Genomic DNA, 72089 nt, shown 5'->3' on the forward strand with positions numbered 1-72089 from the left:
ATGATAGCTAACAACCTGCCTAGCCATATTACGGTGTCAGTTTAAGGAGAGGTTCAGCCAAACAGATCTAGATGTCTTGCAGAAGCTGGAGGAAACTCTCCTGACTGGAGAAGTGGATGACATTGTTGATCAGTACCCAGAACTGAACAGGGAGAATCTAAAAGTCCAACTAGCCATGTTCCGGTCCAAAAACACTTTCAAATCTAGTGCTGAAGTGGCTAATATGAGAGGAATGGCAGTTGAAGTGAGAGGCCTGTTTGATCAATTTGAAACCCTTGTTAGGCTGCTTTTAGTCATCAAAGTCTCATCAGCTGAGGCTGAAAGAAGTTTCAGTGCATTGAGGAGATTGAAAACATGGCTCAGAACAACAATGTCACAAGTGAGATTGAACAATGCTGCTGTGTGCCACATTGATAACACTGATGTAAAACAAATATGCCAACAGTTCATCTCTGTTAATGACAGCCGTAGGCATGTGTTTGACTCCTTCAAATAGGAGCAAGGCAGTGAACACTCAGCTGTTTGTATGTAGGGTTTGGATATAGTTTACAATATCTTATTATTATTATTATTTTAAATGTAAATACAGATCGTTGGTTTGAATAGGCAACAGTACTACAGTACCTGCCTTAAAACAAAATGTGCTCTTCAAAGTCCCATTCAGCTGGCAAATTTGAGTAAAGGATTCATTAATGCGCTACACCCCTGTGTCTGTGTGTCTGTTAATGAGTGTGTTGGCTACCATAACTATCTATAAATTAAGGCTCTAGATGACATGAAATGGCAGTCAGACGTCTATCATAAATGCAAAACGCCTCAGCTTCCAGTGGGGGTTACAGCCCCTCTGGACCTCCCCCATTTGTGTCCCTACCAATGTCAAAATCAAACCTACACCCTTGAATTAGAAGTGACAAAGTAAACTGGTGGGTCCATTGGCATTAGAACTAAGACATCTGCTGTATAAAACTATAGATTCACAAAAATGATAGATTTTGATTATGATTTGACATATAGTCCTCTGAAGTGTTGTAATTTCACAGCTTCATTGCCTGTGTTGTTGACTGCCATGTCTGTGTGGAGTCCTGCCCACTCTTCTGAAAAAAAGGTCGTCTCAGGTGAGCTGGTTACAGGTGTGGAGCTTGGACTTTCATTTATGTGCTTGGACGAAGAATGGCGCAGTGAGGATTTCACCTGGTGAGTAGACTCAACCAAAATAAATGCTAACAAATTAACAAATAAATGTATATAACCGTAGGAAAGGCTACATCCTGAAATTATTATTGAAAGTTGATAATCTTAAATCATGTGTCGACTGTTCAGGCCTGGTGATCAGATGGACCAGAATCACAGCTTGTAATTATCGGAGCAACTTCACAAACTAAGCTGAAAAGAATACACTGTAGAGTCACACATTATACTAATATAAATACACTATGACAGACTTTCAATCCAAGATGACAGCAACAACGACCTCAGAGAAGTGCGGCATGTTCAGCTAATTGAAGAGGAAATAAATGACAACTATCAAACAGGCTGCCAGACGTCTGATGAATTATATTTTGATCTTAATTATGAGAATCAAGTCCAAACATTTGTTAAGTTTGCCATTTCAGAAATCTTTCTAAAATAAGGTTGTTTCTATTCTTTATTGACATAGAGTACATTATTCATGCCTTTATCTGTCTTAGATCAGCAGATAAAGCTCTGACTGTTACAGAGTCTGAAGTTCAGATGGAAGGTGAACGAGGAAGAAAAATCTTCACTTGACAAATAAAGAATACAACAATAATAACAAGACTACTATTACCAGTATTACTACTATTGCTACGACTAATAATAATACATGTTATATAGTAACTTTTTTTTTTATTCAGTGAAGGTTTGTTAAGAACACGTCCTCTATTCAGTAACACCTAGCTTCACAGTCATGATTATACACACACACACACACACACACACACACACACACACACAAACACACATATGGTGGGCAGCAGTAGCCAGAGGTTAGAGGACCAGCATGTTAAAATGTAGGTGAACTGAATCTCCTGTTGCTCCAGTAGAGCTGCTCAGCGGCCACCAGTATCAGACTGTGGTTGTATCAATAATCTCTCAATAATCAATAATTTCTAATACTATACAGTTGATGACACAAAGCTCCCCAGCCTCTGCACACAGTAGACTTCCTCAGAGATCAGAGGCCACAGTGCAGCAACACTGGAACAAGTGAGGATTCACTGCCTTGCCCAAGAGACCTTTCTAGGTGTTGGGGTTTATTGCAAACTCACAAAATCATAATAGACCCCCTTAATATTGATATGGATTAATATTGTTTGCATGCCTGCATGTGTGCGTTAGTGAGTGAGTCAGAGAGGGAGAGAGAAATGGTTTATATTTTCATTATTTTGCCTTCTTGTGTCTCAAGGTTCTTAAAAACCAACAAATGTTCTCCAGTTGAATTTCTCTCTGGTTTCCAGTAGAGTGACATCATGGCAGAGTCAGCGACTGCAGCATATGGTGAGTCCAGTCACACTTCTTATCAGAAATGTGCACTAACTGTAAATTTGTTTAGAATTATTGGCTTTGAAATCATACCGACAAAGTATAATAATCCCTAAATCAATGCACTGATCAATATACTCTGTAAATCTTTTACTTTTGTTCTCTAACTTACAGCTCTATGCTTTACTGCTGCAGTGACTCAATTTCTCCTCTGAGATCAATAAAGTTCACCTTAATTTTTCAACCATTCCAGCTTACCTTGTCATTCCAGTGTGTAAAGCCTTTATAATTCCACTTGGTGGCGACAAAACATTAAATTTCACTGGATGAACAACACAAGGTGGTGTGTTGTGGGATTTTGCTGCCATGTAACTTTCCACCACCTTTAGCTGACTGTTTTGGTCTTCTGTTTTGTCCTGATCTCAGAAGCATCATACTGTTCCTTGCTGTGCTACAATATGATCTAGGATACAGAATGGTGGAAATGTTCTGAAGACCAAATGAAACCTTGCCAGATAATAGTGGGAGGTGCAGCAAATGGGGGACTTTAAAAATATTTTAAATTACATAATTGTTATTTTCACAAGCAGGTTAATTACAGATTATATGACAAACTTGTCAGTCTAAAAGAAATTTAAATATTAAGTTGCCCTTGGTTTGATTGTCTGACATTGTCTTTTTCTGTATTCTTACAGAGGGAGAGGATGTGGAACCTCTGAACCGCAGCAGCAGCAGCTATGGATTACTGCCACCTCTCAGTGAGTTAAACTGAACTGAATCTGAACTGTTCTGGTAGTTCATGAGATCTAAGTTTCCAACATTTCATATTAGGTTTACACAAACTATAGTATTTAATGAAGTAATTAAGCCCCTAACTTATGAGGAACTCTGTGAATAACTTAATCATCACAAGTTCACATTTTTTTCATTTGAAGAATCACAAGATCAAAGGTGAGTTTGGAAGTTTTGGTGGCTGATGGGTTTTCTTCAATTTCACCTCTAAAAAAAACTTGGCATTGGATTCCCTTCCTGGTCGTCAGCCCAGCTGCAGTTAAGACTGTGACACGTTAAAAGAAAGTACGAGTGGTAAAATAATGCAAAATTGAGCAATTTGATTAAGTACAACACGAGCAGCAACACTTAGTTTTAACACAGTGACTGCAGCTCTGTGATATGTTAAAATAATGCATGGGTAGTAAAATAATGCTAAATTCAGCAGATTTTGTCACCTTTATCGACCCTGACGAGTTTGCAGCTCTGTAAATTAGGTTAAATCTTGCTGGGTTTATTGTCACTTAGTTTAAGTTTACTCTGTTGTTGCATTTTTTAATTCTGTGTTTTAATTTCAGTGTCAGAGCTGAGGGTCGTGCTGCTGGGGAATAGCTGGTCTAAGAAGAGTGCAGTGGGGAACTTCATACTGGGAAAGACTGTGTTCAACACTCAGAAAGCACCTGACTGCTGTCTGAGAGAGAGTGGACCGTTGCAGAAGACAAAAATAGTGGTCATCAACACTCCAGATCTGCTGCTTCCCAACATCTCCCAAGACAAACTGACAGAGGATGTAGAAAGCTGTGTGAGACTCTCTGCCCCTGGACCTCATGTATTCCTGCTGGTTCTACAGCCTGAAGACTTCAATGAGGAACAGAGACTGAGGTTACACAAAATCCTCGAAACCTTCAGTGAGCGTTCATTTGATCATTCACTGGTATTGATATCGACACCCAGAGAGGAGAGTTCAGGTGTCATGGAAAAGCACTATATGTACCGTCCATCCCTACAAGACATGATCAGAAAATGTAGATACAGCTCCTTGAGGCAGAAGTACCTTGAACTCCCAGAGCTGTTAACACACCTGGACGGAATTGTGAAGAAAAACGAGGGAGAGCATGTGAGCTGTCATGTATTTGAGGATGCAACTACTAGTTTAACTGGTGATCATCTGAAACAAAGAGAAGCAGCCCCTGTCAACTTGGATTGTGTTAGAACTGTTGGTAAGTGCAGGAAAACATTTTGACAATGATGTGATGAGAAGTTTGTTAATTAACATAAAGTACTGTACAGTGATAGATTATTATTAAAATTCAGATTACTTTATTTTCCGCAAGGAATTTAATTTGTGCAGTGTACAGACAAGACAAATAGGACAATCACAAAACAATTATGACGCAGTCATCAACATAATAGATAATCCTTGTCTGCAACCATAATTAAAATACAAAAAAATCAAACAAAAAAACTTGAATTAAGCAATATTACATGAGAGGGTGAGCTGTGTGTGTGTGTGTGTGCCAACATTTTATTCTGGCAACTGGGATGTTTTAGTTTAAAAGGTGGGGAAGCAGTTTGATGTTGCCTGTTGACCGTCCTTCACATGAGCCAGAGCCATTGACAAAAAAGCGCTCTGACAGGAACCGAACTTATGATCAGGTGTTATCGGATAACATCCAATAACACAAATAACATAACAGCTCAGATAACTACACAATGCAAAGACAATGATTCAAACAACATGCAACTGTGTGGTTTCACCGATAGCAGCGTCCATAGCAACCACCATAGCAAAAGAAAAAGAAAGAAAGCCTGAATGAATCTTCGTAATAACTAACAAACTAAACATCATATACATTCACTGAACGAAGATTATGAAAATAAAATGCACATTTCTCGCTAGAAATGTTATCAAAACGCATTTTAAGCGAAAACTATCTTTAAATATTGCATTTTTGACTGAGAATAAAAGGAATGTCAGCCATTTATTTTTTTTTTCGCCGCAGAGAGAAACTTGACAGTCACATGATGTGGACGCAGACCAACGTAGCCATCTCCTGCCGCCGGTAGGGGCGCTAATTTAGGAAATGCTCCTGTGGGTCGTATTAGAGGGTAGGAACAAACAACCTATGGGGTCGTTTTTTGGGGGACAGTCTCGAAGATGCATATTGGTCAATCAGTTTCCCTGGGGAGGGCAGATGGGTAGTGGGGAGGGTCAGAATCACAGAACTTGAATGGATGGAACGGTCTTTCCACTGTTTTCTATGGTATTTTGGCTGGTACACCAAAAAATGGTGTCTATGGTTAGTTTCTATGGTGACAACGGAAGTTTGGCCATTAAGGTCGTAAAGTGTGTCACACTGGCTGCCACACAGCGTGAGTGGGTTAGCTTTGTAATGTTACAAGACCAACGTTTAATGAATAAAATGTGACGACTTACCAACAGTAATATAGCGCGATTAAACCCAACCGGTCCAAAAATCCTTGAGTAGCTCCCCGCTGAGAGCAAAGAGACGGAGACAGCAGTTTTCCACTGCTTGGTCCTTGCTGCGACTTGCTGTAAGTCGGTTTATACAGAAGCTAGGCCAACGGTACCATGGAAGTTTTATGTAGGAACGGTACACATAAAAATGGCCGCCGCTCCGACCATCCAGGAGTATTGATTAGAATGGGAAAGACCGTTCGATCCATTCAAATTCTGTGGTCAGAATTCAGTATACGGATAGAAGTAGGCACGAAACTAGATGTACTGCTATTATGTTTCATGCTATTGACGCAGCATTTAGGCTATTATCCAGCTAGATATCTGTAATATGATGTCAAGATACTGTAGGTTGAATGTTTCCTGCTTTAACTGAATTTCAATTCAATTTCATTTTCCTCAGTCACTTATATTGCAGCGAAATATCAGTTCATGTATCCAGTGCCAGATGTCATTCCATGTTGAAATCTGTAGTATGGCACTAGAACCTTGCTAGAAACTGCAAACGTGGCACTACAACAAATGTGAACGCTCTTTTTTGAACAACCATGACTTTGATAATAATCAGATGACTGTAAAGGATTTATCGTTAGTGCTTAAACGATTGGTTTATCATTTGCTGGTTACAGCTTCACAAATAATACTTTTTTCCAATTCATTATACTTTGGGATTTTTTTGGCTGCTGGTCAGACTAAGTAAGCAATTTTAAGAATCACTTTATGCTCTGATCATTTGTGATGGGCATTTGTCATTTTTTTGGACATTTTATAGACTAAATGATTAATCGATTAATCGAAAAAAGAATCTATAGATTAATCTGTAATGAAAATAATCGTATGTAGCCAATTTAGTGGTGAGATTATTTAAAAGAGTACCACACAGAATCAGCATTCATATGTACTGTGCCCATTAATTCTGACACAATAAGAAGGAATGTCTCATCAATGTCCCAAACAATCTTTACTAAATTAATGTATGAATGAATGTGATGAATGGATAGAGAGTAATGATAACGTGCTCATTGTAATTGTGGAAATACATTTTTTTATGTTTTATTTTTTGTTGTTGTTTTATAGCTTCTGGACTCAGGATTGTGCTATTGGGAAAAAGTGAGGACAAAAAGATCACAGTTGGTAACTTCATCATGGGGAAAAAAACTTTTCATTTTCAGAGATTCTCCCCAACCAAGGAATGCGTGGTCGCATGTGGAGAGTGGAAGGGAAAGTCTTTAACAGTCGTGAAAACCCCAGACATCTTCAGTCTACCTGTGGAAACAGTGAGACAAGAGATGAGGAACTGCATGGCTCTCTGCTGCCCTGGACCAAATGTACTGTTGCTGTTAGTGAAGCCTTCTGAATTCACAGAGGAGAACAGACTCAGACTGAAGTTCATCCTGAGTTTGTTTGGTCAAGATGCCTTTAAACACTCAGTGGTCATCACCACACATGAGGGAAATAAAACACGTTTCTCTGTAAATCAGCTCCTTAAAGAATGTGGAGGAAGACACTGTAGCATGTTAAAAGGTGACCTTAAATTGTTAATGGAGAAGATTGAGAACACTGTGAGTGAAAACAATGAAACCTGCCTCACCTACACTGAAGGGACCGGGATCATGACACCAAAGTCTGTGTCTGAACATGCCAAACCTCCTTTAAACCTGGTTCTATGTGGGAGGAGAGCAGCAGGGAAGACTTCAGCAGCCAAGGCCATTTTGAACCAGAGGCTTGATCCAGCCTCTAAGTCTGCAGAGTGTGTGAAACATCAGGGAGAGGTGTGCAGACGTTGGGTTTCCCTGGTGGAGCTTCCTGCCTTGTATGGAAAACCTCAGGAGGCAGTGATGAAGGAATCATTCAGCTGTCTCTCCCTCTGTGATCCTGAGGGCGTCCATGCCTTCGTCCTGGTCATACCTGTGGGTCCCCTCACTGATGAAGACAAGGGAGAGTTAGTGACCATCCAGAACACTTTCAGCTCTCAAGTCAATGACTTTACCATGATTCTGTTCCCTGTGGAGTCAGATCCTACCGCTCCAGCTGTAGTTAACTTTCTAAAGGAAAACAAGGATATCCAGCAGCTCTGTCAGAGCTGTGGAGGCCAATTTGTTGTCCTCAACATTAAGGACAAGCAGCAGGTCTCTGAGGTGTTGGAGACTGTGGAAAACATGAAAGCTGCAGGATCCAGATGCTTCACAATGGAGATGTTTGCCAAGGCACAGATGGATAAGGTTATAGAGCAGGAGAGCACTAATACAAGACTTAAGTCTGAACTTCAAGATCTGAAAAAGAAGAGTGAGAAGGCAGGTGATGATGAAAATCAGAGCACAGAGTGTCTCAGGATTATGCTGATAGGGAAGACTGGCAGTGGGAAGAGTGCCACTGGAAATACCATCTTGGGCAAAAAGCATTTTAATTCCAAATCCAGCCAGAAGTCTGTGACCAAGTTTTGCCAGAAAGCATCTGGAGAGATTGATGGCAGGCCTGTCGTTGTGGTCGACACCCCCGGCTTGTTCGACACAACTCTCTCCAACGATGAGGTTGAACAGGAGCTTCTGAAATGCATCAGCATGTTGGCTCCTGGACCTCATGTGTTCTTACTGGTGCTGCAGATTGGTCGCTTTACACAGGAGGAAAAAGACACTGTGAAACTGATCAAGAAATCTTTTGGCAAGACTTCAGGAGGTTTCATCATTGTTACATTCACTAGAGGAGATGACGTGGAAAATCAATCATTTGAGAGTTACATTGAAGAAGACTGTGATGACTTTGTCAAAAAACTGATACATGACTGTGGAGGGAGATACCATGTCTTCAATAACAAGGATCAGACAAACCGCACACAAGTCAGTGAGTTGTTGACCAAGATTGAGGCAATGGTGAAGAAAAATGGTGGCGGCTGCTACACATCTGAGCTGTTCCAAGAGGCAGATGCAGCCATACAAAAAGAAGTGGAGAAGATTTTGAAGGAGAAGGAAGAAGAGATGCAGAGAGAGAAGGAGGAGTTTGAAAGAAAACATGAAGAAGAAATGCAAGTGATGAGAAGAAAAATGGAAGAACAGAGATCAGAAATTGAACGGGAGAGAGAACTGAGAGCCAAACAACTGAAGGAAAAGGAGGAACACATTAACAAGGAGCGTGAGGAGAGAAAGACAGAACAGGAAATGAGAGAAGAAGAAGACAGGAAAAGGAAAAAGCAGGAGGAAATTCAACAACAGGAATGGGAAAACAAATTTGAAGGTTTAGAGATAAAAATAAAATCACAATCTGAATCAAAGGAAAAAATTGACAGAAAGCTGGAGCAGAGTAGAGAAGACATGAGAAAAGAACGAGAGGCTTGGGAGAAGGAACGAACAGAATGGTGGGAAAAAAGATATCAGGAAGATGAACAGAGACGAGAGAAGGAGCAAACAAGATATAAAAAGCTCCAAGAAGAGTACGAGCAGGAAAGAGAAAAAGATGAAAACAAAAGAAAAGAAGAGGATCGAATCAGAAGAGAACAGGAAGAAAAGGAGCGAAAAGAATTAGAGAAAGACTATAAGAAAAAACTGGAGAATATGAAGAAGAAATACGAAGAGGAGGCCAGAAAGAAAGCTGAAGAATTCAATGAATTCAGAGAGAAATACAGCAAGGACTTTGATGCTCTGATGGAAAAGTATGACGAGGAAATGAAGGATCTGAGGAGACAGCATGAGAAACAAATGCAAAAACAAGAGGAGCACAACAGAGAGTATGAACTCTTACACAATCTAGCAACCCACAAAGAAAAAAATCTTAAAGAAGAAATGAAGGACTTGCAGAAAAAATATGACAAAGAAATGAAACACTTGAAGCAGAAAGACAAATGCACCATCGCCTGATCATGCTACCTGACTCCTCAGTATTGCAGTTCATTATGATGTTAACACTGTAACATTTAACATCATCAATGTCTTGATCAGTATAACTGACATTGTTTCAGGTGAGATGTTTTAGGGTTTTATCAACTCTACCACTCTGCATCCCACACCCCCAAACCACCACACACACACACACACACACACACACACACACACACACACACACACACACACACACATTGTTTTTAAGTAAATATACTTTTCAGAAAAATACAAAAAGAATGAAGAAAGACATAAATGATTTAAGGATACCTTGTTTGTTTTTCCCATTTCATTATGAGTTAATTATGAGTAATTATGAAATATTTTTTTATTTCATCTGTAAAAAATGAAATTTTTTCTCTTTTTTATAGTTATTTACTTTAAATACTTTTTTATACTATTTTGTCAGCTTTTATCACATCGCTTCAATGTATTATCACTGCAACTAAACTAAACTGCTTAAATGTGACAGAAATTAATAAGTGTTCATTTTATTCATGCGAGTCTAGTGATTCGGGCCAGCAGCTAAACCACTTGCTGACTGCATGCTATTATTTTCATAAATGGTTTAGGCTAATTTACATCTAATTCACAAATATTACAGTATATATTAAATTCAAGCACAATATATTAAAACTGTTAACATCAGAGAAATACAAAAGATTGAAGAATAACAAGAATGATGTAATGCATTGATTTTTCTTTATTATGATATAAACATGTATGCATTTTTGTCATTGATTACATTTGAGCAGTAAGTCTCACAAATTTAATGTCCTGTATTTGTTCTTTGGTTCAACTATATTCATCATTTTAGAAGATTAATATTTGTCATTCAGTTTGTATTTTTTTTTTGCCTTTAAAATGCTTTTATAAGTCGTTTGAAGTTTTTTATTTCTCACCTACAATATGGAAATGTATTCTCTTGTTTCTTCTGTATGTGTTGTTCTGAATGTTCAAATAAACTTCACTAAACTAAACCTGAAGTGAGCTGAATAAAGTGTTTTCCATCACTGAGTGTGTCTGCTGCTCAGACTCCTGGGAGTCAAACAGCCTCATGGCTCCTACAGTCTGGAGTTAGAAGCTGCTGCTCAGCTCCATGTCACAGCTCAACACACACTCTGTACACTGAGGAACTGAGGAAACACACAGCAGACAGGTTGGACTTTAACTGCACAGGAGAAGGAACGGATTTCTAATGTGAATACACATCTGTCTGATGGATGAAGGCTGAAACATTCAGAATCACAATTCAGTCACACAAACATTTTCCTGCTCAGTAAAGACTCTCAGCTACTTGATACAGTTTGACATATCATCATCAATAAAATCACACTGGTTCACTGACATGGGAAAATACTACAATACATACACATATACTTCAGAATATGTTCAGATATTTTTCAAAACATACACACATTGGCCAAAAAATAGTTTCCACATGCCTACATGACGTTCATTCAAAATATATTTTTGACACGGAACTATGAAACATTTTCCTCCAATGTTCTGTTCTGTATCCTAAATAGATTTTGTCCTCTCAGGACATTAAGAATGAATCACTCACATGCACACAAACATTTCGGCTATTTTGTATATTTGAAACATATCCGGACATATTGTGAAGGAAACGTGAAACGTGTTTTTTTTATCGTCTGAGTTGAATCTTTACTTTCACTTTTATTTGCTTGGACTGATGGAGCAGTAAGAATTTCAGCTGGTGAGTAAACTCAACCGAAAATAAATACGAACAAATAAAACGAAATGTATCAGTAGCCTAATAGACCAAGATAATTGATAATAGAACCGTAAGAGGCTACAAATTGAAAATGGATTATCAATTGTGGACTGTTCAGACCGGGTGATCAGATGGACCAGAATCGCAGCTTGTAACTATCAGAGTAACTTCACAAACTCATTTTAAAAGAATATGCTGTTAGATTCACACCTTATGCAGATATAAATATACTTTACTGTAACAGATCTACAATCAATAACGACAACAGCGGACGTGCGCCATGTTCCGCTATCAAACAATCTGACAGAAATCTGATGATTTTATTTTAATGTGAATTATGAGATCAAACATTCATTCAGTTTATCCTTTGAAAAATCGCTTTAAAATGAAGTCGTTTCTTATCTAGTCTGACGTCATTCATGTCTTTATTTTAATCACATATTTACAAGTTATGCATCAACTGTGCAGCAGCCAGTTCAGGTTTCAGCGGTGAGGCTTGAACCAGAACTATTTAATAACCTGACATTGGCTTGATGACTATTAAAGCAACAAATGTCTTGACACCAGCTGCAGTATATTACAGAGCTGATAGTAATTATACATTAGGCTAAACTTATTTTTTCTATAGGGAAGGATTGCTGAGAACACATGCTCTATTCGACCACACCTAGCTGCACAATCACACACACACACTCCCACACACACAGACACACACACATACACACACATTCACATGGTGGCAGCAAGGTGGTGCTGAAAAACAGAAAATATGCTCAGTTTACTTTCCCTGACAATATATTTAGCAATTTATTTATTTTTTGTTCACACCATGACTTTTGAAAGGTTTTGTTGTGCTGCAGAATAATTTAAAGCTGCACTAGGCAACGTCGTTATGTAAAAACTCCAGCCGTCTTCTCAGTGTAAACCAGGAAGTGATGCTGCAGCAGAGCAGAGCGTCTCATCCCCACTAACTGAGACTCTGTAGGGTCCTGGTGGCTCAGTGGTCTGAGGCTGTACCATGTGACCGTGACGTCGTGGGTTTGAATCCAGACCAGGACCTTTGTCACATGTCGTCCCCCTAGCTCTCCCAACCTTTCCTGTCTCTCTCTACTTTGATCTGTCCAATAATGGTGAAAATACCCCCAAAAATATTCTTTAAATTAACAGACGCTGTAGATTCTCCCGGTTTGTCCAAATTAAATTCTGCTGTCAGTTTGCTCTCTGGTGGGAAATCTTCTCCACACAGGAAGAGACCGATCCAAACTGAAGAGGACTGTTCCTTTTACCACACACTTATATCTCCTAGTTTGATTGTAGTGAGTGGCAATTCTAAAACCCACAATTATAACCTTATTTGAACTTTAATTGTACTTTAACATCATTTTCCAGAATGGTCTTTCTAGAATTATTACTTTGGATGCCAAACAACAGTTGATGACACAAAGCTCCCTGTCCTCTACACACAGTAAACCTCCTCACAGATCAGCGGCCACAGTGCAGCAACACTGAGGATTCACTGCCTTGCCCAAGAGACCTTTGGCAGTGTTGCAGTGTATTTCATCACCTTAACATTAATGGGGATTAAGTGTGTAACTCAGAGAGGGAGAGACAGAGAGAGAGAGAGAGAGTTTATAGTTTCCTTATTTTGCCTTCTTGTGTTTCCAGGTTCTTAAAAACCAACAGATGTTCTCCTCCAGTTGAATTTCTCTCTGGTTTCCAGTAGAGAGACATCATGGCAGAGTCAGAGACTGCAGCATCTGGTGAGTCCAGTCTTACTTTAAATCAGAAATATGCACTAACTGTAAATTATTTTGTTCTACCTCATCCATATAGCCTGATAAAATAGTGATTTCTGTTTATCTTAAGACAAAGGCCTTTTTTTGTTTTGATGGTTTTGTGTTTTTTTATTTTTAAAATGTCTGGCTTTAAAATCATACCGACACTGTATAATCATTCCTAAATGTGTGCAGTGATCAATATCCTGCACATAATTAACCTTTGTTCACTAACTTACAGCTCTATACTTTGTTGCTGCAGTGACCCAGTTTCTCCTCTGGGATCAATAAAGTTGATCTTATCTTAATTTTTCCACCATTCCAGCTTGTCTTGTCATTCCAGTGTGTAAAACCTTCAGAATTCCACTTGGTGGAGACAAAACATTACATTTCACTGGATGAACAACACAAGGTGGTGTGTTGTGTGAATTTGCTGCCATGTAACTTTCCACCACCTTTAGCTGACTGTTTGGTCTTCTGTTTTGTCTTGATCTGCTCAGAAGCATCATGTTCTATTACTTGTTGTGTTACAATATGATCTGGAAATGATGGAAATATTCTGAAGACCAAAGGAAAGCTTGCTAGATAATAGTGGTGGATGGAGCAAAAGGGGGACATCAACAAACATTTTAAATGTTATAATTGTTGTTTTGTTATTTTCTGAAGCAGTTTATTACAGATTGTATGAAACTTGTCAATTGGGAATAATAAAGTGGCCCAGATTTCAGTGTCTGATGTGTTTTTCTGTTTTCTCACAGAGGGAGAGGCTGGGCTCCCCCTGAAGCGCAGCAGCAGCTATGAATTCCTGCCCCCTGACAGTAAGTTAAACTGAACTGAATCAGAACCATTTCGGCATTTCATAATATCTAAGTTTCCAACTGTAGTGGCTATTTGTCAAAAGGATTTTCTTCAAAATAAAACTTACGACAAAAGGCCACTGATGCACCATTTCAGTCAGGTTGTACTCAGGCAGTTTAAGAAGTCCATTGTCCAGGCAAGATCCACGTTTAGGTTGATTTATTTTTCCAGTTCAAAAGCAAACATACATGTGTTCATCATGCCGCCTCTCTCTTGCTCTGGTAAAAAAACATATCCCTTCCTGGTGCATCACCTGACATTGACACACCTGATACCTTTATCCTTAATCCTGCCATGCACCCAACAAGTGCTTGGTCTGGTGCTTAGTGCCCCTAGTGTCTACAAAAATAAAATACAAACAAATGCAAAAATAACAAATAATAATAATGAAATAATCAAACTAATGAAATAGCTCCTACACCAACATTTCATAATAGATGGACACAAACTGTAAGATTTAATTAAATAATTCAGCCCCTAAGTTATGAGGTAGAAACTATGAATAACATTTGAGCCCCTTGCACACATGCAGCCTGTGTGAACAGAAGCCAGTGTCAAAATGCTGGTAAATCAGTTTGGTCAATTTCACCGTTCAAGACATTGTAACATTACTGCTAAAGCTCCGTATCGACCTTATGTGTGAACAATGCCATAACACTACTGGCATGAGCAGCACAACATTAGGACACTCTGACCCAGGATGCCCTGTTGTCAAACTGTAGGAGGGAAATACAAACCAGTACATTAGGGGCTGTAGCTTTACTTTTTTGATGAAAATGTCGAATTGGACAGATATGGAAATAAGAGAGATCCTTGGAGTCCAGGAGGACGAAGAGATTTCGTCTAGCGTCTTCACCCACCATGTTTTCAAACTGCAGTGACTCCGGTGGTTAAATGTAATTTCCGGGAAATGACAACAGTGGAATTTAACGTTATTGCCAGTATTGTGTGAAAGGTAGCATTACGTTAAAAAAGCAGGAAGGCATGTCTTGTGTGAACAACAGAAATTGCTACCTATACTGGAAAAATTAAAATGGCAATTTTATGGGTTTCATGTGTGCAAGAGGTCTGGTTATCTGGTTAAAATGTTGTTGGTTTTGCTTTTATAATTCATTGTTTTAATTTCAGTGTCTGAGCTGAGGGTTGTGCTGCTGGGGAATAGCTGGTCTGAGAGGAGTGCAGTGGGGAACTTCATACTGGGAGAGACTGTGTTCAACACTCAGGAAACACCTGACAGCTGTCTGAGAGTCAGTGGACCATTGAAAAAGAGAAAATTAGTGGTCATCACCACCCCAGATCTGCTGCTTCCCAACATCTCCCACGACAAACTGACAGAGCATGTAGAAAGCTGTGTGAGACTTTCTGCCCCTGGACCTCATGTATTCCTGCTGGTTCTACAGCCTGAAGACTTCACTGAGGAACAGAAACTGAGGTTACACAGAATCCTTGAAAACATCAGTGAGCGTTCATTTGATCATTCACTGGTATTGATATCAACACCCAGAGAGGAGAGTTCAGGTGTCATGGAAAACTATATGCACCATCCAGTCCTACAAGACATGATCAGAAAATGTAGATACAGGTACTTGAAGCAGAAGCACCTTGAACGTCCAGAACTGTTAACACGCCTGGGACAAGTTGCAAAGGAGAACAACGGAGAGCATCTGAGCTGTGATGTATTTGAAGATGCAACTACTGGTTCAACTGGTGATCATCTGAAACAAAGAGAAGCAGCCCCTGTTAACTTGGATCTTGTTAAAACTGTTGGTAAGTGCAGGAAAACATTTTGATGATGATGTGATGAAAACTTTATGAATTATTATTGTTCATTATTCTTGATTAATTTAGAACAAGATGAGTTATTTCAGTTGATGGTATCTTTTTACAGGGCTGGAATATCTCAAGGCAAACACCCTGTCTGCAGCAAAAAGCACTTTCCACTGTAAGTAAATTCATCACATGGTTTCCATGTACTTAGAGATCTGTAAGATGAAGTTGATGTACTGTAATTGATGGTATCAACTCTTCACAGGGATGAAACCAAATACAACACACAATCCACTACCAGTGGCAAGCACTGCGAAACAGTGTAAGTAAATTTATCACAAGAGTTTATCATCCAGATAAAAATCTGTAACATGATGTTAAAACCATAAGATATATATAATATGCAAGGAATGTTGCCTCCTTTAAATTAATTTCAAGCCAAAACTCAAGTCAGTCATGTTGACACCTGATGAACTGCACTAGAGCATTGGCAGAAACCACAAATCTTGGTACTCAAAAATGTGAAAACTCATCATGTTATAGAGACAAATGACTGAAAATGATCCATCTAAGTTAGCCAAGTGTAGTGATTTCAACTTAGGAGTGAGTTTAATTCCAAGGGTTTGTAAAACACTGAATCAACATCCATATGTGCTCACTGGGATGTTGGAGATTATTTTTAAGGTTTTTATTTTTCTCTTTGTTTTCTTACAGCATCTACACTCAGGATTGTGCTGTTGGGGAAAAGTGAAAAGAAAAAAATAAAACTTGGTAACTCCATCACAGGAAACACAGCTTTTCATTTCCAAAAACATTCACCAACCAAGCAATGTGTGTCCGCCTGTGGAGAGTGGAAAGGAAAGTCTTTAACAGTCGTGAAAACCCCAGACATCTTCAGTCTACCTGTGGAAACAGTAAGACAAGAGATGAGGAACTGCATGACTCTCTGCTGCCCTGGACCAAATGTACTGTTGCTGTTAGTGAAGCCTTCTGAATTCACAGAGGAGAACAGACTCAGACTGAAGTCCACCCTGAGTTTGTTTGGTCAAGATGCCTTTAAACACTCAGTGGTCATCACCACACATGAGGGAAATCAAACACATTTCTCTGTAAATCAGCTCCTTAAAGAATGTGGAGGAAGACACTGTAGCATGTTAAAAGATGACCTTAAATTGTTAATGGAGAAGATTGAGAACATTGTTCGTGAAAACAATGAAACCTGCCTCACCTACACTGAAGGGACCGATTCCATAACACCAAAGTCTGTGTCTGAACATGCCAACCTACCTTTAAATCTGGTTCTATGTGGGAGGAGAGCAGCAGGGAAGACTTCAGTAGTCAAGGCCATTTTGGGCCAGACGATGCTTGATCCAGCCTCCAAGTCTGCAGAGTGTGTGAAACATCAGGGAGAGGTGTGCGGACGTTGGGTTTCCCTGGTGGAGCTTCCTGCCTTGTCTGGAAAACCTCTGGAGGCAGTGATGAATGAATCACTCTGCTGTCTCTCCCTCTGTGATCCTGAGGGCGTCCATGCCTTTGTCCTGGTCATACCTGTGGGTCCCCTCACTGATGAAGACAAGGGAGAGTTAGTGACCATCCAGAACACTTTCAGCTCTCGAGTCGATGACTTTACCATGATTCTGTTCACTGTGGAGTCAGATCCTACCGCTCCAGCTGTTGTTAACTTTCTAAATGAAAACGAGGATATCCAGCGGCTCTGTCAGAGCTGTGGAGGCCGATTTGTTGTCCTCAACATTAAGGACAAGCAGCAGGTCTCTGAGGTGTTGGAGACTGTGGAAGAAATGAGACTTTCCAATCTTGAATCATGCTGCTACACAACGGAAATATTTGCCCATGCCCAAATAGATAAGGTCATACAACAAGAGAAACGCATCACCATGCAACAGGCTGAACTTGAGGAGTTGAAAAAAAAGAACATGGTCACTCGTAAGTACTTCATTGAGATAATTATTTTTTATTGGCTTTTCTTTGTCATAAATCAGGTTAGTATGTGCCATGGAGGGTCAAGAGAGTATGCAGTTTTTCATTCCAACCAAAACTACACCAGACCTGTGTTTGGAACCAGATACTAACCTACTACATGTACTGCATACTGTACACTCAAGTGACGATTCAGTATACTAAGACCAGTGGACTGTTGAGATTGCGGTATACTCAAACAATACATCATATGACCAGGTCATGCTATAAAACAGCACAGATGAAAATCAAAATTATATATATATATATATTATATATATATAATTTAGAATTTTCTAAATCATTTAGAATTCTATGAGCCTTATTTATTTTGGCTGTATTAGCCTACCTTGTAAGTATCAGCACTGAATACATTGGGGATCATTGCTGTCAGTTTCTGTTTAAATATTTGTCTTGTTTTGCATAGTGCTGTTACACATTCCCCCAACCCGCCCCCCTTTATTAATTTAGCATCAAAACAAATCATCTGGTTAACCCATTCATCAGCTACTAACTCACTACAGTCACAGATAAATCGCCCCTTAATTTTTAACTGTGGCGCTTATCACTTAACACGCTGTGGTCATTGTAACCGCACAAAGACAAATCTGCATGTTGGTGGAGGTCACTGCTCCACATATGCATGAATTTTGCATGAATTTGTCTCATTAGTAAATAATTAGTGTCTAACTAACTAGCCAGTCAAATGGCTGACTGCATGTTATTTGATGTGATGGATCAGAGGCGTTCAGTGAATCAGGGCCTGAGTATGTTAACAATGATTAGTATTCGGATTCGAACACAGGGCCGGTGATTTCACTGATTAGTTCCTCCTCTGGTTGAGGGTTTGCTAATCAGTGAAACCACCTGGTGTAATGTTTGGTTGGAATTAAAACCTGCAGACTCTTGGCCCTCCATGACACACGTTTGCCCACCACGGTTCTACACAGTTCTATACCCTTGAGCTGATACTGTTGCAACTGTCAAAATTTGATGATCAGGTCTTTTGATTTTGCAGGTGATGATGAGAAACAGAGTGAAGAGTGTCTCAGGATGGTGCTGATAGGGAAGACTGGAACTGGAAAGAGCAGTTCAGGAAACACTATTCTGGGCACAAAGGCATTTACAGCCAAATCCAGCCAAACATCTGTCACCAAACGTTGTCAGAAAGCAGAGAGTATAGTGGATGGTCGTCCTGTCATTGTGGTTGACACCCCCGGCCTGTTTGACACAAACTTGTCCCATGAAGAGGTTAATGAGGAGATGGTGAAATGCATCAGTCTTTTGTCCCCGGGACCGCATGTCTTCCTGTTGGTGTTAGAGATTGGCAGACTGACATCAGAGGAGAAGGAGACATTAAAACTAATCAAGGATGGCTTCGGGAAGAATTCTGGAAAGTTCACCATCATTCTTTTCACAAGGGGAGATTCTCTGGAGGAAGAGCAACAGTCCATTGAGAACTACATTGAAAAGGAATGTGATGATTCATTTAAGAATCTGATCGCCGACTGTGGAGGAAGATACCATGTGTTTAATAACTATGATAAAAACAACCGCATGCAAGTCAGTGAGCTGTTGACCAAGGTTGACACAATGGTGAAGAAAAATGGCGGTGGCTGCTACACAACTGAGATGTTCCAAGAGGCAGAGGCAGCCATACAAAAGGAAGTGGAGAAGATTTTGAAGGAGACGGAAGAAAAGATGCAGAGAGAGAAGGAGGAGCTTGAAAGAAAACATGAGGAAGAAATGCAATTGATGAGAAGAAAAATGGAAGAACAGAGATCTGAAACTGAACTAGAGAGAGAGATAAGAGCCAAACAACTGAAGGAAAAGGAAGACTATATTATGAAAGAGCGTGAAGAGAGAAATAAAGAACAGGAAATGAGACAAGAAGAAGACAGGAAGAAGAAGAAACAGGAGGAAATTCAACAACAGGAATGGGAACACAAACTTGGAACATTGAAGAAAAAAATTAAATCAGAATCAAAGGAAAAGAAAAACACTGACAAAATGCTGGAGCAGAGTAGAGAAGAGATGAGTAAAGAACGAGAGGCTTGGGAGAAACAACGAAAAGAATGGTGGGAAAAAAGACATCAGGAAGATGAACAGAGACGAAAGAAGGAGCAAACAAGATTTAAAAAGCTCCAAGAAGAGTACGAGAAGGAAAGGGAAAAAGATGAAAACAAAAGAAAAGAAGAGGATCGAATCAGAAGAGAACAGGAGGAAAAGGAGCAAAAAGAATTAGAGGAAAACTATCAGAAAAACCTGGAGAATATGAAGAAGAAATACGAAGAGGAGGCCAGAAAGCAAGCTGAAGAATTCAATGAATTCAGAGAGAAATATGTCAAGGAATATTCAGCTCTGATGGAAAAGCATGAAAGGGAAATGAAGGATCTGAGGCAAGACCATAAGAAACAAATTGAGGAGCAAGAGGAGAATTATGGCCTCTTAAAGGACCTTTCAGCTCAGAAAGAACAAGATCTGAAGAAAGACATGGATACATTGCAGAAACAACATGATCATTCAACCCAAAATCTGAAGAAAGAGATGGCTACATTGCAGACACAACATGATCATTCAACCCAAAATCTGAAGAAAGACAAGGCTACATTGCAGAAACAACATGATTGTTCAACCCAAAATCTGAAGAAAGAGATGGCTACATTGCAGACACAACATGATCATTCAACCCAAAATCTGAAGAAAGAGATGGATACATTGCAGAAACAACATGATTGTTCAACCCAAAATCTGAAGAAAGAGATGGATACATTGCAGAAACAACATGATTGTTCAACCCAAAATCTGAAGAAAGAGATGGATACATTGCAGAAACAACATGATTGTTCAACCCAAAATCTGAAGAAAGAGATGGATACATTGCAGAAACAACATGATTGTTCAACCCAAAATCTGAAGAAAGAGATGGATACATTGCAGAAACAACATGATTGTTCAACCCAAAATCTGAAGAAAGAGATGGATACATTGCAGAAACAACATGATTGTTCAACCCAAAATCTGAAGAAAGAGATGGATACATTGCAGAAACAACATGATTGTTCAACCCAAAATCTGAAAGGAGAAGTGGATAAATTGCTGGAAAAACATGAACTCTCAACCCAAAACACAAAAAATCTGACAGAAAAAGTGGATAAATCGCAGAAACAACCTGTACCAACCCAAAAAGAAGAAACCCTCAAGGAAAAAATTGATAAATTGGAGGAAATACATGAAGAAGAAATAAAAGCCTGGGAAAAGAAATACAAAGACAAATGCATCATCGCCTGATAATGTTGCCCAGTTCCTGGCTTCTCTGCATTGCAGTTCATCATGATGTTAACACTGTGACATGATTCAACATCATCCATGTCCAGGCTGTGATCAGTAGAGCTGACACCATCTGTTTTGAGTTGACATGTTTTAGGGTTCTCTAGCCCCCCACCCCCAGGGTTTATCTCTTTGCTTAAATGTTCTATCATTGTGCAACTGAACTAAACAGAACTATGCATGAGTGTGGCAGATCGATCAAGGATCAACTTGAATTTGCAATTCGCGCTCAAATCACTTAAGTTACAAATTGACTTCAGACGCGACCTGGACTCTAGATTAGTAACTTTTGAACAGTGAGCGTCTGTAAAAGATTGGCATTGTTGCATTGCATTAAATGTTTTGAGTGTTTTTCTATTAAGGTTACACATGACTGATGTATCTAAACATCACACAGCAGCAGCATGGTTTCAGTATAATAACGTTTAGCATTTGGTTATGATTTTAAATTTTTAAAAAGCTGAAATTACATTGTGTTTTTTTTCCTATACAGGGCACTATAATGTATTAAATGATGTGCACTTGTGGTTCCTACCAATATCTTCATTTAGGTTACATTACCGTTGTATTTAATCAATGCCTGATATATGAATAGTTAAATAAGACATAATGTATTCAGCTGGCAACAACATAACATGGCAGACAAAATTTACTAGACTTGACTTGACCAAACACTAGAGACTTGATTTGGACTTGCTTTAAGTGACTTGTGAGCATCGCTGGCATAAATGAACAAAGACGGTTTATTTTAATCATGAATCTAGTGATTCAAACCAAACCACTTGCTGACTGTGTACTTTTATTTTTTTTATTTTTAAAATTAATTTTAAATAGTTCAATTGTCATGTAGCGCACCTTGAGATTTCACTGTATTTTGAAGTGTGCTATATAAATAAAATTCATTATTATTTTTATAAAGTCAAATCTGTTTCAATTTGCTGGCTTACATCACTGAAAATAATAATTGTTTAAGCTGTAATGTTCAGCCAGTTCTTAGGTGTAAAGTTCAGTCTATCAATAAACAGACAGCAGGTTAGTAAAGCCTGGAAGATCTGCTTGTGACATTTAAAATGATCTTTGTTGCTGTTTGATGTTAAAATATTACAGGATGTAGAGAAAACAATGAAGGACCAAGTTAAAAACAAAATCCTTTACCGGACATCCACCTGTTTTCCCTCTAACATCCCATTCACAAACATTTCAACAAATATTAAATCTAAACAAAATATATCAAAATTGTTCACATCAGAGAAATACAAAAGACTGAAAAAATGACATGAATGATTTAAGAATGCATCAGTATTTCTATACAAATATGAATACAAATATGAATTATATTTTCCAATTGATTATATTAAATCAAATTAAGACAGACATCAACTGAACAGTGAGTCTCATGAATTAAATGTCCTGAGTTTGTCCTTTGGTTCAATTATATGTTTATCATTTTATAAGATTAATATTTGTCATCCTGAGGTTTAACTTTCATTTGCTTTGACTGATGGAGCAGAAAGAAATGTATCAGTAATGTGAATTGATCAAGATAATTTATAATACAACCCTCTGACAGGGTTTGACATGTTGAGTTTTGGCTATAACTCTCTCTGTGCCATGCATCAGGTGAGTGTGTGAATTAATTAGCAGCAGCTGTTAATGAGGTTTAGGTTGGTAGCTGCTGGGTCCTGTGGAAGAAAACTCAAACTTATTCAATCTGCAGGTTGGGAGCAAGGGAACTCAAAATCTGGATGATCACACAGAGTTTTATAGTGCTGAATATTCATGATTATGTTGATAGATGGTCAAAAAGTATAAGGTCATATGAACAAGACTGAACAACCAATGATATTATAGTTGTAGGAGATGAAGAGGTGAGCAGCTTCTTCTACAGACAAGTTATTATTTTGTCAGTGTTTCTATGAGATTTGGGCATTTGCACATTCCAGACTCAGTTTAGTGAGAAACACACAAGATGTCACTTTACACTTTAATCTTATAATAGTGAAGCAGATTCAGCATTCTTGAGTTTTAGGCACTTAAGGTGTAAATATGGGTCAAAGGTTACATGTTATAGAGCATATAGGAATGTTGCTTAGTATAGGAACCTTTCCATTGTTTTAATGTTTTTATCTGTTTCCATGTAATTAGTCTTTCAACAGAAGAAAAAATATATTTTATCAACAAAACGCCCAAGATTTACAATGCACTTGCTTTCATCGCTGTGTATTTACCATGTTTACTGTAGAATAAAACTGAAATGAGACTCCACTCAGTTCCTAACTGCTGTTGTTTCACTTGCAGCATATTGTGCTGTATTCAGTGAACGGTTGGTGTCACAGCAGATAGTTCACATTGGAGTTATTACTTCCCTTTGTAACGTCTGGTCGTGTCTTAGCTTATATTAGCTTTAGTGAAATGCTCCTGATAGCTTGACAGAGCCAGATGACGTCATGATTTGGATTCTCACATGAACCGCTTTATTCAACTAAACTTGTCAACCACACAATGCCTGGTCTCTACGCTCTATATTCTCTAAACACACATGTGTAGATTAATATAGTGCAACACGTCCCAAGTCGGTACTGAAGAGACTTGAAGCTGCTCGTCGGGAGACAGACTGGGAGCAGAGCTCAGTACCTGTTGCTGTGACTCAGTCTCAGTGAAACCAGGAGCGCCACCCGGTGACGTCATCTGGTACTGCAACTAAACGATGTTCCAAAAGCACAGCAGGTTTATTTCTGACTGTTACACCTTACAGGAAGTAGCTGTTACTTTCCTCCTCCTGATGTACAGCACCATGTCCAACAATATAGTCAATATTTTCTCAACACTTTTGGAAGCACGTTCTTCACAGTGATTCTACTGAGTTCTCACGTCACTACAGGTCTGTTACTGCACAGATACTGCAGGATGTTTCCCTGCCTGCCGCCCAATGCATGCTGGGATATAGGCTCCAGCCTCTATGTGGCTCTGAAGAGGAATAAGTAGGTATGTAAATTAATGAATAATAAAGTAAAATATAATATACAATAATATACAATAAAATGAGTTTTATAGACCCGTGATGGTGAAACTGGGTCATTACAGCAGCAAAGAATACAGGTGTAGATTTGAGAATAAAGACTTTAAAAAAAAAACTACTGAGGGTATTTTTTTTTTTTACTACTACTACTAGTAGTAGTAGTACTACTACTTTTTACTTTTTATTTTAATTTTATTTTTTTTACTAAGGGTAGTGAGGGACATGAGAGGGTACTAAGGGACATAAATAAAAATAAAATTAAAGATATAGCACGCCTCTATGATGCTGGTATAATAATAGTAGCCTAATAATAACAATAATAATAGCCTAATAGCTTGAATAATAATTACTGGAATATCCTTACTGGTATCCAGAATTAGAGGTGACAGAGTGAACTGCAGGAGCCAGTGGCGTCAGAGCCAAGATATCTCTAAAACTATAGGCTATATTCATAAAATTAATAGATTGTTAAAACCTTTAAACCTGGGACTGAAGCTGTCTGAGAAAAAAATGCTGTAGGCCTATATGCTTTTACATTTAATCCTTTCAAGTGTTGTCATTTCGGGGCTTTCAGATTCTATCGGGATCCATTTTTACGCCTGCTGACAACTTCAACACGTTAAGTAGACTGTAAGTGGGAAGAAGTATGGGGGGAAATGGATTATTAACATTTGTGTTCTTCTCTCAAAACAAACAAGCTATTATAATGAATAAATATGAGCAATACAAAAAATATAACAGCGAAAAGTAACGCTGCTGCCAACGCTAGAGAGGATTAGTACTGGAGGAAAACTGCAGATAGTGTAAATGTAAATAGTCTCATCAATCCACACACTCTTTACTCTGAGAAACTGAGGAAACACACAGCAGACAGGTTTGACTTTACCTGCACAGGAGAAGGAATGTATTTCTTATATGTATACACATCTGTCTGATGGATCAAGGCTGAAACATTCAAAATCAATACAGTCACACAATGAAACATTTTCCTGCCCAGTATGACTCTCAGCTACTTGGTACAGTTTGGCAAATCATCACCAATAAAATCACACTTGCTGGTTCATTAACACGGGGATAAATACTTCAAAAGATACATTTTACATGTACTTAGAATATGTTAAGAGAGATTTTTCAAACCACAAACACTGGCCAAAAATAGTTTGCACATGCCTGCTTGCCTCTCAAAGATTCTTGAATCATTAGTAAATAACCGGCTCAACACATATCTATCTAGGTATTCTATACTGAGTCACTGCCAATCTGGATTTAGAGCGGAACATAGTACTGTCTCTGCTACTTCGTTAGTCTTAAATTACATTGTGTCCACTGTAGACAATAGAATGCATTGTGCAGTCTTTTTGTCGACCTGTCAAAGGCTTTCGACTGTATTGATCACCCCACGCTCTTAGATAGATTATCAAATATTGGCATGGATCCAACCACCTTGAGGTGGTTTAGCAACTACCTCTCAGACAGACAGCAGTGTATAAAAATGGGCGATGTTAAATCAGAGTTTCTCCCTATGACTAAAGGCGTTCCACAAGGCTCTATTCTGGGTCCAGTCCTCTTCACCATTTCAATTAATAATATAAGTTTGTCCTTCCATACTTGTAATTTACATCTTTATGCAGATGATACTATGTTATACTGCTCGGCTGACTCTATTCAATCAGCCATCGACAATCTGCAGCTCTCTTTCAATGCCCTGCAAAATGCTTTTATAGCCCTTAAATTAGTCTTAAATGCTTAAATGCTAATGAGAGTCCCTCAGTATAAATACCTAGGCATCTGGATTGATGACAAATTTACTTTTAAAACTCATATAGATGAATTAACCCATAAACTGAAGATGCAGCTGAGTTTTTTGTATAGGAACAGGTCTTGCTTCCCTATATTCTGTAGGAAAAAGATTGTGGAAGCAACTTTTCTCTCTGTGCTCAATTATGATGATGCATCTGTTTCCACCCTTGAACCACTAGATGCCGCCTATCTTTCGGCTCTTAGGGTTATTACTGAAGATGTTTATGGTAGGCCTACTCATCACTGTGTCTCGTATCAGAAAGTGGGCTGGCCTTCTCTTTCCGTTAGGCGAGATCATCACCTGTATCTATTCATCTATAAGGGTACACAACCATCTCACTTGTCATCTCTTCTTTGTTGGAAAATGAAACTTATAACACTCATTCTCAGGACTGGCTGATGTTGTATGTTCCCAGAATAAACATTAGTTTATTCTGGGAACATCTAGGTAAGACCGTTTTTATTTATGCTGCACCATTTGTCTGGAATGATTTACAGAGTAGACTGGAACTGAAGGAGCTGGTTCCAGTAGGCCATTTCAGACATCTGGTGAGAGGTTTAATTACTTTTAGATGTGACTATTTTATTTGACATTTTTATGTGAAATGATAATATATATTTTTATCTTGTTTTATTTATTTCTGCTGCATATTTTAATGTTATTGTATATTTCAAAATTTTATTTATTATATATATACATATTTTTTATTATTTTTTATTTTTTATTTTTTTCCCCCTTTTACATTTTATTCCTATTTCTATTGTTTCTGCTTTGAGGTAGGTCTATTACTGATGTATTTGAACTTTTACATTTTCTATTTTATCATGTATTCAGGTCTCACTTGCAAATGAAATCTCGATCTCAATGTGACTTCCTGATTAAATAAAGGTTATATATACTGTATATATAGCCTATACATATTTTTTTGACACGGACGGAAAGACATTTACCTCCTATGTGCTTTTGCCAACAACTGTAATTATATATAAAATATATTTTGTCCTCTCAGTGCATTAAGAATGAATGTTTTTTGTACACATTTGAAACATACATCCATCAATATTGTGAATGAAATGTGAGAAGTGTGTTTTTTATCGTCTGGGTTGAATCTTCTTAACTTTCACTTTCATTTGTTTGGACTGATGGTGCAGTAAGAATTTCAGCTGGTGAGTAAACCCAACCGAAAATAAATACGAACAAATAAAATGAAATGTATCAGTAATATAGACCAAGATAATTGATAATATAACCGTAGGACGCTACATCTTAAAATTGTTCATTTAAATTGATTATTGATAATCGTCAGTTGTGTGTTCAGGATAAGATGGACCAGAATCACAGCTTGTAGCCTATTATCAGAGTAAAACTTCACAAACTAAGCTTAAAGAATATACTGTTTGATTCACACATTATGCTAATATAAATACACTTTACTGTAACAGATGTAGCCTATAATACAAGGTGCGCCATGTTCCGCTATCAAACAATCTGAGAGAAATCTGATGATTTTATTTTAGTCTGAATTATGAGATCAAAGATTCATTCCGTTTATCCTTTGAGTAATCGCTTTAAAATGAAGTCGTTTCTTATCTAGTCTGACGTCATTCATGCCTAAATATTGACAGCTTCGGCATCAACTGTACAGCAGCCATGTCAGGTCTCAGCGGTTAGGCTTTAGGAGTTACATTACATTTTATAACCTGACTTTGGCATCCAGTTTACAGTATATTACAGAGCTGATAATAATAATACATGTTATATATTAACCTGATTTTTTCTATAGCGAAGGTTTGCTGAGAACACATGCTCTATTCGGCCACACCCAGCTGCACACTCAGTTACACACACACACACACACACACACACACACATGGTGGCAGCAAGGTGGTGTTGAAAAACAGAAAACATGCTCAGTTAACTTTCCCTGACAAATATGTTTAGAAAATATATGTATTTAGCAATTTACATGTTTTTGTTCACACAATGACTTTTGAAAGGTTTTGTTGTGCTGCAGAATAATTTATAATTAATAATACAGTAAATATTAATGGGGATTAAGTGTGTAGGTCAGACAGGGAGGGAGACAGAGAGTTTATAGTTCCCTTATTTTGTCTTCTTGTGTTTTAAGGTTCTCCTCCAGCTGAATTTCTCTCTGGTGGGTTTCCAGTAGAGTGGCATTATGGCAGAGTCACCCACTGCAGCATGTGGTGAGTCCAGTCAGACTTAATATCAGAAATATGCACTAACTGTAAATTATTTTCTTCTATTTCATTCATGTTGCTTGATAAAATAGTAACTTCTGTTTAGCTTAAGACAAAGGCTTTTTGTTTGTTTTGATGGTTTGTTTTTTTCTATTTAAAATGTCTGGCTTTATAAAATCACACCAACACTGTAAAATAATTCCTAAATGATTAATATCCTGCACATATACACATTTAACTTTTGTTGACTAATATACAGCTCTATACTTTGCTGCTGCAGTGACCCAGTTTCTCCTCTGGATCAATAAAATTCATCTTAATTTTTCCACCATTTTAGCTTGTCTTGTCATTCCAGTGGTGTAAAGCCTTTAGAATTCCACTTGGTGGCGACAAAAACTTTAAATGATCTGGATACAAAATAGTGGAAATCTTCTGAAAACCAATGCTTGCTAGATAATAGTGGGAGGTGCAGCAAATGGGGGACATCAACAAACATTTACAAATTATGTAATTGTTATTTTCATAAGCAGGTTAATTGCACATTATATGAGCAACTTCTCAGTCTAAAAGAATTTTGTCTGAAATTGTATTCTGTAATCTTACAGAAGGAGAGGATCTGAAACCCCTGAAGCGCAGCAGCTATGAATTACCACCACCTCGCAGTGAGTTAAACTGAACGTGAACTGGGGTTTCATACAATCTAAGTTTCCAACATTTCATATTAGGTTGCACAAACTATAATATTTAATAAAGTAATTAAGCCCCTTGTCAGGAAAAGCAACTAGGACCCAAGAGCAGGAGCAGAGACAAGTAGTGGGACTGAACAATGCTGATTTATTACAGCAAGCAGGCAGGCAGGTACAGAATTCAGAGAGACAGACTTACTTTCTATACTGGCAACAGATAAGCAGCTATGTAAAACAAGGCAGACTCGAATTGCAAGCACTGACTAACTGGGGCGACAGGTATATATGCAGGGGAGTGATGAGGATCAGGTGTGGAGACTGATGAGAGAAGAATGGAAACAGGTCTGCAGGTGGAGATCAGGCTGGTAGTTGAAGTCCAGTTTGGTGCCCTCTGGTCCCTGATGAGCTGAGGATCGAGGATGTCCCAGGCAGGAACCCAGCTGCATTCTTCTGGGCCATATATCCCTCCCAGTCCACCAGGTACTGGAGTCCCCTGGCCTGGCGTCAGACACCCAGCAGCTTGCGGACCGAGCAGGCAGCCGAACCATCAACAATCCTGGGCGGAGGAGGAGGAGGAACCAGGGGTGACCGGTGAACAGGTTTCACTCGGGAGACATGGAAAGCAGGATGAATGCGCATGGTGTGGGGTAACTTAAAGGATAAGACCGGTGTTTTTTAATGCATTGCTTACCGTCAACAAATCCTATGAAAATAACAAAATCAGCAATGATTTTGTTTTGCCAGCAAGTCTCGTCCATGTAGCCGGTGCCCAATGAAGCCATGTCCCAGCAGCCATAGAACTCCATTGTATTAAAAAAACTATTAAAAACCCGTCACAGAGCCATGCTGCTGCTCTGCAGCATATTTCATCATCACGATGCACCGGGCCGGCCAACTTTTTCCTCAAACAACTTAATAAGCCGACCGTAAACACGTTTTCCATCTCAGGAAAGTAGTTCTGTAGCACCGAAAATAGTCCCCGGCGTAATGAAGAATTTGTTCCCATTTGAATTTGATTTGGTAATAACTACAACAGTCTGACTTTTCGTGGTAACAGTTAGCGATTTTTAAAATTGAAACTATGTCTTTGTGAGCTGTATTTCAAGGTTTTTAGCTTACAATTGGAGCCAATTACTTCCGGGTTGAAGGCTAAAAATGGTACATGGGAAGTCAGAAAGTAACGAGAGTAGAGCAAACGCATTGTTGATTTTGTTATTTTCATAGGATTTGTTGACGGTAAGCAATGCATTAAAAAACACCGGCCTTATCCTTTAAGGTGGACAGCAGACCGGCTGATGATTTTAGAAATGGGAAAAGGACCAATGAACTTAGGGGCTAACTTGTGGGACAAGACTCTGAGAGGAACATCACAAGTGGACAACCAAACCCTCTGACCTGGAAAGTATCTAGGCGCAGGGATGCGGTGGCGATGAGCTTGGCGCTCGTACCTGGCAGAAGAGCGGAGCAGTGCAGCGGGCTTTCCTCCAGGTGACTCGGCACCAACAGACGAAGGCTTGAGCAGAAGGAACAGAAACTTCTTACTTGTACTGGGAATAGAGGTGGTTGAAAACCATGGGAGCACTGAAAAGGTGACAGACCTGTGGACGATGATGGAGGAGTGTTGTGGGCATATTCTACCCAGACTAATTTACTGCTCCAAGCTGTTGGATTGGAGGGGACCAGACATCGCAGGGAAGTTTCCAGGTCCTGGTTGACTCTGTCTGGCCATTGATCTGGGGGTGGAATCCAGAGTAGTGGCACCGATGAGTTGACAGAATGCTTTCCAGAACTGGGAGATGAACTGGAGACCACAATATGAAACAATGTCTTTAGGGAGACCATGATGACAGAAAACATGTTGTATGACTGTTACGGCCCCAATGAATAGTTCGTTTTCAGGAGGCCAATAACATAAACTGAGACAGGTTTGAGAAAAAAAGACCAAAAATGTTTATTTATAATACACAAAAAAACAAACCTAGGAAAACAAAAGGGTCAGACGGGCCGGCCAAACTCATCAAAAGGAAGGGGAGCTCCTCGGGCCAACCACGCAGTGGGCCGTTGGACACAGAGGGCTCACCCTTAAGCTACCAAAACTAAGGAGGGAAACTAAACTACCAAAATAAAGCCACAAAAACTGAACTACCGGACCCATCTTTCCCAAACCAAGGTTAAAGGAAAGAAATAAATCCCCAACCTATGGAGGAAAAAACATAAGTCAAAAACAACCAGGGCACCACATGGCTGCTGCTGTCAGGAGGAGAGAGGGCTACTGAATGAGCCCTTGGCCCTATTTATAAGGTGATCGTCAGGCCAGACCGGGAGCAGCTGAGTAGAGCAGAGCAGGAGCAGCTGAGTGGAGCAGAGCAGAAAAGGTTAACACAACACAGGCACCAATAGGGGGAGCGCATAACAATGACCAGCTGAGCAGTTTCCTTGGCTGTGGGCAGTTTGGGCAATGCGACAAAATGGGCATACTCGGAGAAGCGATCAACTATAGTGAGAATAGTGGTGTTACCATTGGAGGGAGGTAGTCCAGCAACAAAGTCGAGGGATATGTGGGACCAGGGTTTGCGAGGAACCAGAAGAGGCTGAAGTGGGACAGGCGGAAACAAACGACTGGGCATCATCCAGCATGGAGGGCCACCAGAAATGCTGCTGTAGGAGAACCAAGGTTCAACAAGTGCCAGGGTGACAGGCCAGATTTGAAGAGTGAGCCCACTGGAGCACCCTGGAATGAACAGAATCAGGAACAAAGACGATTGGGAGGCCCGTTATCTGGGTCTGGATGGTAGCATAGAGCACCCTGGACCTCAGCTTCAACTCCCCAGGTTAGGGCTACCACCACGCAGGAGTCTGGCAAGATGGTTTCAGGTTACTGCGTAGCAGAATCAGGAGAGAACTGGCAGGATAGTGCATCAGGCTTTGTATTACGGGAGCCAGGACGATAAGACAGAAAGAAATTAAAACGATTGAAAAACAGAGCCCACCAGGCTTGACGAGAGTTCAGTCTATTGGCACCACAGATGTATTCATGGTTCTTGTGGTTGGTTAGCACTTGGAAGGGATGAGCAACCAACGCCTCCATTCCTCCAGGGCAAGCTTGACGGTGAGCTCCCGGTTGCCAGTGTCATAGTTGCGTTCTGTAGGGGTAAGTTTATGGGAGAAGTAGGCACATGGGTGGTGCTTTTGGTCTTTGGTGTTACGCTGTGAGAGCACAGCTCCAACTCCTGTATCGGAAGCATCAACTTCTACCACGAAGGGGAGAGCAGGATCGGGATGAACCAGGATCAGAGCAGAGGAGAATCATCACTTCCACAAAAGCTTCCTCGACGTCAGGGGTCCAAGCTGACGTTGAAAACCTGGAAGTGAGAGCTGTGAGGGGAGTGGCTAGGGAGCTGTAATTCCTAATGAACCTGTGATAAAAGTTGGAAAAACTCAAAAAACGCTGGAGCCGTTTCAGTGTAGTGGGTCTAGGCCAGTCCAGGACTGCTTTTACCTTGTCAGGGTCCATTTGGATGTTACCAGCAGAGACAATGTAACCGAGGAAGGGAACTGAGGATGTGTGAAAATCACATTTCTCCAACTTTACAAACAACTGGTTCTCCAGGAGGCGTTTCAGGACTTGGCAGACATGTTGGACGTGTTCTTGAAGATTGCAGGAAAAGATGAGGATGTCATCTAAATAAACAAAAACAAACCAGTTAAGCATGTCTCTGAGCACATGCTTGACTAGGGCCTGGAAGACGGCAGTGGCGTTAGTAAGGCCGAATGGCATAATTAGATACTCATAGTGGCCAATGGGGGTATTGAAGGCCATCTTCCATTCATCTCCTTCCCTTATTCTCACCAGGTGGTAGGCATTACGAAGATCCAGTTTAGTGAAAACAGTGGCCCCCTGGAGAAGTTCAAAGGCAGAGGAGATGAGGGGTAAGGGGTATCTATTCTTAACAGTTATGTCATTGAGACCCCGGAAGTCAATGCAAGGATGTAGAGATTTGTCCTTCTTGTCCACGAAGAAGAACCCAGCTCCAGCAGGTGAGGAGGATGGTCGAATGATGCCAGAGGCAAGAGACTCACTGACGTACTTCTCCATGGCTTTAGTTTCCGGACCAGTCAGAGAGTACAGGCGGCCACGAGGAGGCGAGGTACCAGGCAGCAGATCAATGGCACAGTCATAAGGACGATGGGGAGGAAGACTGGTTGCCCAACTCTTGTTGAATAACTCCTTAAGGTTCATGTATTCTGGAGGGACTTTAGCCAAGTCAGGGTAGTTCTCAGGTGTAGGAGAACCGGAGAGGTCACATGGCTGAGCTGACGAGAGACAGAGTGACAGAACGGGCTCCAGCCTGTAATAGAGCTGTTGGACCAGTTTATAGTGGGGTTGTGTTTGTGAAGCCAGGATTGGCCTAATATGACAGGAACGTATGGACAGTTGATCAGGTTTAGTTGGATGTTTTCACTGTGGTTACCTGATATGCAGAGCTCTAGGGGAACAGTGGAGAGGGAAACCATACCGATGGCCCGACCATCCAGAGCGTTGGCTTCTCGTGGTGTCTGCACAGGGGACGTAGGAATATTCAGTTGGTGAACAAGAGAGGAATTAATGAAATTACTGTCTGCACAAGAGTCAATAAGCACTTTAACAGGATTAATCTGATTATTCAGGCAGAGTGTAGCAAGCATGAGATTGGAAGGATGGGGAGAGGCTTTAATAGGACTCACCAGTAGTCTTGTCTTTTAACGGACACTGAGCCAGGAAGTGACCAGGTTGACCACAATACAAACAACAGTTGTAACGGATATGTCGCTGCCTTTCAGTAGGACTCAATTTGGTATGACCAAGTTGCATGGGCTCTGCCTCTGTGTTCTCTGGGGCAATGGACTGAGAAGTGATGGAAGGATGGAGGACTGATGATTGTCCTTGGCGGGTGGAACTTTCATCTCTGTGAGGTGAGGGGCTGGACCGGAGGGAGGGTTTGCATCTCTCCCTGAGTTGGTTGTCGATACGTATGACCATGGCAATCAGGGCAGCTAAGTCCTCAGGTAATTGATGCTCATGATGACCGATGGCTGCTCCTTGATATTGTAGGGCGCTTTGGATGGCGTCAGCTTCTGCTGGGACTGTCATGGCTTGCAGTTCTGTCAGGAAAAGCAACTAGGACCCAAGAGCAGAAGCAGAGACAGGTAGTAGGACTGAACAATGCTGATTTATTACAGCAAGCAGGCAGGCAGGCAGACAGGTACAGAATTCAGATAGGCAGACTTACTTTCTATACTAGCAACAACAGATAAGCAGCTATGTAAAATGAGGCAGACTCAAATTGCAAGCACTAACTAACTGGGGCGACAGGTATATATGCAGGGGAGTGATGAGGATCAGGTGTGGAGACTGAGAGAAGAATGGAAACAGGTATGCAGGTGGAGATCAGGCTGGTAGTTGAAGTCCAGTTTGGTGCCCTCTGGTGGATTGAACTGGAGTTGTGACACCCCTACCTTATGTGGTAGGAACTCTACAAATAACTTTGTCATCACAAGTTTACATTTTCTGTCATTTAAAGATTAACAAGATCAAAGGTAAGTTTACAAGATCTAAATGAGGTTTTCTCCATGTTCACCTCTAAAAAAAACTGGCTTTGGATTCCCTCCCTGGTCATCAGCCCAAATACAGTTAAATTAGGTTAAAATCTTGAAGAAATAGAGAAAAAGAAATGGGATCCAAGGCTCTCTTCTCATGCAAAAAAATTAAAAAGCCTTTATTATAATGGCTGATGCATGACATAAACATTAAAAACCTGGACCATGTTTTTTTGGCACCAGGTTGAGAAGAATGCCTTGGATCTGCTTTTTTCCATTTCTTCATGTTGTTAATCCTGACACCCCATTTCCAAAGAACCCTCTCCATACTCGATTGAAGCCATGGCAGTGTTCCTCCTCTCGGATTCTTAGGTTAAAATCTTGTTGGGTTTATTGTCTCCTTGGTTAAGTCTGCTCTTGGTTGCCTTTTATAATTCAGTGTTTTCATTTTTGTTTTCATTTCAGTGTCTGAGCTGAGGGTCGTGCTGCTGGGGAACAGCTGGTCTAAGAAGAGGGCAGTAGGGAACCTCATACTGGGAAAGACTGTGTTCAACACTCAGAAAGCACCTGTCCACTGTGTGAGAGAGAGTGGCCGGTTGAAAGAGAGAAAAATAGTGGTCATCAACACCCCAGATCTGCTGCTTCCCAACATCTCCCAAGACAAACTGACAAAGCATGTAGAAAGCTGTGTGAGACTTTCTGCCCCTGGACCTCATGTATTCCTGCTGGTTCTACAGCCTGAAGACTTCACTCAGGAACAGAAACTGAGGTTACACAAAGTCCTTGAAACCTTCAGTGAGCGCTCATTTGATCATTCACTGGTATTGATATCAACACCCAGAGAGGAGAGTTCAGGTGTCCTGAAAACCTATATGCAATACCCAGCCTTACAGGACATGATCAGAAAATGTAGATACAGGTACTTGAAGCAGAAGCACCTTGAACTCCCAGAACTGTTAACACGTCTGGGACAAGTTGCAAAGGAGAACAACGGAGAGCATGTGAACTGTGATGTATCTAAAGATGCAACTATTGGTTTAACTAGTGATCATCTAAGAATAGAAGAAAGAGAAGAAGCCCCTGTTAACTTGGATCTTGCTAGATCTGTTGGTAAGTGCAGGAAAACATTTTGACGGTGTGATGAGTTGATGATTTGTTAATTAGCACAAATGACTCTATGGTAATGTACTGACTATTATCCTTTACACTACTGATGGTATATTTTTTTACAGGGCTGAAATCTGTCATGGAAAATAACCCTTCCTACCAGTGTAAGTAAATCAAAAGTGTTTATTATCCAGCTAGATATCTGTAATATGATGTTGAAAAACTATAGGTTAAATGTTTCCTCCTTTAAATTAATTTCAAGCCAAAAGTAAATGTCTGTAGTTACTGTACAGCCGTAAACAAAGAAATTTCTCATCAATGTCCCCAACTTTCTTTACTAAATTAATGTATGATTGAATGTGATAAATGGATAGAGGCTGTTGAGAGTGGGCTCATTGGAAATTCATTTTTCATGTTTTTTTTTGTTATTTTACAGCATCTGCACTCAGGATTGTGCTGTTTGGAAAAAGTCAGGACAAAAAGATAACACTAGGTAACTTCATCATGGGAGAAAAAGCTTTTCATTTTAATAGATTCTTCTCAACCAAGGAATGTGTGGCCGCCTGTGGAGAGTGGAATGGAAAGTCTTTAACAGTCGTGAAAACCCCAGACATCTTCAGTCTACCTGTGGAAACAGTGAGACAAGAGATGAGGAACTGCATGGCTCTCTGCTGCCCTGGACCAAATGTACTGTTGCTGTTAGTGAAGCCTTCTGAATTCACAGAGGAGAAGAGACTGACACTGAAGTTCATCCTGAGTTTGTTTGGTCAAGATGCCTTTAAAAACTCAATGGTCATCACCACACATGAGGGAAATCAAACACATTTCTCTGTAAATCAGCTCCTTAAAGAATGTGGAGGAAGACACTGTAGCATGTTAAAAGATGACCTTAAATTGTTAATGGAGAAGATTGAGAACATTGTTCGTGAAAACAATGAAACCTGCCTCACCTACACTGAAGGGACCGATTCCATAACACCAAAGTCTGTGTCTGAACATGCCAACCTACCTTTAAATCTGGTTCTATGTGGGAGGAGAGCAGCAGGGAAGACTTCAGTAGTCAAGGCCATTTTGGGCCAGACGATGCTTGATCCAGCCTCCAAGTCTGCAGAGTGTGTGAAACATCAGGGAGAGGTGTGCAGACGTTGGGTTTCCCTGGTGGAGCTTCCTGCCTTGTCTGGAAACTCTCAGGAGGCAGTGATGAATGAATCACTCAGGTGTCTCTCCCTCTGTGATCCTGAGGGCGTCCATGCCTTCGTCCTGGTCATACCTGTGGGTCCCCTCACTGATGAAGACAAGGGAGAGTTAGTGACCATCCAGAACACTTTCAGCTCTCGAGTCAATGACTTTACCATGATTCTGTTCCCTGTGGAGTCAGATCCTACCGCTCCAGCTGTTGTTAACTTTCTAAAGGAAAACAAGGATATCAAGGAGCTCTGTCAGAGCTGTGGAGGCCGATTTGTTGTCCTCAACATTAAGGACAAGCAGCAGGTCTCTGAGGTGTTGGAGACTGTGGAAAAGATGAGAGCTGCAGGATCCAGATGCTTCACAATGGAGATGTTTGCCAAGGCACAGATGGATAAGGTTATAGAGCAAGAGAGCACTAATTCAAGACTGCACATCAGACAAGGCAGGTGATGATGAAAATCAGAGTGCAGAGTGTCTCAGGATTGTGCTGATAGGGAAGACTGGCAATGGGAAGAGTGCCACTGGAAATACCATCTTGGGCAAAAAGCATTTTAAATCCAAAGCCAGCCAGAAGTCTGTGACCAAGTTTTGCCAGAAAGCATCTGGAGAGATTGATGGCAGGCCTGTCGTTGTGGTCGACACCCCCGGCTTGTTCGACACAACTCTCTCCAAAGATGATGTTGAACAGGACAACTGTTGTGCCAGTAAATCATGAGTCTACATAAATGCAAAATACAATTCAAAAACTATACATTAAAACAACATAATGTAGCTATAACATGACATAGGCCTAGCTCCCTATACATGCATATACTGCCCTCGTGCTTATGGGGCGCCGATTGTAAAGTGGCGCACGTTGAAATTAACAGCAAGATTTAAGTCACTTTTTACCAGATTTACAGCAATATTTGTGAACTTAGTCATATTTACTTTTCTTGTAAAAAATATATTAAATATAATGTCAATGTTAAATCTAAATATTAAATGTTAAACCTAAATGTTTAATCTAAATCTAAATGTTAAATGTTAAACCCAAATGTTAAATGTTAAATCTAAATGTTAAATGTTAAACCCAAATGTTAAATGTTAAATCTAAATGTTAAATGTTAAACCTAAATGTTAAATGTTAAATCTAAATGTTAAATGTTAAACCTAAATGTTAAATGTTAAATCTAAATGTTAAATGTTAAACCTAAATGTTTAATCTAAATCTAAATGTTAAATGTTAAACCCAAATGTTAAATGTAAAAACTAAATGTTAAATGTTAAACCTAAATGTTAAATGTTAAACCTAAATGTTAAATGTTAAATCTAAATGTTTAATCTAAATCTAAATGTTAAATGTTAAACCTAAATGTTAAATGTTAAATCTAAATGTTAAATGTTAATGGACATCTCTGTTTTAACAAATATTACAGTATATTAAATACAAGCAAAATATATTAAAACTGTTTACATCAGACAAATGAAGATTGAAGAATGACATGAATGATTTAAGAATACATTGCTTTCAAACTTTCTTTACCCTGATGAAGGCCATTAGGCCGAAACATTTGCATGTTTGTTGACATGGCCAAAATAAATTGGTGAAATTGAGATTAGTCAACTTCGTCCTGAAGATTTGTGTGTGCTACCTGTTTCCCCTTGGGTATTTGATGATTGATCTTTCTTTATTAGGCTATATGTCAAATTCTAATTGAATACGTTAAATCAAATTAAGACATAATTCAATTGAACAGTGAGTCTCACAAATGAATGTCCGATATTTGTTCTTTGGTTCAATTAAGTTAATTATAGAAGATTCATATTTAGAAGATTATTTGTCATCTTAATTCCTTGTTTTGTTTTGTTTTTGTTTTAGGTGAGATGCCTTTATAAGGCCTTTGAGGTGTTATTTTCTCACCTGCACAATCTGGAAATGTATTTTCTTGTTTCTTCTGTGTTTGTTCTGAATGTTCAAATAAACTTCACTAAACTAAACCTGAAGTGAGCTGAATAAAGTGTTTTCCATCACTGAGTGTGTCTGCTGCTCAGACTCCTGGGAGTCAAACAGCCTCATGGCTCCTACAGTCTGGAGTTAGAAGCTGCTGCTCAGCTCCATGTCACAGCTCAACACACACTCTGTACACTGAGGAACTGAGGAAACACACAGCAGACAGGTTGGACTTTAACTGCACAGGAGAAGGAACGGATTTCTAATGTGAATACACATCTGTCTGATGGATGAAGGCTGAAACATTCAGAATCACAATACAGTCACACAGTGAAACGTTTCCACTTGATACCCATTTGGCAAATTATCACCAATAAAATCACACTGGCTGGTTCACTAACATGGGACAAATACTACAAAAATACATTTTACATATACTTCAGAATATATTCAGAGCATATTCAGAGTGAAGTAGTTTACACATGCATACATGAGATTAAAAAAAAAATTAAATGACAAGGAAATACATTTTCCTCCAGTGTTCTGTTGATACCATATCTTTAATTATATCCAAAATATATTTTGTTCTCTCCATACATTAAGAATGAATGTCATCTGCATGTACAAATGCATTTTTGGCCATTTTAATATATTTGAAACATACATACACATACTCTGGAGGAAATGTGAAATGGGTTTTTTAACATGTGAATCTTCTTTACTTCAACTTTCATTTGCTTTGACTGATGGAGCAGAAAGAAATGTATCAGTAGTGTGAATTGATCAAGATAATTTATAATACAACCCTCTGACAGGGTTTGACATGTTGAGTTTTGGCCATAACTCTCTCTGTGCCATGCATCAGGTGAGTGTGTGAATTAATTAGCAGCAGCTGTTAATGAGGTTTAGGTTGGTAGCTGCTGGGTCCTGTGGAAGAAAACTCAAACTTATTCAATCTGCAGGTTGGGAGCAAGGGAACTCAAAATCTGGACGATCACACAGAGTTTTATAGTGTTCAATATTCATGATTATGTTAATACAGAGAGAATATAATAAAGCTATTGGTCATAAAGTATAAGGTCATGTGAACAAGACTGAACAACCAATGATAATTATAGTTGTAGCACTTTAAGGAGAGGCGTAATAAGAGGTGAGCAGCTTCTTCTAGAGGACAGCAAGTTATTATTTTGTCAGTGTTTCTATGAGATTTGGGCGTTTGCACATTCCAGACTCAGTTCAGTGAGAAACACACAAGATGTCACTTTAGACTTTAATCTTATAATGGTGAAGCAGATTCAGTATTCTTGAGTTTTAGTCACTTAAGGTGTAAATATGGGTCAAAGGTTACATGTTATAGAGCATATAGGAATGTTGCTTAGTATAGGAACCTTTCCATTTCTTCCTCCTCTTCCTTCACCTTATACCCAGTTATGTTACAGATGAAGACTGAATACATCTTAGGCCAGTGTAAAAGAAAGTTGACAGGTTTATAAAGTGACATGTGATCAAGGTTATTTTCCCTACTTGTCCACTCTTACTCAGGTGCAGATGGACAGACAGATCGCCTCATGGTCTTCTTGTCCACATGAAAAAGCCTCAAGTCTGCTGAGAATGTTATGACCATTGTCTATGAACCAGTAATCCCTTAAAATAACCTTACATTTTTATTAATTTACATGAATTCACTCCTTAATTCATGGAAAATCCCCTTAAAATTAATTAAGGGACTTATTAATGGAGGAGATCCCATCAAAACCTCCTTAAACTCCCCTTCATCCTGACACCTTACTTTCTAATTTAATGTAAATTTCAGGAAGACAGGAACTTTTCCATGAATTTCCACTTAACCTGTAAACCTGCACAAAAGGCATGAAAAGTCTTTGTGTATCAACCCATGAATAAATCCCTTATAAACCCATGATACTAACCTTACTTTTAATGTTTATGTAATGGAGAAATTAAGGACATTTCAGGGATGAAATTAACCAGTTTTGTTTTGTAGTGCATTGAATTTGTTGAAGTTTATACAATAATATACAAAAAAGTATTGTATATTTGTTGTATGTAGTATTGTGTGTTTGTTTGTAAATGTTGTCATCATTAATGGGAGCAAACTGTGGAAGACAGCACTGTGTTGAGTTCATCTGTGACGAGTCTATCCAAGATAACTTCACTCCACAGAACTCTGAAGGTAAACTTATAAAACACTCTCAGTACTTTTTCATCTGTTACTTATTAATGTACTCAGTTTATTGAGTGGTGGGTTTCCTCAGGGAATTAATGATCCAGGTCATTTTATTTCAGTAGAATGTGAACTACTGCCACCATGAGGTCAAATGATAGAATTAAAATAGAGAGATGTATTTTCTTTGACAACCTTCTAATCTTTCCAGATGGAACAAAATCCTGACCACATGACCTGCTCTTCTCCCAGGGTTCAACAGTTTTTCAAAGAAACTTGAAAGTAAATCCGAAACACTGAACTGAATTCACTGCACACAGATTAGAGAAATTGAAGAGGATTGTTTTAATGTTTTTATCTGTTTCCATGTAATTAGTCTTTTAACAGAAGAAAAAATATATTTTATCAACGAAATGCCCAAGATTTACAATGCACTTGCTTTCATCACTGTGTATTTACCATGTTTACTGTAGAATAAAACTGAAATGAGACTCCACTCAGTTCCTAACTGCTGTTGTTTCACTTGCAGCATATTGTGCTGTATTCAGTGAACGGTTGGTGTCACAGCAGATAGTTCACATTGGAGTTATTACTTCCCTTTGTAACGTCTGGTCGTGTCTTAGCTTATATTACCTTTAGTGAAATGCTCCTGATAGCTTGACAGAGCCAGATGACGTCATGATTTGGATTCTCACATGAACCGCTTTATTCAACTAAACTTGTCAACCACACAATGCCTGGTCTCTACGCTCTATATTCTCTAAACACACATGTGTAGATTAATATAGTGCAACACGTCCCAAGTCGGTACTGAAGAGACTTGAAGCTGCTCGTCGGGAGACAGACTGGGAGCAGAGCTCAGTACCTGTTGCTGTGACTCAGTCTCAGTGAAACCAGGAGCGCCACCCGGTGACGTCATCTGGTACTGCAACTAAACAATGTTCCAAAAGCACAGCAGGTTTATTTCTGACTGTTACACCTTACAGGAAGTAGCTGTTACTTTCCTCCTCCTGATGTACAGCACCATGTCCAACAATATAGTCAATATTTTCTCAACACTTTTGGAAGCACGTTCTTCACAGTGATTCTACTGAGTTCTCACGTCACTACAGGTCTGTTACTGCACAGATACTGCAGGATGTTTCCCTGCCTGCCGCCCAATGCATGCTGGGATATAGGCTCCAGCCTCCCCGTGGCTCTGAAGAGGAATAAGTAGGTATGGAAAATTGATGAATAATAAAGTAAAATATATTATACAGTAATATACAATAAAAATGAGTTTTATGGACCCCTGATGGTGAAACTGGGTCATTACAGCAGCAAAGAATACAGGTGTAGATTGAAGAATAAAGAGTTAAAAAATATATATATATTTTTGTTTTTAACTACTACTTCTAGTACTTTTTACTTTTTTTCTTTTTACTAAGGGTAGTGAGGGACATGTGAGGGTACTAAGGGACATAAATAAAAAAATATATTAAAGATAGAGCGCCTCTATGATGCTGATATAATAATAATAATAATAGTAATAATATAATCAGTTGGAAAATTTCACCATTTGCTAACAACTTCTGTTAAGCTAATTATGCACATAGTTACTGGTGTCTGTCTGATGGATGAGGGCTGAAACATTCATCATCAATCACAATACAGTCACACAGTGAGATGTTTATCACCAATAAAATCACGCTGGCTGGTTCACTACCATGGGGAAAATATTACAAAAATTATATTTTACATATACTTCAGAATATGTTCAGAGATATTTTTCAAAACATACAAAAATTGGCCATAAAGTATATAGTTTGCACATGCCTACTTGCCTATTCATTTTTTTTTAAATGACAAGGACATTTCTTTCAATGTTCTGTTGATAATATAGCCTACTGTATATCTATAATTATATCCTTTTGTCCTCACAATACTTATTTACAAATACATTTTCTGCCATTTTTGTATATCTGAAACATACATCCGGAAACGTTCTCAAGGATATGTACGGAGCCCGGGAGTACGGAGTCCGGGAGTGGCCACTGGGAGAGAAAATCAGTTCTATGGAGTCCACGATTTACTGTAACGTGCGCACGTTTTAGTCCATTCCTGCGCACGAGATACAATTCGTTCCCTCGATTTCGTTAAACGGTGCAGTTTAGGAAAAAATGCAACTTAAAAGGTACCTTAGATGTGTTTTTTTTTTTTTTTTTTTATCATGTGATTGAATCTTCAATACTTTCACTTTCATGTCCTTGGACTGATGGCGCAGTAAGGATTTCAGCTGGTGAGTAAACTCAACCGAAAATAAATACGAACAAATACAAAATAAATCTTTCAGTAATAGACAGAGAATTGATAATGTAACCGTAGGAGGCTACATCTTTAAATTACTAATTAAAAACTGATTATTGATAATCGTCAGCTTCGTTTGGACTGTTCAGACCGGGTGATCAGGTGGAGCAGAATCACAGTTTATATTATCAGAGCAACTTAACAAACTAAACTGAAAAGAATATACTGTTAAATTCACTCATACAAATATTACTAACAGACCTACAATCCAAGATAAAGGCAACAGCTTGTTCAGCTAATTCAAGTCCAAAGATTTGTTCAGTTTTCTGTTTGAGAAAATTCTTTAAAGTGAAGTTGTTTTCGTTCTTTACTGACATGGAGAAAGTTATTTGTGCCTTTATAAAGCTCTGACTGTTTCAGAGTCTAAAGTCGAGACTAAAGTTGAATGAGGAAGTAAAACCTTCACTTTACAAATAAAGATTACAACAACAGTAATAATAACAAGACTAGTATTACTACTACTACTACTAGCCTACTAATAGCTGGAAAAGAGCATTTCTTACAAATAAAGGTTTAATAAAACAGATGTAGCCTATATAAGCCTTGACAGTTTCTAAAAATGTCTAACAGAACAGCTGATGACACAACGCTCCCCAGCCTCTACACACGGCATGCTTCCTCAGAGTTCAGAGGCCACAAATCAATATCCATCTCCTTAACAATGATGGGGGGGACAGAGAATTTATAGTTTCCTTATTTTGCCTTCTTGTGTTTCAAGGTTCTTAAAAAACGACAAATGTTCTCGTGGGCTTCTAGTAATGACATCATGGAGTCAGCGACTGCAGCATCTGGTGAGTCCAGTCAGACTTTATGCACTGTAAATTTGTTAAGAATTATTTTGTTTTATTTCATCCATCCTACTAGAAAGAGTAGTTATTTCTGTTTAGCTAATGAGGTAGGCGTTTTTGTTTTGTTTAATTAAAATGCCTGGCTTCATACCAACACAGTATCATACCAACATCATTTCTAAATTAATGCACTGATCAGTATACTCTGTAAACCTTTAACTTTTGTTCACTAACTTACAGCACTATGTTTTGCTGCTGCAGTGACACAATTTCTCCTCTTGTATGAAAGTTAATAAGTACAGTAAAGTTAATCTTACCTTATATTTTCCACCATTCCAGCTTGTCTTGTGGTGTAAAGCCCTCAGAATTCCACTTGGTGGCGACAAAACATTAAATTTCACTGGATGCACAACACAGGGTGGTGTGTTGCCATGCAACTTTCCACCACCTTTAGCTGACTGTTTTGTGCTTCTCTTTTGTCCTGATCTGTTCAGAGGCATCAAATACTATTACTTGTTGTGCCTGCTACAATATGATCTGGGATACAAAATAGTGTTAAATATTCTGAAGACCAAAGGAAAGTATATTATACTGAAATACTAGTTAATGGCTGAATAATAAACCTCACTTACCTGGATCCCGACATCATTCTCCTCCTGACTAGAATATTGCAGTGGCAAAAGAAGTTAAAGGGATAATTATGCAAACTAGATTGTCTACTGGTAAAGAAAAGCCATAGCAAAACAAAGCAAAGGCGTTATTTATGTAAAGCCTTTTATATTTATAAATACAATTTTATTTATATAGCACAATTCATACACAAGGAAAATTCAATGTGCTTCACATAAAACAAAAAATACATAATTTGCCTAGTAAAATGACATTAAAAAAGAAAGAAAGAATAATAGTTAAGTAAGGATAAAAATCTCAACAATCAACTCATAAAATTACATTAAAAAGAAAAAGATAAAATGGGTAAGTGTAATAAAAATATAAATAAGTAATAATACAAATAACAACACCTTTTACACTTACATACAGATCACTTCGTAAAAGGCCACAGAGAAAAGGAATGTTTCGAGCCTACTTTTAAAAGAGGTGACAGTGGGAGCATCTCAGGGCATCTGGAAGTTTATAACAGCAGCTGGGAGCGTAATAATTAAAAGCAGCTTCACCAGATTTTGTTTTCAACCTGGGAACAACTAACAGACCAGTCCCAGATGACCTGAGAGGTGGCTCATATCCTAAAAGCAGGCCAGAGATGTATTCTGGAGCTAAGCCATTTACTGCTATCTGCTACTGCTATAGACAAGCAGCAGAATTTTAACATCAATTCTATGGCACACTGGAAACATACAGTGATCTAAGAACTGGTGTAATGTGTTTTCTTAGTCAGAACTCTTGCAGCACCATTCTGAATGAGCTGTAACTGCCCCAGAGTTTGTTTATTTTTAATTTTTATTTATGTATTGTTATTTATTTATTTATTTATTTGTCTGGGGTTCCAGGTTTTTAGCTTACAATTGGAGCCAATGACTTCCGGTTTGAAGGCTAAAAAGGGAACGTGGGAAGTCGGAAAGTAACGGGAGTAGAGCAAACGCATTGTTGATTTTGTTATTTTCATAGGATTTGTTGACGGTAAGAAATGCATTAAAAAACACCAGCGTTATCCTTTAAGCTGTTGTATAGTGTCCTCAAGTGTTGTGTAGATTATGTAAATTATTCTTGTGTGAAGGAAATGGAGGCATAACTTTCCTGCTTGACATGGAAGCACTGATGGGCTTACAATCCTATCACTGAAAAATGTGAGAGTAGTAAAAAGTATACGTGCATTGTTTGTATTTTCACTATTGATCTTAGAAAAAAAGGATTGTCTGTCTCAGTTCTGTGTTATAGTTTTGAAGCTCCTCTTTATAGATAGCATGGTGAACCTGGAGTTTTGTTTTTCGCCATTTACATTCAGCCTTTCGGATTTTTCTTTTCCATTGTTTTACAGACATAGCATTTCTCCAGATTTTCACCTTAACAGGTGCAATGTCATCAATGGAATTCCTAATTTTACAATGAAAGTTTTCCACTAGGTCATTAATAGAATTGCATTGCTGACATAAATATGGCATTCATAAATGCTGCAGTGCTATTACTGTTGATGTAGCATTTTTTTAATTTATTTTTTTACAATTTTTGGCCTAGCTTGCAGTTCCAGATTTAGACACATCAAAGAAAACACAGAAATGATCAGATATGGCAACACATCAGCAACTTTAGTGATATTGAGACCCCTAGCAATTAGAAAGTCCAAGGTACAGTATGCCTCCAGTGATAGACTCATCTCTCCAAGCAGCCAACTCAGTTCCCTCTCACCTACTCTCGACCCAAACTCTGGTCTCATCAGAGTCAGAGGCCAACTGATGCCTGTCCTCTTGACCTCCATCCGGTCGTCTTGGATCCCCATCACCCAGTATCACATCTACTCATTAAAGAATTTGATCAACGGCTTCTACATCTTGGTCTTGATTGTGTCTCGATCGTGACATACTTCGTCATCAGTGTAGACTGTCAGAAGTGGCAAGCACAGCCAGTTGTTCCACTAATGGCTGACTTACCTCCTGCCCGGCTCCGCCTCTTTAAGCCTCCATTCTTCTCCACTGGAGTGGACTACTTTGGCCCATTCCAGGTGAAGATCGGACGTCGCTTTGAGAAGAGGTGGGGAGTCATTTTTAAGTGTCTAACCACCAGAAATGTCCATCTTGAACTCCGCTATAGCCTGGATGTTGATGCCTTCCTCCTGTCACTCAAGCGATTCATTACCAGGAGAGGAACCCCCTCTGAAATCCTCTTGGATCAGGTTACAACTTCTGAGGAGCCCACAGACAACTCCAAGAAGCATTCTCAGCCATGAAACCACAGCTTCAGGAGCAGTTAAAGGGCCAACAGATCCACTTCAGCTTCAATCCATCCAGTGATCCAGAATTTGGCAGCGCCTGGGAGCGAGAGATCTGATCAGTGAAGACAGCCCTTCAAATAGTTATTGGGAATCAGTCCATCCCAGAGGATATCCTCCTGACGGTCCTGATTGAGGTGGAAGGTATCCTGAATTCTCATCCCACTACCTGCCATTTATGATGACGAAGATGATGTTCAGAAGGATTCTTAATCAATCCAGTCAGTCAGGGAATTGCAGGATACTACATATTAGCCATGCTAATCTGGGGGCGACTGTCAACATTTCCCTCAACTTTCCTCCATTCCCAGATCTTCCACTAGGTCTCCCAATTGCCTACCAATTATGCTCCACCTTAGTAGTGGAAATGTGCCCCACACCCTCTCTAGGCAACTGGGACACCCGGTAGGAGAGCACAGCCAGCGCACCAATTCCTGACTGCTCACCTCCTCCTCTTGTGTATGCGTCTTTGACTGGAGTGAGTGCTGGGAATCATGTATTCTGTTGATAAAAGGCAAAACTCCATTATCAGTTTGCTATGTTGGAGAAATACATGATTTAAGTTGTTTATTTTCCATTTTAATGCCGCGCTATTGTTTCCACCTCTCTGCACTCCGGTGCGCAGCTACTACTTATCTCATTGTAGCACAGTGTACCCCCTGGCCCTTGCGCATAGTGCTGTTGAAATGTTCCCCTCTTTTGCCATTGGAAATTCATATGCAAACAGACCTGTTTAGCCTCTAAACATTCTGACCTTTAGATGCTATCCAAAATCATGCATCCAGATTTACTGTTGTTTCATTACCAATGCTCATTTATTCTAATATGCCACCTCTCTGACATATCATTGATAATGCTTATTACCTGTTATTACATATCATATCTGAAGGCTTGATATTTATTAGGGATTATTCTGAGCAGCCTATTGTGTAATTTCCTGCCTAATTGGACTTCCAAGTAACATCTAACATCTCCTCTCTTGTTACCCAATAGAACCATACACATTCTGCTACTTTTGTTGCCTTTGTCTGCTCAAATCAATTGACATCCATGTCATGTGACTGTAATTCTGCAACTTGAGAAATACTAAACATTCAGCTTGACCATAACTGCCAGCCTCTGCCTTTGCTTTAACATCTGCTCTCTGACCAGAGCTCAGTCAGCCTAAGCTTATTTTCTTTACTTACCTTGGCTGGCTGGCCCATCTATGTGAGTGGCAACAGCCTACGGCCTTACATAGATAGGAAAGACCAACACTCCACAGACCAAGGATGTGTGCTCTGGCAATCCTGAGTGATCATTCCTCCAAAGTTCACGAGGAGACTCTTATCTGATCTGCCTGAAGGACACCCCGGGAGTACTAGCAGGAAAACTCCAGCAACTGCAGTTACCTGTGGTTGCCCGGCCTGGACCAGCATGTTCAGCACCATGAGAGCGCATTCATGTAGACTACGCTGAAATCACGCTACTTAGAAGAAATCAAGAAACAGCACTACCTGGTAGTCATGGATGTCCATTCCAAGTGGATGGAAGTATTCCAAACATAAGGGATGACAGCTGAGAAAACCATGAGCCTCATGAGACACCTCTTTGCAGGATATGGTCTTCCCAAGGAGCTTGTTTCTGACAACGGTCCCCCCTTCACCTCTGCTCAGTTTGAGTGATTCCTAAATGAGACACACCTTCTCACCCCCATATCACCCGCTTCAAATGAAGCAGCTGAAAGAGCCATGCAAACCCTCAAAAAGGCTTGGATCAAGCAAGATCAGCAGTCAGTGCCAACTGCAGAGCAACTTGCTTGCTTTTTGTTCAGTTACCGAAACACCCCTCATAATGTGACTGAATGCAGCCCAGCAGAAACGTCAACTTTGCACCTGCCTCACACTGATTAAGTCTGATATCCAATTCAGTGTGCATGTGGATCACCTACTACAGTCCAAAATCTCTGCAGCAACATGCCAAGAAGACATCAACCCACAAGAATTCGATTCTGAGTGTGGGCTGGAGCGGCCAATTGAGCAGGAGCGGCCACCTGAACCAGTTCAACTACCAGACCCAGGCTGAGCAACGTTATCCTGCACGTCAGCGAGCTCTGCCAAAAAGACTTGACCTGTAAATTGATATAGGGTCAGTGATAGAGACTTTGTTGTCCTGAAAAAGAAAACGAAAAAAAGATAAGACACAGGACAGGGTTACAATAGGACAAGTCCGCACAAGTCCATCTTCAGAGCAGAATAATCCCCTGGTCTTGTGCTGGGCTCTGGTCAGTTAACACCAACCCAGTAGATCAGAAATGTGCTCACTGTGTTGTTCTATATTTGAAATGGCACCTGGTGCTTTATATACATACATATAGGCTACAGTTAATAGGGCACTACAGAATACAGTAGTTCCGACCGTCCTTACTTTACGGACCTCCCCTCATGCATATGGTTGTACCACGTTAATGGCTGAATAATAAATCCCCCACTTACCTGCATCCGACATCGTTCTCCTCCTATCAGAATATTACGGAAAGTTTGCTAGATAATAGTGGTCGGTGCAGCAAATGGGGGTCATCATAACCATTTAAATGATATAATTGTTATTTTGTTATTATTTTCTTAACCAGGTTTATTACACATTGTATGAAACTTCAATTTAAAGGGAATATTAAAACGCCCCAGATTTCATTGTCTGACGTGTTTTTCTGTATTCTTACAGAGGGAGAAGACGTGAAACCCCGGAGGCGCAGGAGCAGTAATGATTTCTTGCCCCCTAACAGTGAGTTAAACTGAACTGAATCAGAACCATTTCGGCATTTCATAAGATCTAAATTGCTAACATTTAATAATAGGTGGGCACAAACTATAACATTTAATGAAGTACTTGAGACCTGAAGGTTTGTGGTTGAATAACTCCATCTAGATCTCACAAGTTCACATTTTCTTTCATTTGAAGACTCACAAAGTCAAAGGCGAGTTTGCAAGTTCTAGCTGGCTAGAACTTCTCCAAGTCTTCTTCTAAGAAAACCTGGCATGGGATTTTGTTCCTGGTCATCAGCCCAGTTACAGTTAAACAAAATTGAAGTGTTGTTAGGTTGGTCTTTGATTAGGTTAAGTCTACTGTTGGTTGTCTTTTTTAATTCAGCGTTTTCATTTCAGTGTCTGAGCTGAGGGTTGTGCTGCTGGGGAATAGCTGGTCTGAGAGGAGCGCAGTGGGGAACTTCATACTGGGAGAGACTGTGTTCAACACTCAGAAAATACCTGACTGCCTGATGAGAGTCAGTGGATGGTGGAAGGAGAGAAAAATATCAGTCATCAACACTCCAGATCTGCTGCTTCCCAACATCTCCCAAAACAAACTGACAGAGGATGTAGAAAGCTGTGTGACACACTCTGCTCCTGGACCTCATGTATTCCTGCTGGTTCTACAGCCTGAAGACTTCACTGAGAAACAGAGACTGAGGTTACACAAAATCCTTGAAAACATCAGTGAGCGTTCATTTGATCATTCACTGGTATTGATATCAACACCCAGAGAGAAGAGTTCAGGTGTCATGGAAAACTATATGCACCATCCAGCCCTACAAGACATGATCAGAAAATGTAGATACAGGTCATTGAGGCAGAAGCACCTTGAACATGCAGAACTGTTAACACGCCTGGGACAAGTTGCAAAGGAGAACAACGGAGAGCATCTGAGCTGTGATGTATTTGAAGATGCAACTACTGGTTCAACTGGTGATCATCTGAAACAAAGAGAAGCAGCCCCTGTCAACTGGGATCTTGTTAAAACTGTTGGTAAGTGCAGGAAAACATTTTGATGATGATGTGATGAAAACTTTATGAATTATTATTGTTCATTATTCTTGATTAATTTAGAACATCAAGATGAGTTATTTCAGTTGATGGTATCTTTTTACAGGGCTGGAATATCTCAAGGCAAGCACCCTGTCTGCAGCAAAAAGCACTTTCCACTGTAAGTAAATTCATCACATGGTTTCCATGTACTTAGAGATCTGTAAGATGAAGTTGATGTACTGTAATTGATGGTATCAACTCTTCACAGGGATGAAACCAAACACAACACACAATCCACTACCAGTGGCAAGCACTGCGAAACAGTGTAAGTAAATTTATCACAAGAGTTTATCATCCAGATAAAAATCTGTAACATAATGTTAAAACCATAAGATATATATAATATGCAAGGAATGTTGCCTCCTTTAAATTAATTTCAAGTCAAAACTCAAGTCAGTCATGTTGACACCTGATGAACTGCACTAGAGCATTGGCAGAAACCACAAATCTTGGTACTCAAAAATGTGAAAACTCATCATGTTATAGAGACAAATGACTGAAAATGATTCATCTAAGTTAGCCAAGTGTAGTGATTTCAACTTAGCAGTGAGTTTAATTCCAAGGGTTTGTAAAACACTGAATCAACATCCATATGTGCTCACTGGGATGTTGGAGATTATTTTTAAGGTTTTTATTTTTCTCTGTTTTCTTACAGCATCTGCACTCAGGATTGTGCTGTTGGGGAAAAGCGAAAAGAAAAAAATAAAACTTGGTAACTCCATCACAGGAAACACAGCTTTTCATTTCCAAAAACATTCACCAACAAAGCAATGTGTGGCCGCCTGTGGGGAGTGGAAGGGAAAGTCTTTAACAGTCGTGAAAACCCCAGACATCTTCAGTCTACCTGTGGAAACAGTGAGACAAGAGATGAGGAACTGCATGACTCTCTGCTTCCCTGGACCAAATGTACTGTTGCTGTTAGTGAACCCTTCTGAATTCACAGAGGAGAACAGACTCAGACTGAAGTCCACCCTGAGTTTGTTTGGTCAAGATGCCTTTAAACACTCAATGGTCATCACCACACATGAGGGAAAAAGTTTCTCTGTAAATCAGCTCCTTGAAGAATGTGGAGGAAGACACTGCATGTTAAAAGATGACCTTAAATTGTTAATGGAGAAGATTGAGAACATTGTGAGTGAAAACAATGAAACCTGCCTCACCTACACTGAAGGGACAGGGATCATGACACCAAAGTATGTGTCTGAACATGCCACACCACCTTTAAACCTGGTTCTATGTGGGAGGAGAGGAGCAGGAAAGACTTCAGCAATCAAGGCTATTTTGGGCCAGACGATGCTTGATCCAGCCTCCAAGTCTGCAGAGTGTGTGAAACATCAGGGAGAGGTGTGCAGACGTTGGGTTTCCCTGGTGGAGCTTCCTGCCTTGTCTGGAAAACCTCTGGAGGCAGTGATGAAGGACTCACTCAGGTGTCTCTCCCTCTGTGATCCTGAGGGCGTCCATGCCTTCGTCCTGGTCATACCTGTGGGTCCCCTCACTGATGAAGACAAGGGAGAGTTAGTGACCATCCAGAACACTTTCAGCTCTCGAGTCGATGACTTTACCATGATTCTGTTCACTGTGGAGTCAGATCCTACCGCTCCAGCTGTAGTTAACTTTGTAACTAGGGACAGGGACATCCAGCGGCTCTGTCAGAGCTGTGGAGGCCGATTTGTTGTCCTCAACATTAAGGACAAGCAGCAGGTCCCTGAGGTGTTGGAGACTGTGGAAAACATGAAAGCTGCAGGATCCAGATGCTTCACAATGGAGATGTTTGCCAAGGCACAGATGGATAAGGTTATAGAGCAGGAGAGCACTAACACAAGACTTAAAGCTGAACTGCAGGATCTGAAAAAGAAGAGTGAGAAGGCAGGTGATGATGAAAATCAGAGTACAGAGTGTCTCAGGATGGTGCTGATAGGGAAGACTGGCAATGGGAAGAGTGCCACTGGAAATACCATCTTGGGTAAAGATCAGTTTAAATCCAAACCTAGCCAGAAGTCTGTGACCAAGGTTTGCAAGAAAGCATCTGGAGAGATTGATGGCAGGCCTGTCGTTGTGGTCGACACCCCCGGCTTGTTCGACACAACTCTCTCCAACGATGAGGTTGAACAGGAGCTTCTGAAATGCATCAGCATGTTGGCTCCTGGACCTCATGTGTTCTTACTGGTGCTGCAGATTGGTCGCTTTACACAGGAGGAAAAAGACACTGTGAAACTGATCAAGAAATCTTTTGGCAATAATTCAGGAGGTTTCATCATTGTTACATTCACTAAAGGAGATTTTTTGAAAACTCAGTCAATTGAGAGTTACATTGAAGAAGACTGTGATGACTTTGTGAAAAAACTGATAGATGACTGTGGAGGGAGATACCATGTCTTCAATAACAATGATCAGACAGACCGAACACAAGTCAGTGAGCTGCTGACCAAGGTTGAGACAATGGTGAAGAAAAATGGTGGCGGCTGCTACACAACTGAGCTGTTCCTAGAAGCAGAGGCAGCCATACAAAAAGAAGTGGAGAAGATTTTGAAGGAGAAGAAAGAAGAGATGCAGAGAGAGAAGGAGGAGCTTGAAAGAAAACATGAAGAAGAAATGCAAGTGATGAGAAGAAGAATGGAAGAACAGAGATCCGAAACTGAACGAGAGAGAAATCTGAGAGCCAAACAACTGAAGGAAAAGGAGGAACACATTAACAAGGAGCGTGAGGAGAGACAGAAAGAACAGGAAATGAGAGAAGAAGAAGACAGAAAAAGGAAAAAGCAGGAGGAAATTCAACAACAGGAATGGGAAAACAAATTTGAAGGTTTGGAGATAAAAATACAATCACAATCTGAATCAAAGGAAAAAATTGACAGAAAGCTGGAGCAGAGTAGAGAAGACATGAGAAATGAACGAGAGGCTTGGGAGAAGGAACGAACAGAATGGTGGGAAAAAAGACATCAGGAAGATGAACAGAGACGAGAGAAGGAGCAAACAAGATATAAAAAGCTCCAAGAAGAGTACGAGCAGGAAAGAGAAAAAGATGTAAACAAAAGAAAAGAAGAGGATCGAATCAGAAGAGAACAGGAGGAAAAGGAGCGAAAAGAATTAGAGGAAGACTATAAGAAAAAACTGGAGAATATGAAGAAGAAATACGAAGAGGAGGCCAGAAAGCAAGCTGAAGAATTCAATGAATTCAGAGACAAATACATCAAGGACTTTACAGCTCTGATGGAAAAGCATGATGAGGAACTGAAGAATCTGAGGCAAGACCATAAGAAACAAATTGAGGAGCAAGAGGAGAAGTATGGCCTCTTAAAGGAACTTTCAGCTCACAAAGAAGAAGATCTGAAGAAAGAAGTGGATAAACTGCTGAAAAAACACGAGCCCTCAACCCGAAACACAGAAAATGTAGAGGAAGAGGTGGATAACCCTAACCCAACTCAAAGACAAGAAACTCTGAAGGAAAAAATTGATAAATTGGAGAAAATACATGAAAAACAAATAAATGACTTGAAAGAGAAATACAAAAACAACTGCATCATCCTCTGATAATGTTTTGTCACTTCACTATCATTGTGCAACTAAACTAAACTCAACAGATCAATCAAGGATGGCAACTGAGCATCTGTAAAAGAATGGCATTGTTGCATTGTATTAAAGGTCCCATATCGTGGAAAATGGGATTCCCCTTGCCCCTTTGATCATAAAGGAATGGGATGGTCTATCTAAACATGGTGAAAGTATCAAAACTAAATCCACACAATCCATATTAGAAAAGCGAGCCTCTAAACGAGCCGTTTGGACTTCCGTAACTTTGTGGCGTCACAAAGGTTCGCTCATTATCATTTCTGTAAGAAATAATAGACTAACAAAGTGTTTTTTTCAAAGCGGTCGAGCGGTCGTCATCGTTTATTACCGGAGAGTTTTCCCTACCTGTAGCCGCCGGGCCGCGGCGTCTCACGTTTCACTCTCGAAACGGTTAGCCAATCGGAACAGAGGGGTCATTAATATTAATGAGCCTTAGAGCCTCAGAGAGATGCTGGAAAATTAATTGTGTTAATCGTGTTTTTGGTTCATGACCCCACCCACACAGCTTTGAATGGACCTCAAAGTGGAAGAAAGTGGAGAATATGGAAAAATGTTTTAAGTGTTTTTCTATTAAGGTTACATGACTGACAATCGCAACATCACACAACAGCAGCACGGTTTCAGCTGCAGTGCTGTTTGTAATAACATTTAGCATTTGGTTAAGACTTTAACATTTTTAAATCCTACCAATACCTTAATTTAGGTTACATTATCATTGTGTATATATTTCGATGAAAGATACTGGTCAATACTCTTTGCGCTCTCAAGATGTTTTTATGCTTTCGGTCCCAAATGTGCGTACAGAGCTTGGAAAAAGGCTGTTTATGTATTCTGCCTGGTATATGCTCCTGAATGACTTAAAACTTAACGAGTTAATCTCACTAAATGCTTTTAAATCCAAAATGAAAGAATTGGAGGCTGATTCGTTGGAATATCACTGTTTTTAACAACTTTCTCAACTGTGTAGTGGAGTTTTCCTTTTAAAATGTTTTGTTAGTCTATGCTTCTGTTCCTGTATCTGTTCTTATTGAAGTATTGTACTCTGTCTGAAACTGTTGTCTTGTTTTTATCTGTGCTGCTGCCGATCTTGGCCAGGTCTCCCTTGAAAAAGAGATTATTAGTCTCAGTGGGACTTCCTGGTTAAATAAGTAAGGGATAATGTACAGCGAGCGGGTCATTATTGCGAAATAAACGCCGGGTTTATTTCGCAATAATGACCCGCTCGCTGTACATTATCCCTTACTTATTACACAGCTACTTACTAAAGAAACCAATAATTTGACACAAAATATTGATTTAAAAATGACTTTATTGATTTAAAAATTATTTTATTGCTTCCGCTACAAAAAATAGTCTGTTAGATTCTACGGTTGGAACTGCGTCCATAGCAACGTAAACTCTGTAGCCTTCTTAAGATTAGCCTACTTAGCGTTATAAGTCACGTTAAACTGAACATTTCCATTGATGGTGAAGAGACAAGGTGAATGGGACTTCTTTGGGAATATTGATGTTGACGTTTTTGTCCTCATTCATCTCTACGTTTCCTTCTTGCCGGGGCTTTGCAGTTGACACACCTGGAAACATTGTTACTAATGTTACAACTGGTGTAACTTTTTTTTTGCCACAGGGTGTCGCGAATGAGCTGACGTTGTTAAATTTAAATTAACCGTTAAATTTACCGGACTTCTTTCTGCGGATTGATATGATTGGACGTGGTCCTCCAGAGTCTATGATCAGAACTGCGTCCATAGCAACGGTCTGTTATTCAGAAATAACAGACCGTAGAATGCCGTAATTGACCAATCAGAATCGAGTATTCAACAAAGCCGTGTAATAAAGGTTAAATAAAATTAAAAAATTAAAAACTAATGCCTAGACATAATGTAATCAGCTGGATGTAATGTAAACATATTAGAAACTTCAGCAACAGCAAACCAACCTCAAACAAAAACTTCCTGAACAATCCTCCAACTTTTAAGTTAAATTGATTTCTTGACCCGCTTAGGATTTGGAGTCAGATCTCTGTCTCTGTTAGTTTCATACTTGTGGTTAAAAAAAGAGAATTGTCCAATGGTGGAAATCCCAGATCCAGATCACTACCAAAATGTATTTAATTGTTCATTGGCCCAAGGCCGACCTGTCTACCAGATTGCAGCTAAATCTGTTGATAAGTTTTTGAGATATCCTGCTGACAGGCGACAACAGAACCTGCATGGTGGACGAAATATACCAGACCTGACTCATGACCAAACACTAGAGACTTGACTTGGACTTGCATTAAGTGACTTGTGAGCATCGCTGGCATAAATGAACAAAAAGTGTTTATTTTAATCGTGAATTTAGTGATTCAAGCTAGTAAACAAACCATTTGCTGGCTGTGTGTTTTTATTTTCATAAATGGTTAAATTGTCATGTAAATCGAGCTCTGAGTTTTTCAATTTGCTTCACTGAAAATAATTGTTTAAGTTGTAATGATCTTTGTTGCTTTTGCATTTGATTTATTTTATGTCAAATATGAATGCATATTTTCTAATTGATTACATTACATTAAGACATAATTCAACTGTACACTTATTTCCCAAAAAATAAATGTCCTGTATTTGTTTCCTTTATGTTTAGCATTTTATAAGATGATTAAAGTTTTTCCATAAAGACAGACTCCTGGGACTCTTTACACTGAGAAACTGAGGAAACACACAGCAGACAGGTTTGACTTAAACTGCACAGGAGAACTGTAAAATACATTTCACATGCCTATATATGTTTCTACATTTGTATATATTTCGCAGTGTGTAACAGTAGTGGGTAAGACTGTCCGCTAAATGACTAAATTGTAATCTAAGTGTCAAACACGTCTTCACTGAGATTCCCAAATCCCACCTCACCTGTCTTAGTGGTACAGCCAGTTGGGTTGAATGAGGTTTTAACTTTTAGGCCTAAAAACATTTCATATTTACATTCAAGTTGTTAAACTGATGCTGTCATCCAGAGCATCTGTTATCTGCTGCAACGACCCAATTTCCCACAGGGACCAATACAGTTTAATCTAAAGTGGACTATATATCATTTATCATTTAATGTTTCATATCACTTCATTTGATATGAAATCTTAACCTGTCCATGACCTGTAGTTACAGCAGTTACCCTCTGGAGGGCAGCGTAGCTCTGTGTGGAAAGCCTCCTTCCTCCCCTGCTGACCACCAGGTCTGAGTTCAGTCCATTCTTCATCCAATCCACACTTTGAAAGAGGACTGAAAGAGGAAGTGTTCATGCCTGGATCACGGCCCGGCGTGCAGGACGCTGTCACCGGGTCCCGGACCGCCGAGAGCCCTGAGACCCCCGAGAGCCCCGAGACCCCCGGGTTCACAGACAGGTGAATGTGACAAACATGGAAAAACTGGAATATTATCATAAATTAATAATAAGAAGTTTATTTTTATAGCACCATTCATACATAGAATGAAACGCTAAAGTGCTTTACATAAAATAGATTGACTAAAACAATAAATGGATTAAAACAATGACAAGCAAAAGTACAATTTAAAGCAAAATCTAAAAATATTCCAGCATAGGAATGATCCTCTATGTCAATACAACTCATCAACCGCCATATAATGGGAGATAATTGTGATTATGGGAGATCATTTTTTTTAAATTCCTCCTTGCATTCAGACTTTTAAAATGCTGTATTACAGGATCAAGGTCAATTAATTATTTCTTGCTTGAATCATCAATTAATTAATTAATTAAATGTGTGAAGTTAAATGAGCTCATAGTGTTTGATCCCAATTTTTTAACTTCAATCGATTTTCAAATGACAGTGAGAGGTTAACTGTTTGAAAATTGTTTGAGATTCACTACCCAGAAATCCTTGCAGTGATGTCAGTAAACCGGCGTGTGATGCTTCATACCAAACGTTGGTGAGTCCAGCTTTCTCTGCTGCTGTTTATTGGAGACTCTTCTGGATTTCCCTCTTCAGTTTGGATCGGTCTCTTCCTGTGTGGAGAAGATTTCCCACCAGAGAGCAAACTGACAGCAGAATTTAATTTGGCTCAGTTAGCGGCTCAGTCTGTGGGTATGAGACGCTCTGCTCTGCTGCCGCATCACTTCCTGTTTACACTGAGAAGACGCTGCAGCTTTACCGCAAAATCTGGACACGCTTTTATATTTTACAGTCAAATCTCGACTAGAGCAGCTTTAAATGTAAATTTGCTCTCACGTACAAATTTGCGTGTATTGACCACCTTCAACAGTTGTACACTGAGCAGTTTTTTGTAATGTCTATGTTTACATGCGGACAATAAAGTGACTATTGCCAACTGTGAGTAAGGCAAAAGTCAAACTAAGCCATTTATATGATTCCATAATTTAACAACTCTCCATAATAATTTAGTCAAGTATTTATTTTGATTATCCAGAGTGAATTGTGAAAAAATTAATTAAATCTCATTAAGGAGGTTGAAGTGAGGGAGTGTGTATGGTTTAGAGCAGCGGTTTTCCATCCTGGTCCTCAGAATCAGAGTCCTGCTGGTTTTCTATTCTACCAGCTGGTTAATTGCAGTTAATTGCATTCACCTGGCCTCCAGGTGTGAAATAGTCTCTGATTAGACGCTACAATGAAAAGCAGCAGGGAAAACCACTGGTGTAGATCAGGGAGAGGCAGCCGTGAGCCATGGAGGGCCTTAAACCCGGGTCTGAAAAACACATGATCTCCGTGTCTTGGAACAGAACCTCCGTCTCTTCCAAACTCCAAAGTGTTGACTCCTGCTGCCGCCATCTTGGTCCTGCCCAGCTTCCCTTACGACTGAGGTGCAACTAACCAGGTGCTAACTGGTGTCTATTAAAGTCATAATGAAGCAGTGTTTCGAGAGCACTACCTTCAATATTTGGAAAACATAAATTATTCTGTCTTCAAACAATGAAGTATTGTATAAGCAAATATCTTCAAATGACTCCTAGAATGTGCTTCACTTCCACACCAGCAGTCAATATGGGAGAGTGGCTGTCGCTGTTTTAGAATGGTGGATATCTCATTTTGGAGCATTTGCATATCGCTGTTGTATGAAAACCTTGTGACTCTAATCTTGATGATTTCCATGTTTTCAGTCCCGCTGAAGGATCACATGGTTCCTCTGCAGGTGGCGAAGATCGGCTGACGAAACCCTTCCAAAACCCTTCCAAAACCTCACCGGATAATTTCAAAAATCATCATCAAGCTAAAAACAAGGCTCTTAGTTCCTGAAACGGTGACATTTTGGAGATACCTGGAGGGCTTTACCTGGCAGTGACGGTACATTGAGTTCCAAACTACACACACACGTACTGAAAATGAAACGGCACTAGCAGGACGCTCTGATATCCATCCTGTTAGGAAACAACTGACCACAAATCTGGTTTCTCCTCTATTCACACTGTTGTTGTTTTTCCTCAATGTTAATTTGACTTTTACACAATGTTGATCTGCCTTGGTGTTTCGTGGTTTCACTGTAGACAGGTGTGTGTGTGTGTGTGTGTGTGTGTGTGTGTGTGTGTGTGTGTGTGTGTGTGTGTGTGTAGGGGGGGGGGGGGGGGGTTGTTAGAGGAGGACCGATGTTCATCTGGTTCACTAAACAGGCCCCAACCAGCTAGAGAATGTGGACAATGTCAGGTTTGGCTTGCTTGGGGGCAATAATTAGGGGATGGGGGTGAAGGGGTGTGGCGTGTGTGTGTGTGTGTGTGTTCAGGTAAGGGGGGTCAGGACCCATAGGTCAGCGGTCTAAACCAGCATGCCAAGACACATTGCTGTGACTTAAAGTGAAATTAGGTGTGTCTTTCAGTCAAATGCAAATCAGAATCAGTGTAAATCTCAGTGCAGTGAAGGTGCAGGAATTTGAACAGGGACAGAGGGAAGAAGCGCTGTTTGGGTCTGATAACAGCAGACAGGTAGACTCAAACTGATACTAGAAAAAGTTTGGATTCTTCACTTGCTGGTAGGAAAAACACTGAAGAAAAAGAAAAACTGAATTCTACAAACAAGCGATACCCGCCAAAACAAATCCAAGGAAAAAATGAAGAAAAACTGATTTCTAAAAAGCAGCTATTACAAAAAAATCCAAGGCACTTAAGAAAAGATAAAAAAGACAGTTAAAAATGACCAACACGTGCTTTTACCCACGCTCTTCTTCCCCTTGCATCTTCTTTCCCCACAGAAATATTTCTAGTACAGAAAAGAGCGGTGTATTTAATTTATTAGCATAATAATAAACATTTTCAAACACACAAAAAAAATTTGGTACTGTTGTTTGTCTTTGTAAGGTAGTACATGCCACTCTGCATGAATGCATTCAGCATTTTGTTGTTGTTGTTTTTCGCTATGTGCAAATCAACAGCAAGCAAAAATATTATAATATAATATAACTTGGATCATGCATTCCCATACTCAAAGTTTATGCATGTTGCTCTTTGGGCAGCAGCCAAGAGAAGAGAAGAGAAGAGAAGAGAAGAGAAGAGAAGAGAAGAGCAAAGAGGAAAAACACAGAGAAGACGGAACCAGACAACAGAAGAAATTACAAGAGAACGACAGGAGAGAATAAGAGAGAAGAGCAGAAAAGAGAAGAGAAGAAAAAACAGGAGGAGACAACAGAAGAGAAGACAAGTGAAGACAAGAGGTGAGAAGAGGACAGAAGAGGCCAGGAGAGAAGAAAAGAATGAAGAGAAAAGAAGAAGGGAAGAAAAGGGCAGGAGAGGTGAAAAGCAAAAAGAAGAACGTCCAGAAAAGGAGAAGAAGAAGAAGATGAAGAAGAAGGAGGAGGAGGAGAAGGAGGAGGAGGAGGAGGAGGAGAAGGAGGAGGGCCCCGTGGCGAACTGAACGGGTCTAAACCGGTCTCGGGGAATGTGGACAGGTGACAGGTTTACAGGCTGTCAGCAGCTCTTCTGAAAACTGAAAACGTTTACATATGATGTCGTTTGTTTTACGGTGAGACAGCGAATCAGCAAACTGATAACGGTGATATGATGCAGGGAATATTTTTTATTATTATTATTATTATTATCCTTACCTATTTTTATCTTTCTTTCCTTTTTGTTTAATGTCGTTTTATGAGACAAATTATGTATATTGATTGAATAATCATTTTCAGCTGTGTGTGCGTGTGTGTGTGTGTGTGTGTGAGTGTGTGTGTGTGTGTTTGTGCGTGCGTGTGTGTACATGCGTTTGTGCGTGTGTGTGTGTGTGTGTGTGTGTGTGTGTGGTCAAGGGAATGGGATAAGAGGAATAAGGAAACTAACTCTTTCTGCAACACAGTTGGACACATGAACAATATTCACATACATTTGAAGAATAGAATAGAATAGAATAGAATAGAATGGACTGCCTACTAACAGAGGACCACATTGGAAATAAGTTTTGGAAACTTTATGTGTTATCATTGATGATTTTAATTAATGCATGACAGATGGCTGTGAATTATTTTTGATTATCAAATAAACAAACAAACAGACAAACAAACAAATACCTGTCCAGGGTGTTTCCTGCCTTTTACCCAATGCATGCTGGGATAGGATCCAGTCTCCCATGACCCTGAATAGGAAAAATCCGGTAAAAGAAAAATTAATAAAAGAATGAGAACAGAACAGAATAGAATTGAATTGAATTGAATTATTACTTTCAATGAGCTTAAATACACACAAACACTCACAAACACACACACACACACACACACAGATGTCGCTGCTGACTTGTAGGTGTTTCTTGCAGTATGAACTCAACACAGAAACACAAGACAGAGTTCGACTGATATATTTGTCGATTTTCGGGCCGATATTGTCCTTCAATTAAATATCAGATATCTTCCACCTCTGATTTGATGGAAGTTCCTCCTGACCACAGCTACAGAAAAACAGACATGTTTATAAAATACATATATATCTATATACCTATATCTATACATTGCCTCAAAGAGCTGCTAACACTGATTTTGGATCCTCTAGATTTTCAGAATTATTAACTGACAAACTTCAGGTAACAAAAATTAGAGTTGGAGATATATCAGTTTGGAAAATAACTCTTGACTCCACATTTTGATATGAAGAGGCCTAACTCTTGATCTTCCTGTGAAGTCTCTCAGCAGAACTCAAACCTCAAACGCTGAACAATTTCCCATCTTCAAAGCTGCAGCCTCTGTAACAGTTTGTTTATCGTTTGTTTTCCAGGTTTGATTTTCCCACAAAGCACATGAAAGCAGCCGACTTGGAAGTCCCAGGTGTCGGACTTTCCCAGCAGCACATGAACGCAGCGTGATAGTTATGGCTAAAAAACTAAAATTGTCTAACGGGGGAAATCCCAGATCTGGAACAGCACCAAAATCTGATCAACTGATCATTCTTGTCCACCAGATTTCAGCCGAATCCGTTTGTGACTTTTTAAGAGATCTTGCTGACAGACAGACAGAGAGACAGACAGACATAGAGACAGAGAGAGAGACAGACAGACAGACAGACAGACAGACAGATATAGAGACAGAGAGAGAGACAGACAGACAGACAGACAGACAGACAGACAGATATAGAGACAGAGAGAGAGACAGACAGACAGACAGACAGACAGACAGACAGACAGACAGACAGAGAGAGAGACAGAGAGACAGACAGACAGACAGACAGACAGACAGACAGACAGACAGACAGAGAGAGAGACAGAGAGACAGACAGACAGATATAGAGACAGACAGACAGACAGACATAGAGACAGAGAGAGAGACAGACAGACAGATATAGAGACAGACAGACAGACAGACAGAGAGAGAGACAGAGAGACAGACAGACAGATATAGAGACAGACAGACAGACAGAGAGACAGAGAGAGAGACAGACAGACAGACAGACATAGAGACAGAGAGAGAGACAGACAGACAGATATAGAGACAGACAGACAGACAGAGAGACAGAGAGAGAGACAGACAGACAGACAGACATAGAGACAGAGAGAGAGACAGACAGACAGACAGACAGACAGACAGAGAGACAGACAGGCAGACAGACAGACAGGCAGGCAGGCAGACAGGCAGACAGAGAGAGAGACAGACAGACCTCCTTCCAACTTTATTGGCAGAGGTAAAATACTGGAGGTGAAATTTTACTTTTCCATGCTGCCTAACTGGCATATAGAGTTAGGTATAATGATATGTATGAAAAGAAATCAAATAGCCTGCAGGCATCAATATTTCCTCTTCGTTTGCACGGATGAGCATCCCACTTACATTTGAGTTATTTATCTAACTCTCTTATCCAGACAGACTTCACATTAGGTCAACAGTAGAATAAGCTTCGATTCCTAGATCACCAATATTACAAGCAGCAAACAGTACGGAGGTCAAGGGTCAGAGGTCACAGCAACCTGACGGTAGATGGAACAAATATTCCTGTGACCCAGAATCATCATATATGACAGAGAAGAGCAGCAGTTTTAGAAACCACCATTTTGATTCCTGTTGGTTTTCAGTGTTTAGAACTGTTGCGTCACATAATGTAAATTCTGTTTCAGACACCAAATTACCCAAAAACCAAGAAAAACCTGCAGGAGGAAACGGTAGCAGAACCCGGCACCGGCGGTTAAGCTTCTGTCAAAGAGGTCAAGCCTGTGTATTCAAACACTAAACTTGAAATTCAGGCTCAGACTTGGTCTCTACTATACAAACAATCCCTAGCAAACATGAACTATAGTAATCCTAAAGTAGATTTTAGAAGGATAACAAACAAATATCACAGTAAAACTATAAGTGCCTCTGGGAATATTATAGCAATATTATTATATTAACTTCACTATAAACGAGTACCACAGATACACTATGAGTCAGTATAGGAATATTATAGGAATATATGATGCCATATAAGATAAATATGAAAAATGGTGATAAGGCCACTTTTGAGTAACTATTTCAGACAATTTGAGAGTAACTTCTTAAGTTCTGACACTTTTGAGTGAAGCCACTATTGATAACCTCACTATTGATTCACGCAGATATTCATAAACTGAATTGAGAACACATGGTAAATTACAATTCAATTCCTGGAGTGTGAATGTGAATGTCACCCAGCTGTAAGGAAACAGAATGTGAATTGAACTGGAATGACAGGAAACAGAACTGAACTGATTAAATTCCATGAAATTTCACTTCTAAGAGAGTTTGTCTCGACTCGCTTCCATCACATGTTCTGCATCAAACACCAGCTGAGAGGAACCTTTAACATTTTATGATATTCAGTATTCATAATATATAATGCTATGTGTAATCTCAGATATGTGGTAACAAAAAAAACAAAAACAAAAAACATTTAATTAAATTCAACTTACTGAAATTCCAATTCAATTCCAATTCTGTTTCCTTTTCAAATTCAGTTCATTCATGAATTGACCACAACCCTAACAGATACACTATAGGATTAATATAATGGAATAATATATATTGTATATATATGTATATATATACACTCACTCACCGGCCACTTCATTAGGTACATCTGTTCAACTGCTTGTTAACACAAATATCTAATCAGCCAATCACATGGCAGCAACTCAATGCATTTAGGCATGTAGACATGGTCAAGACGATCTGCTGAAGTTCAAACCAAGCATCAGAATGGGGAAGAAAGGTGATTTAAGTGACTTTGAACGTGACATGGTTGTTGGTGCCAGACGGGCTGGTTTGAGTAATTCAGAAACTGCTGATCTGCTGGGATTTTCCATCTCTAGGGTTTACAGAGAACGGTCCGAAAAAGAGAAAATATCCAGTGAGCGGCAGTTCTCTGGGCGAAAATGCCTTGTTGATGGCAGAGGTCAGAGGTCAGAGGAGAACGGCCAGACTGGTTCGAGCTGACAGAAAGGCAACAGTAACTCAGATAACCTCTTTACAGCTGTAGTGAGCAGAAAAGCATCCCAGAATGCAACACGTCGAACCTGGAGGCAGATGTCACTTTGGTAGCTGGTTGACACTGAGCTGAAAGCTGATACCTACCCAGTATTAGTAAGGTGTACCTAATGAAGTGGCCGGTGAGTATATATATATAGCGATATATATATACATATATATATATATATATATATATATATATAATAAATATATATATTTTTTATCTCCTATCATAAAGTACTATAAGGTCACTGTTGAAGTTGAGACTATGTGCTTTTAACTATTTTAGAGTAACTATTGATAAACTCACTACAACCACAGATACACTGTTAGTGCCTGTGAGAATATTATAAGAGTATTATTGTGATGCGATCTAGTGAGTGAGATTAAAAAAAAAAAAAATCAAAAGAAAGTACAATAGGTCACTATAAACTCATTATAGAGTACCACAGACGCTACAGGAGGTAGAGCATTTCTTGAATTCTCAGTAATTTTGGGAAACCTGTTATCCCGGCATGAACACCTGAAGGCGGTTTCTCTCCACCAATCAGGAGCCCGACTGACAGAACCCGAGCAAACGGGTCGCCTCGACCAATCAGAGCGCCAGATGAGAAAACGTTGCCTTTTATGGACAGGTGTGTAGTCCCGCGAGCTCAAATAAAAACGGTGCCGTCTGGCGCATGTCCAGCAGTCAATTAGCACACCTGGGCTGATCCACTCTACCTACAGACACACCTGCACCCACCTGCACAGGTAAGAGAGAGGCGACCTGGCTTTTACGAGGAGATCTTTTCCTGGTCCCACCGGAGCTAGCTGTAGCCTTAACTTTTTATTGATCAGTGGCTTCCTTACAAATCGATACCCAATCAGTCCAAACACAGCAGGCAATGTGGCAGGTAGTGGTAGGCTGTGAAAAACACTGTCTTGTGTCTTAGAAATACGTTTATGAGGATGTTTTCTCAAATTTAACTTTTCTGCATTTTGAACGTGCTGTATAGCGTATTTTTTTTATTTTGTTATTTTTTTTCGTTTAACCAAGCAAATAAATTGGGAACAAATTCTTATTTACAGTGACATTCTGGCAAGAGGCAAAAGGGAGATGGGGAAAGAGGATGAAAAGCAAAGAATAAAATAAAGTAGTAATAATGATGGTAATAACAGGGAGGTAAGATAAGAAGGCAAATGGTTTGCAGAAGTAAACCAATAGGAATACTATATTGTCTTCTGATTGTGGCTGGTAATAAGTTACTGAGCAGTTAACATGTGGACTCGTGAAATTGGTGTGTAAATATTTTTGATGGGTAATGGTGCAAATGGGCACCAAAATAATTATTGGTTATTAATATTTGCCCCTATGCTGCAGTATACAGTAAATGCAAAACAACTTTTTTGCATATAAAGGCAATTTCTCCTTGGCCCTTATTTCTTTTCCCTGCACTTCTCTACCATGCATGATCATCCTGTAGGGCTTAAAGGATATTTTTTATTGATATTTTTTTGCCATCTGTTGTCAGGGCAACAGTCAAAATCCAATATTTTCAAAAGGGAGGGGGGGTCAAAGAAACGCATGCAATATATCAAATTATTCAACAGTATCTGCTTCATGATAAGCCACATTTCTTTTTATTTTAATGCTTTTGGAGTTTAGGTCTTTCAAAGTCAAAAGTAGGTGGTTGCAACTGTCCAAACCTGCATTAAGAGAGAAAACTGCAATAAAAATCAATACAGTTCTTAATTGGTTTTATGCATTTGAGACACAACAATGACTAATGTTTTTAGGTTTTCAGTAGTGGTAAATACAATGAAAGTGCATTACTTAAATTTTGTATACTATGCACCACTTGACATTTTTTGGGTGGTGAGATCGTTGTTTTTAAAAAAAATAAAAACAAATTGTCATCTTTAAAGCTATAAAACATTGTTGTGGACTTCAAATTGCATTTTAAATCCATTTCGGTCCGTTTTTCTAAAGAGTTATTTATCATTGTCTACTGTAATATTGATTATCTAGGAATTTTATCTTATTCTCCTGTTGCACACACTGAGTCATTCTAGACAAGTTAGTTAAATCTAAAATGTAAATGTCTTGTATAAGGAGCGCAGCCTGAAGCCTCGGGGCAGGGCTGCTCCCTATTTGCATGTTAGTTGGCTGACAACACGGATAACAGAAACTTCTTCCTGTCCTGAACCTCAACGCCTCTGTGGAAACAAAATCCCAACTGAAGTTTTGTGAAATTAAAACTGGACTTTGATTACATGATAATTTACAGACGCGTTGCAGCTTGATAATCCACACCTACTACTGAAGGTTTTGACGACCAAAAAGAGGTTTTTGCCTTTTTCAAGTTTTTGTTGTTTTGTTTTTTCTCTTAAATGCACTGAAGCTATAGGACTTAATGCTCAAAAGTTGTAAGGTTATGACAATTTCAGTGTACTGTTATCACCACCCATATCAATGCAACTGTTATGTTGTTTGTGTTAATCTATATAATTGATTACTGTGAGGAAACTTGGGTTGCAGCAACATAACAATGGAGATGTAATACAAAATATAGATACTGTATCAGTTCTCAGTCGTTGCAGCATCCACCTTGAGACAAGTAACATGCATACAGAGACATTACATAAATATGCAACATATTGCATTTATACAACAAACTTTTTATTTCTTTTTCAGAAATGGATGATGACATTGCTGCCCTGGTTGTTGATAATGGCTCTGGAATGTGTAAAGCGGGTTTCGCCGGAGACGACGCCCCCCGCGCCGTCTTCCCCTCCATCGTAGGCCGACCCAGACATCAGGTACGACCCGCCAATTATCCAACAACCAGAACCGCCTGCCTGCTCTGGGACGGGGCTGAAATGAGGACATGCCTGTTTGTCTGAGGAATATGTGGAGGAACAAAAAAATCCTAACTGCACTGTAATAGGTGATTTTTAAAGGATTTAAAAATGTGACTTGTCCATGCAGGGTGTGATGGTGGGTATGGGCCAGAAGGACAGCTACGTGGGAGACGAGGCCCAGAGCAAGAGAGGCATCCTGACCCTGAAGTATCCCATCGAGCACGGCATCGTCACCAACTGGGATGACATGGAGAAGGTGAATACGGATGCTTTTTCTTTTGCAGCAACTAAAACCAAAAAACAAATGCATTATACACAAACATTTTGTTGTTGTCCGAACCCCCCAAGGGAGATACGGCACAGGTGAAGCACGTCTCTGGCCAGTCAGATTGCTTTGCTGAAACTAGCTGTTGTGTAATGGGTACAAGTCACTGGCTAGTGGGCTAGTTACACCTCTAACCAGGCATCTTAACCCTGCTGTGCTCTGTAGATCTGGCATCATACCTTCTACAACGAGCTTCGTGTCGCTCCTGAGGAGCATCCAGTCCTGCTGACCGAGGCTCCGCTCAACCCCAAGGCCAACAGGGAGAAGATGACACAGGTCTGTGTGTGTGTGTGTGTGTGTCAGTCTGCTACTTGCACAGCAGAGATGACAGACAGTTCCTAAGGCCAAAGATTACCAGTGTTAAGACACAAACACTAGTTTTAAACGGGCCTGCACAGCCCCAATAAGGAGCTGTCTAAGTTTGAACTATTTAGGCTTGGCTCCTGCTGCTGTGATAATTGCATTTTTCAATTTGCGTCCGATACATTTTGAAGCCTTGAACCAAAAACGCATCCAAAGCACTTTATTAGAAAAGTTAAAGCCTTTATTTTAGTAGCTGATGCACGACATTAAAGGTTAAAAGCTACACCGACATGTTGCAGCACTTGTTGGCCTCCCTCAGGTGCAAATTTAAAGGTTAAGCCTTTATTTCATGTCTGCTGCTCCTATCCTCAATTTGACTGTATGATAATTTATTACAGTTTCCACAATGAGACGCATGAAGGATTGACTTGTCTTTCTCTTGTGTCCAGATCATGTTTGAGACCTTCAACTGTCCTGCCATGTACGTGGCCATCCAGGCCGTCCTGTCGCTCTACGCTTCTGGTCGTACCACCGGTGAGGAAACTCAAACACAACTGAACATGATCAGTGTCAGAAATTGAACTTTTCGGCTCACCTGCCAAGGGCTGCTGAATGTACCTGCCAAGAATGACTTTTACCGGCCAAAATAATTAGACTCGCGTATTGTGTTCACTTGCTCACTCGAATACAATGCATCAACTTTATAATTCATCATGATGTCAAATTACAAAGGAGTGTTTTGAAGCATTATGTTATCGTCTCAAAGATACTGGCCAGTGTGGTTGGTGAACTTTATGGATTTATCCACCGAAGACAAATTTTATCGCCATTTGGTGCTTGTTGGGTGTTATATTTCAGATCCTTATAATGATACTCTGTCTAGCGGCCTTCAAAAACAGTTATAAAATCCTGTACAGACAAAACAATCTATAAAAGCCACTAGGCACAGATTTGGACATGCATTACAAGCTGAAGCCTGTTATGCCAATTAAATGTCCTGGAAAAGATCTGGAGATAACGCATGGCTTCCATTTTTGTCAGACTACGCACCTGTCTGTTTCGTATTTTATCCATATACATGTGTATATAAATGCCACGATTTTGCTTACTATCATCATTTATTACCATGTCAGTAAACAAAATGGAGGATACATAAACCAATGTCGCTTAAATAAATGTTGGAGATGAGGTTATCTATGGAGCCGCTGAGAAGCCTTCTATTTGGCAACGGTACGCCTACACTACACATTAGTACCCTTTATGGTACATTAAGTTCCTCACAATGTAGATGGGCTCAACACAACGGTCAGACAGAACAAGAACGGCGACATATTAAAATGAACAACCCCGTCAGTCCGTCCACCACCACAGGTGCATTGTCAACCAGTAGGAAACACTGCTCACTCAATAGTTTTGACTAAATGTTATCTGTTATAGTATCTTTCTTATCATGCTGTATTATGCTTCTGCTGACGACCCAAAAATTAGGAGCATGTCAGATCAGTGTGTTTTAACAGAGCGGTTTTCGGCCTGCAGGTATTGTGATGGACTCTGGTGACGGTGTCAGCCACACGGTGCCCATCTACGAGGGCTATGCGCTCCCTCACGCCATCATCCGTCTGGACCTGGCCGGCAGAGACCTGACTGACTACATGATGAAGATCCTGACCGAGAGAGGCTACAGCTTCACCACTACTGGTACACACACACACACACGGGCATAGTGCACCCATAATTCATGCAAATCAATTTATCGCCTGTTTGATAATTCTGTTTTCAGTGGGCATCACTCTTTTTCAAATGGTGGATATCTCATTTTGAAATGAAACTCTTAATGTTTGACTGTTTTCCTCCCATGCAGCCGAGCGTGAGATCGTGCGTGACATCAAGGAGAAGCTCAGCTACGTGGCTCTGGACTTTGAGCAGGAGATGCAGACAGCAGCCTCCTCTTCCTCCTTGGAGAAGAGCTACGAGCTTCCTGATGGACAGGTCATCACCATCGGCAACGAGAGGTTCCGCTGCCCCGAGACGCTCTTCCAGCCCTCCTTCATCGGTCGGTAACAAACTGGCACTGCATGGCTTCTCAAAATGATTCAACACCCAGTCATGACTACTGCTGTGTCCACATCACAAGGGGGATGCACTTTTGTTTTTCTGGCAGTGTATGCGGTCTAAAATGTTTTCTAATTAAGGTATTCTGGTCCGGTGCAGAATCTCTGACCTACAAATTTAAAAGAAAATCTTTCATTGTATTCAAAACTGACAAATTCAGAGCCTTAACATCACATTTCCCCTCCTCAACACAAGGGATGCACAATTGTGTATGATCTTATTGCGATTTTTAGTTTCCACAATTAATAATAGTGCAGTTTGTCAATATTGAAATTGTTGTGATTTTTTTTTTTTTTTTTTTTTTTTGACTTTGAAAAATGAACCATAAACAAACCGCAGCAGACACTGCTCGCTTTTTGTAAGTAGATTTTATTATATTGGTGTGTAATTAAATTAGATTTGTATTCCCTCGGACTGCCAACATCAGTGGATTCACTGTTTGCGCCTGTGTTGACACACTTCTGCAATTTGTGATGCCAAGTGGGAGATGTCAGAGCCCAGAAACATTCCCACATGTACTACTTGTAATCGCCACTAGGAGGCTGATGTGAACGGTCTTCCCAGTCGGCAGCCCGTATTGGTGATGAACCCTATATCACGTGAACGCGGTGTAACCTTGGTTCCATCTGTCTCCTCAGGTATGGAGTCTGCTGGCATCCACGAGACCACCTACAACAGCATCATGAAGTGCGATGTGGACATCCGTAAGGACCTGTACGCCAACACTGTACTGTCCGGTGGCACCACCATGTTCCCCGGCATCGCCGACCGCATGCAGAAGGAGATCACCGCCCTGGCCCCCCCCACCATGAAGATCAAGGTACATCAGATCTCCTGAACTGCTTCATTCAAGCTCCCCTCATTCTGGGATTTCCTTTCCATGCTAATGAAGGAGAGTGTCCCATGATGATCTAAATGCTGTTTCAGAGGCTTTTCCACCCTGACGAGATCAAAATTCTGCGGGGAATACTGTTTTTGGCATGAAAGTGGTCATATTTAAAGCTGCTGAATATCTGCGTTCAAAAAAAAAATCCATCGGCAGCTTCAATCCAAAAATGTTATTAATGGCACTTTAAAAAGCCCATAATCCGTTGAACCCTAGTTTGCATACAGGTGTAAGACACTACATTTCCTCTTTGCCCTTTCAGATTGTCGCTCCCCCAGAGAGGAAGTACTCTGTCTGGATCGGTGGCTCCATCCTGGCTTCTCTCTCCACCTTCCAGCAGATGTGGATCAGCAAGCAGGAGTACGACGAGTCCGGCCCCTCCATCGTCCACCGCAAGTGCTTCTAGAAAGGGCTGCTGGCCTCGACCACGACTAGGGCAAAATCTAAAGATTCAAGTGTTTTCGCCAACTAGAGGTGTCC

General features: G+C 39.8%; 5 protein-coding genes across 5 annotated transcripts; all 5 read left to right on the forward strand.

Annotated features, from left to right (window-relative positions):
* Nucleotides 1–2489: 2489 nt before the first annotated feature.
* On the forward strand, nt 2490–9937 carry LOC144539641 (GTPase IMAP family member 8-like). Its single transcript, XM_078285396.1, has 4 exons — nt 2490–2517; nt 3198–3260; nt 3852–4181; nt 6830–9937. Exons 1-4 carry the CDS (start codon nt 2490–2492, stop codon nt 9601–9603), a joined length of 3195 nt encoding a protein of 1064 aa, XP_078141522.1. The 3' UTR covers nt 9604–9937.
* A 1378-nt stretch (nt 9938–11315) lies between these two features.
* LOC139927953 (uncharacterized) lies at nt 11316–54398 on the forward strand. The gene is given in 10 exon segments (XM_078285354.1): nt 11316–11344; nt 13028–13122; nt 13896–13955; nt 15124–15762; nt 35897–37080; nt 37082–37343; nt 50201–50623; nt 50748–50801; nt 50892–50948; nt 51339–54398. Coding segments are annotated over 9 exon segments (5583 nt in total). The 5' UTR covers nt 11316–11344; nt 13028–13094; the 3' UTR covers nt 54215–54398.
* LOC139923139 (GTPase IMAP family member 8-like) lies at nt 16581–24054 on the forward strand. The gene is made up of 3 exons (XM_078285125.1): nt 16581–17706; nt 18758–20584; nt 23951–24054. Exons 1-3 carry the CDS (start codon nt 16689–16691, stop codon nt 24052–24054), a joined length of 2949 nt encoding a protein of 982 aa, XP_078141251.1. The 5' UTR covers nt 16581–16688.
* Nucleotides 28069–35486, forward strand: LOC139929482 (GTPase IMAP family member 5-like). The gene is made up of 3 exons (XM_078285126.1): nt 28069–28096; nt 28696–28752; nt 34819–35486. Exons 1-3 carry the CDS (start codon nt 28069–28071, stop codon nt 35484–35486), a joined length of 753 nt encoding a protein of 250 aa, XP_078141252.1.
* Nucleotides 54399–67818: 13420 nt separating the features above from the next.
* LOC139929480 (actin, non-muscle 6.2) lies at nt 67819–72015 on the forward strand. Its single transcript, XM_071922376.2, has 8 exons — nt 67819–67941; nt 68111–68239; nt 68474–68584; nt 69061–69145; nt 70148–70309; nt 70473–70664; nt 71362–71543; nt 71872–72015. The coding sequence occupies exons 1-8, from the start codon at nt 67819–67821 to the stop codon at nt 72013–72015; spliced, it is 1128 nt and encodes a 375-aa protein (XP_071778477.1).
* The last annotated feature ends 74 nt before the right edge of the window (nt 72016–72089 follow it).

This window comes from Centroberyx gerrardi, chromosome 8 (genome assembly GCF_048128805.1).
Source record: "Centroberyx gerrardi isolate f3 chromosome 8, fCenGer3.hap1.cur.20231027, whole genome shotgun sequence".
Taxonomy (NCBI): Eukaryota; Metazoa; Chordata; class Actinopteri; order Beryciformes; family Berycidae; genus Centroberyx; species Centroberyx gerrardi.

What these genes read in the sequence shown, in the direction of transcription:
- LOC144539641 (XM_078285396.1), top strand. Translation starts at nt 2,490, where the DNA reads ATGGCAGAGTCAGCGACTGCAGCATATG. An exon ending in GTCAGCGACTGCAGCATATG is followed by an intron (nt 2,518 to 3,197) that starts GTGAGTCCAGTC and finishes GTATTCTTACAG; the next exon opens with AGGGAGAGGATGTGGAACCT. An exon ending in TGGATTACTGCCACCTCTCA is followed by an intron (nt 3,261 to 3,851) that starts GTGAGTTAAACT and finishes TTTTAATTTCAG; the next exon opens with TGTCAGAGCTGAGGGTCGTG.
- LOC139923139 (XM_078285125.1), top strand. Translation starts at nt 16,689, where the DNA reads ATGAGGAACTGCATGACTCTCTGCTGCCCTGGACCAAATGTACTGTTG. An exon ending in AAAAAAGAACATGGTCACTC is followed by an intron (nt 17,707 to 18,757) that starts GTAAGTACTTCA and finishes TTGATTTTGCAG; the next exon opens with GTGATGATGAGAAACAGAGT. An exon ending in ATTGCAGAAACAACATGATT is followed by an intron (nt 20,585 to 23,950) that starts GTTCAACCCAAA and finishes ACGTCACTACAG; the next exon opens with GTCTGTTACTGCACAGATAC.
- LOC139929482 (XM_078285126.1), top strand. Translation starts at nt 28,069, where the DNA reads ATGGCAGAGTCACCCACTGCAGCATGTG. An exon ending in GTCACCCACTGCAGCATGTG is followed by an intron (nt 28,097 to 28,695) that starts GTGAGTCCAGTC and finishes GTAATCTTACAG; the next exon opens with AAGGAGAGGATCTGAAACCC. An exon ending in TGAATTACCACCACCTCGCA is followed by an intron (nt 28,753 to 34,818) that starts GTGAGTTAAACT and finishes TTTTCATTTCAG; the next exon opens with TGTCTGAGCTGAGGGTCGTG.
- LOC139929480 (XM_071922376.2), top strand. Translation starts at nt 67,819, where the DNA reads ATGGATGATGACATTGCTGCCCTGGTTGTTGATAATGGCTCTGGAATG. An exon ending in ACAGGGAGAAGATGACACAG is followed by an intron (nt 68,585 to 69,060) that starts GTCTGTGTGTGT and finishes TCTTGTGTCCAG; the next exon opens with ATCATGTTTGAGACCTTCAA. An exon ending in CGCTTCTGGTCGTACCACCG is followed by an intron (nt 69,146 to 70,147) that starts GTGAGGAAACTC and finishes TTCGGCCTGCAG; the next exon opens with GTATTGTGATGGACTCTGGT.